The 72089-nt window shown below is 35.3% G+C and overlaps 1 protein-coding gene across 7 annotated transcripts; it reads right to left on the bottom strand.

Annotated features, from left to right (window-relative positions):
• Positions 1-30617: 30617 nt before the first annotated feature.
• Positions 30618-62974, bottom strand: LOC131074490 (protein ESSENTIAL FOR POTEXVIRUS ACCUMULATION 1). 7 transcript variants are annotated; one of them, XM_058011116.2, is made up of 11 exons: positions 62518-62972; positions 61252-61317; positions 61048-61118; positions 60049-60840; positions 59676-59775; positions 59406-59582; positions 58407-59276; positions 55630-58279; positions 39268-39374; positions 38756-39173; positions 30618-30985 (listed from the first exon to the last, which is right to left on the bottom strand). In XM_058011116.2, the coding sequence occupies exons 1-10, from the start codon at positions 62564-62566 to the stop codon at positions 38803-38805; spliced, it is 5253 nt and encodes a 1750-aa protein (XP_057867099.2). In that variant the 5' UTR covers positions 62567-62972; the 3' UTR covers positions 30618-30985; positions 38756-38802. The 7 variants fall into 7 exon arrangements, 6 of the variants coding, with proteins under 6 accessions (XP_057867099.2, XP_057867101.2, XP_057867098.2 ...); XM_058011118.2 differs by having other exon boundaries at positions 30618-30973; XM_058011115.2 differs by lacking the exon at positions 30618-30985 and adding an exon at positions 31593-31928.
• Between the last annotated feature and the right edge of the window lie 9115 nt (positions 62975-72089).

Below are 72089 nucleotides of genomic sequence, written 5' to 3'. Positions count from 1 at the left end.
TTCATATGTTTTTTATGATAGATTTCCTGTTCATGCACTACGGTGAAATGGAAATGAAGTATTAGATTGTATGAAAAGATAAGTGTCAATTGGTTTATGCTTGTCTCAGTTATTATGGGTTTTGCCAGTTGTACTTTGTTTAAGACCGGTGTTACTATTTGTTTGCCAAAGCACAGTGTCTACTGACAAAACGGTTTTAGGAATGTGTTTTTGTCTGTATTGATTCACCCCCCCTCCTCTCAGTACCGGTTTGATACTATTTGTTCATCATTGAGCTATCAATTGGTATCAGAGCATCCTCTAGGTTCTCTGTGTTATAAGCTTAACCATTTGAGGAAAAGATCCCAGTCCAATGATGAAGAGGGAAGGTCCAAAGTTCAACAGAGATAATTTCAGTATATGGAAAGACAGAATGAAGATATACATCAAAAGAATGGGTGCTCAACACTGGAGCTATGTTGAGAATGCTTGTGTTGCCCCTACTGGTACTCTCACCAATGACCAAAAGAGAGAGATGTAGGAGAATGGGCAAGTCATGGAAGCCCTAATTAGTAGTTTATTTGACATTGAGTTTATTGATGTCCAAGATAAAGTAAATCCCAAAGAAGTATGGGATACTCTTGAGAATATCTATCTCGGTGATGAGAATGTAAAACAAACTAAGGAAGAAAGCCTTAGAGGGAAGTTTGAAGACATGCGGATGGTTGAAGGTGAGACCATTCAACAGTATGGAATAAGACTCAAAACTGTTGTCGGAGATATCAAGAGTGCAGGTGGTAAAATAGAAGATTCCACTGTGGTAAGCAAAGTTCTGAGATCCTTATTACCGGTCTATGCAATAAGGGTTGCTGCTATTCAGGAGTTGAGATCAATAGACAAGACTAAGGTATCCCTAGACTCCATCATTGCAAAGTTGACAGCCTATGAGCTAAATAGTTTTGATGGCAGTGTTCAAAAGACTAAATCAGCTTTCAAAGCTTCTGTTGTACCATCCAGAAAAGGAAAAGAAGCAAGCACCAGTGGTGAACCAAGACAGAGCAAAGTAATGGATGATGAGGATTTTTTGATGGAATTTGAAGCTCTTCTTGCCAGGAAACTTCTTAAAGGAACCGGTAAATAAAGAGGTAAGCTCCCTTTGAAATGCTTTTCTTGCAACCGGATAGGACATATTGTTGTAAACTGTCCTAATGGTGACAACAAGGACAAATCAGAAAGGTTCAAGAAATTCAAAGGAGGAAACTGGAGAAACTGTTTTGTGGCAGTTGATCAAAGGTGTCATAGATGAGGAATCAGAAGATGAAGAAAATGAAGATATTATGTTTGTTGTTGTCAAGGAAGATGTGTTAGACAAGAAGGCTCGTCTCTCGCTTTGATCATTCCAATGAGTGGATTATTGATAGTGGTTGTTCTCACCATATGACTGGTGACCAGAGCAAGTTTCTATCCTTGGAAGAATATGATGGTGGTGTGGTTCGCTTTAGTAATGATGCACCATGTATGGTCAAAGGCAGAGGGTCCATCTCTCTAAATGAAAAGAGTAGTGCTGACAATGTGTATTGGGTTGATGGTCTCAGACACAATCTTCTGAGTATTGCCCAGCTGAATGACAATGGTCTCACTCTAGAATTCAAGAATGGAGTGTGCAAAATCAAAGGAAAGAACGGTGAAATTGTGGCCACCGGCATGTAGACCAAACGTAACCTATTTCAGTTGAATGCAAATGTAAGTACATGTCTTATGGCCAAATTTGATGATAGTTGGATATGGCATAGGAGACTCTGCTATGTAAACTTTGATAACATTGTAAAGGCCAGTAAGATCAAGGCAGTTAGAGGGTTGTTGGTGCTGAGCAAACCGGAAAATACCTTGTGTAGAGAATGTCAACTGGGGAAAATGTCTTCCTCAACCTTTAAAGGTAAACCTTTCACTGTTGAAAATCTACTTGATCTTGTGCATACTAATTTGTGCGGTCCTATGAAAACTAGGAGTGTGCAGGGTGATAGGTACTTCATGATTCTCGCCGATGACTGCTCAAGAATGATGTGGGTCACATTCTTGAAAGATAAGTCTGAAGCTTTTGGAAAGTTCAAAGCTTTCAGAGCATTAGTGGATAAGGAAAGTGGTAAAAGGATCAAGTGCCTTAGAACTGATCAAGGAGGGGAATTCACTTCCGGTGAATTCAACAAGTATTGTGAAGAACATGGCATCAAGAGGCAACTGTTTACCCTCCAGACTCCACAGCAGAATGGCCTATCAGAGAGGAATAACCGGATAGTGGTTGAAGCAACAAGAACAATGTTGATTCAAGGAAAGGTCGCTCACACCTTTTGGAGAGAAGCGTTGAGCACAACAGTCTACACAATGAACTGGGTACTCATCAAGAAAGGTAAGGATAAAACTCCTTATAAGTATTGGACCGATAAGACACCTGTGGTTAGTTACTTTAGAGTGTTTGGTAGCAAATGTTACATCAAGAGGAGCGAACACCAGAGCAAATTTGATGCAAAATGTGATGAGGGAATATTCCTATGGTATTCCACCAAAAGCAAATCTCTCAAGTGTTTCAACAATAGGACTCAGAGAATTATGGAAAGCATCAATGTGAGAGTTGATGAAACCTCTGAGAAAATTGAGGAAACCAACAGTAAGAAAGCAGTAAATGAATCGGTTGTAACCTTCTAGGAACCGGTTGCCAGTCAACCGAGTACCAGTAACAGTGCTCCTACACCGATAGATGTAGATGCTGATACTGATGGAGAAGAGGATGAAGAAGAAAAGCAAGAGGAATCTTTTAAGACCATTCCTCGGTATGTCAAGTTGAATCATGATCCTAAGTAGATCATAGGAGATAAGGATGCAGGAATCCTTACAAGAAGAAAGGTCAGAGAAAACTCATGTATGATTTCTGAATTTGAGCCTAAATCATTCAAAGAAGCACATAAAGATGAAGACTGGTTCAAGGCAATGGAAGAGGAACTTGACCAGATAGAGAAAAATGGTACATAGTCTTTGGTACCCAGACCAGAGCATAAAAATGTCATCGGTACCAAATGGGTTTTCAGAAATAAGCTGAATGAGGATGACACAGTGATTAGAAACAAAGCCAGATTGGTGTGTAAAGGATATGCCCAAGAAGAAGGAGAAGACTATGGTGAAACCTTTGCTCATGTAGCCAGATTGGAAGGAGTTCGTATGCTTCTTGCATATGCAACTTTTAAAGAATTCAAAGTATATCAAATGGATGTAAAATCTGCATTCCTAAATGGTGTACTTGAAGAGGAGGTGTATATAGAGCAACTAGATCGATTTTCCCTATCTGAAGACAGTGACATGGTGTGTAGGCTACATAAATCCTTATATGGTCTAAAGCAGGCACCTAGAGCATGGTATGAACGTCTGCACTCCCATCTTGTGAAAATTGGATTTGAGAGAACAAGTGAAGATATAAATATCTACTTGAAATCTGAAGGAGATCAGATCTTGATCTGCGAGGTATTTGTTGATGACATTATCTTTGGTGGAGATGACAAGATGAGTCATGAGTTTGCAGATGAGATGAAGAAAGAGTTTGAGATGTCACTCATAGGGGAGATTAAGTTCTTCATTGGACTACAGATTCAGCAGATGAAAGATGGAATCTTTATCACTTAGTCCAAGTATGTCAAAGAGGTGTTGAAGACCTTTGGACTGGAAGATAGCAAACCGGTTGGTACACCGATGGTGACCAATTGTAAACTATCCAAAGCGGATGACTCGGCATTGGTTAATGAGAAGGAATACCAATCAATGATTGGTAAGTTGCATTATGTAGTGCATAGTAGACTGGATATTACACATGCAGTTGGCATTACTGCAAGGTTCCAGAAAAGTCCAAGAGAATCCCACTTGGTTGCAGTCAAGTGGATTCTTAGGTATCTGAAGGGAACAGTTGACTATGGATTGTGGTATCCATATAGCAATAATTTCAACTTGAAAGTATTCACAGATGTTGATTGGGCAGGTAATGTGGACGATCGGAAGAGCACAATTGGTGGTGCATTCTTTCTCAGTGGTAGACTGGTCTCATGGATGAGTAAGAAGCAAAGTTGTATCTCTCAGTCTACAGTAGAAGTGGAGTATGTGTAAGGAAACTCAGGTGCGGAAATAGCTTCCTACACTAATCTCTAGAGGAAAGTATTGTGCAAATTCTTTTAAATCCTTACAATTTCAGATTCGTTAACTACTTTAACAAAGATATTGTAGCCATATACCATGCATACAGAAAATAGAGAATGACACAATGATTTACCCTGGGGAAAACCTTTCGGTAAAAAACCCCAGCACTCCAAAACCTGCACAATGTATTATCTTCAACACAACAGTTACAACACACTTGCAATGCAAGTTCTTTCAAGAGACAATCGACCCTTAAAGACAAATCCAGTAGCATGATATCATACCAACAATACACTCTTTTCATATCAAAGTCTGTAACCCTAAAAAACGCTTATGCACTTTCCTTTTTAGGGCAACATCCAAAGATAGTCGTATTAGGGTTTTACCATTCTCCGAGAAAATAGGAACCCTAAAAAAAATTTCGGGGTGATGACCCAAACCCCACGATTGAGGAAGAGTGTATAGTACTCAACTTTATCAGTTGCCACATGTCTTGCATGTCTTCACCCGTCATTGAAATCTCCTAGAAATAGCTCTTACGTGTCATAGGAATCCGTCATAACCGTTTCAGCCATGATCTCCTTACACACAATTCAAGATGTCGACACATCAAGTGGAGTGACACATCAACATGCCAACTAGACATGTACACTCACACTCAATTACATTATTTGCAAGAAATACATTTTACAAAACAAATAATAAGAATAGGAATCATCCAAGGTTGAGACACCTTATTCCTAACAGTATGTTGTAGCTTTCATGAACTGTACTCAGACAATCTAGTTGAAGCATGTATTAAATGGCTTCAAAGTTCCTTTATTTGAACCGGTAAGTATATTTTGTGACAATACTATTGCAATTAACATCTCCAAGAATCCGGTTTTGCATTCTAGAACCAAGCACTTTGAGCTTAAGTATCATTTCTTGAGGGAAAAGGTTCATAACAAAGAGATTGCATTGGAACTTGTTTCCAGTAAGGAGCAATTAGCAGACATATTCACCAAGCCTCTCCCAAAGGCTACATTTATGTACTTAAGAGGTGAATTAGGGGCACTTCCCCTTCAGGAGGTGAACTAAAGGTATTTACTCAACATTAGTCAGGTATTGCATAGTCAAATATTTTTTTGGGATTGATGTGTTGAAGGATGCTACTCCTCAGGGGGAGCAACATAATGGAATAGGGAAGCTTGTGCCTCCACTTTGGCATTGTTGTCAAAGGGGGAGAAGAAGTGAAGCGGAGAAGATATCTGTAGAAATTGGGGGAGAAGATGTCAAGCAGAGAGATAACTTTGTATATTGCCATCAATGCCAAAGGGGGAGATTGTTGGCATTATGTGAACCGGTATGAGGTCATGAACCGGTATGAGGACATAATGACATTGTATGTTGTCATTGATGTCAATATGCTGAAGAAGAGAGAACCAGTATGTTACCAAGAACCGGTATATGTGAGAACCGGTATAACATTGTGAACCGGTATATGTGTCAAAGTGAAGCAGTATGTTTGTTCAAGGTGAACCGGCAAGTTGATATGAGAACCGGTACATGGAAGCTTTGTATGACTACCGGTTGGTAGTCTCAACTTCAGGGTTTCCGGTTGAAGTGCTTCAAGCCTGTGTGACTCAACCGGTGACTTTGTGTGATGAGTTAGCTTTGTAACGAAGAAGAGATTGTGTTTCCACATCAGCCTTGTGCGCGTGAAGGATCTTGCATGAAGAAGATTGTTCCTATCTACCTCAGGAATGTGCGAAGTCTGTAAACGGTGAAAACATGTGATGGGTTATCAGCCGCCATGAAAGCGGTGGAAAATGAATGATGGAGAACGTCTTGAGATCAGTTCAAGACTATTGCATTTAATGCAATGTGCTCAACTGTTAGGATTGAACCGTTTGAATTGCTTAACCTAAGAGGTTTAGGGTTTAGGGTTTATGCGACCGACCTATCTATTTCCTATAAGGTCGATGTTGTGTTTCTTTCTGAAGTTGTTGGCAAAATTTGTGTGTATGTATCCAAGTGAAGTGATACGTTATTCTTTCCAGACCAGAGGAGAGAAGTGATACCTGTAGAGTGAAAGTGCAGAAGGTGAAGAGGAGCTAAAGCGGATCTACATTGGCATTGAGTGTTGTTACCAGGTCATTGTAATACTTGTTGATCTCTAACCACTTCAACAGTTGAGAAATCCCTTAACAGGGTAGCTTTAACCGACTTATTGCAAATCCATTAACAAGGTGACTCAAAACCATTGAGCTCTTGAAATCCTCTAACAAGGTAACCTTTAACTGGGTTTAACCCTTAGCCGAGTATTCTAGCCATCCCTTAACTGAGTGATCCCTAACAGGATCGGTTCCTAACAGAACCTATTGTATCAGTCTTTAACCGGACAAGGCTCCTAACAGAGCGGACTTCTAAAGAGTTCAGAACAGCTTGTGGGTATTCATCCCCACCGTGGTTTTTCCCAGTTGGGTTTCCACGTGAAAAATATGTGTGTCATGTGTGATGTTTTCATGTGATGATTCAGTGTCTTATGTCTGATGGTAAATCATGTTGATCTAGTTGTTCATATGTTTTTTATGATAGATTACCTGTTCATGCACTAGGGTGAAATGGAAATGAAATATTAGATTGTATGAAAAGATAAGTGTCAACCAGTTTATGCTTGTCTCAATTATTCTGGGTTTTGCCAGTTGTACTCTGTTTAAGACCGATGTTACTATTTGTTTGTCAAAGCGCAGTGTCTGCTGACAAACCAGTTTTAGGAATGTGTTTTTGTCTGTACCGATTCACCCCCCCCCCCTCTCAGTACCGGTTTGGTACTATCCGTTCATCATTGAGTTATCATTCCCATCGGATGTTCGGATTTGTACCTTCATGCGAGGATTGGCTTCACAGGTGTTTCTGTGGTTCATGGCTCATGCTTCATCTCATGGTTGGAGATTATTGTTATTTGGAGACCCTTGTGGTCATTGTATCTTTGATCTTATATAACCTTGTAATTGGTTAAGTTGTATCCTTATATGTATATTGAGAAGCTATGTATTGGAAGAGCAATGTAATCCTATGTTGGGATGTTTTTATCAGTTTCCTTTATGATATTTGTACATTATTATTGAAGTGGAATTATATTGTGTCCTTTCAATCTTTCAATGGTGCATCTTTATTTGCTTATGGCTTCTTGTGATCATTGAGTTAATGATGCATATGTGGATTAATGGTTTTTTATGGATTTGAGTTTATGGTTTTAATTCTTCGTTGGTAACCCTTAAGGAATTCTAGTGTTAGTCTTCCACTTGTGTTATCGTGCATGTTGTGTAAATGCACTTATGATGTTTATACTTTTAAAAAAATATTGTTTCACCCTTGTTGTGGGTTTTCCTTCAGGGTTCCTGGCGGGGCATTACATGATCGATATGTTCGGTTGAAAGAAAAAGAAGGTTGACATGACTCTGATGTTAGTTGAACTGAAGTAAGAGCAATTTTATTAAAGAATGAAGGTTGACATGTTTGAATGGTCTCACAAGAAAAAGAAGGTTGTCCTGATAATGATTCCCTCGTGGTTATCACTCCTGTCATCATTTTTTCTAACCAATCCTTATGGTTGTTAGGATTAGTCATGTCTCTCACTTCTTGTTGCAAAGTCTTGATTTGTTGAGCTAAAATCTCTATGGATGACGATGGAATAGGAATGGAAGGGATGAATTCTTCACCTTCCCTACGAAATGCATAACGCCATTCCATGATGTTCGCTTGATTGGTTTGGACCTAAGATCACAACATCCAAGATGTTTTCTCCATTTATAGAATGTTGCAATGTTTGATTTTGATTTTGATGTTGATGTTGACTCTTGAATTTGTTGAGGGTGTTTGATCTTGTTGTTGTTGATGTTGCAAAGACACAGTAGCAAATCAAAGAAAACAATTCTAAACTAAGAGAAGAAAGTACTTGTTTAAAGGACTTTTTCAAATCCTTATAGATGTTGAGATATTTTTCAAGACCCCATTTTGCTTTTGATAAGATTTTGGTCAATCGATAGCACATCAAGCAGACTCTCCTAAGGTCAAAAGGTCACAAATATTACCACAACCCACATCTTGATACTCCGTCAACTCAAACATCCCTATCACACCCTAGGGTGCACCTATTTTTTTGCCTTTTTTTGGAAAATGAACCAAAGAAGATTGTTGCTCAATTGGCCCATTATCCTAGGAGATATATGGTGAGTGTCTTGGGGGCAGATTCTTCCCCACTCTTGCACTATGATAATAAAAGTGTCTAGTTACTGACTCAGTTGGGCTTCTGACTTCATTTTTGGAGGTCTTCGGAGAATTTTTAGCCCTTGAAACTTTGAACGGTCCTTTATGGACAATGGCATAGGCAATTCCAAAAAGGATTGGAACTAGAGCTCTTGGAGATCTTTCCAACAGTGTAAGTGGTTTGCAATTTCGAGTTCAGAATGAAAAGTTATGACTTTTCAAAGTTGGATTAAGTTGGTTACAGATTTGACCTCTTTGTTTACAACTTAGAACTAATTACTGACAGAAAACACACATAAGAATAAACAGAAAAATTCTAACCTAAACCTACAAATGTGAACTATCATCTAATCAATTGCAAACTAATCTAATAGCAATTGTGAAGTACTGACTAAGCAATTGTGATTTTTTGACAGATCAATTGCGCATTAGTTAAACTGATTTTTTTTTATAAATTAGATAGAAGAGAGAATTTTTTGCTTTCGTTGATATGCTTTTTGTTTTCTCTTGTGTTGTTTCCTCCTACTGGCACCCGAAATCTTGAAAATTATGCTTCCTGCCATTGGATTAGAGATATTTTATGCATCAAAATATTTTTTCCATAATTGAGAAAGTTTGATGGGTTAATCTCGTAAATAGAAATAAATGAAAAATGACAAATAAAATTTCATTTTTGGGTTATCCATGCAATTGTGCATCAGTTAGTGCAATTGCAAATCAAAATGATAGAAATTGCGAATCAAAGTGATAGCAATTGCGCATCAAAATGTGCAGTTGCAATTTTTTGTCAAATCAATTGCACATCCAAATTCCTGTACGACCCTGCAAATCAAAAAAGTCAAAAAAGTCAGATCAATAAGTGTGTTTCACTTCGGGTTCACCAAATGTTTTCATGCTTCAAATCATCAATCTAATATGCTTAATCAGGAAATAAGGACGATCGCATATCCTTAACTAATTAAACAAAATCAAACATAAACCAATAGAATAAATGTAAAAATGAAATAATTAAACAATTAAATAATTGAAAAACCCCCTCAATTGCATTGTAGCTTCGATTGTTTTTCTCCAAAATTGTGTGGGTGGCTCTCAGGTATTGCACTGAAATTCTTGCATAGATTGGCAATTGTTTTGAAAAGTATGATCTTGATTGATTTGAGAAAATGATCTTGTTTATATAGATTTTCAAGAGAGATGGGGAGGGATTTTGAACTCAAGTCTTGATTGGGAGTGAACTGATTTAGATTGATCAATTAACAAAGTTGATTGATTTGTTAACTAATTTGATTGATTTCTTAACTTAGATTGATTGAGTAGTCAACTAGATTGATTGGATAGTGAACTGAATAGATTAGCCAGTTCACTGAGTTGATTGATGAGATGAATCATTTGATTGATTAGCCAAAAAAAGTGATTTGGAGTGAAAAGGGGAGATTGAAGAGTTAACTGATTTGATCAATCAATTATGATTTTCAACATGTGTTGTAGGAGATTGAATTGAAATTCAATTTCATGTTATTTGGATTTGAATTTTGATTTTCGAATGTTGAAATGCACATGAAATTAACTGAAATTCATTGAAATTCAGATTTGGTGAAATGTTAATTTGAAGAAATGAAATTAAATGGAATTAGTTGAAACTCAAATTTGGGGAATTAGAGGAATAAGTTAATTAATTTAAATAATTTAAATGAAAATATTTAAACATTAAAAATATAATTAATTAAATAATAAAGATTATTTAATTAAATGAATTAATCGTTGTATATGGTGAAAATGGATAACAATGATAACAAAATTGAAAGGCTAAATGAATTCAACCACCAAACCCTAGCCTAACAACAACAAAGATCCACCATAACATATGAAGATTACCTAAGACAATGCAAATCAAATGAAATCACAAAGATTATACCATTACATGTCCAACAGGGTTTTGATCTCCATTCTTCCTATCTCCATTGATCTTGCTTGATATATTTGCTCTCAGATTTTATGTGCACAAGAACTCAACAAAGAATGGAATGTGGTTGCAAGTAGGATCGTAGTATAGTCAAATGATCAAAAATAGTTCATTAGGGTTTGATAATGAAGGAAGCATCTCCTTATATAGAAGACATAATATGAAATGGAGGGATAAGATTGAGAGGTGTAAAAAGGAGGTCGGCTATGATTAGAGGGTAGGTAGAAGAAATAATAAAATAATGAAAGAGGTAGGTAGTGTAGGAATTAAGAGATGAATGACATGTGTCATGGGTAGAAAAGCTTAATGAATTAATTAAATAAATAAAGATTTATTTAATTAATAGAAGAAATGAGATAATTAAATAAATAAGATATTTATTTAATTTAGGAAAAGGATAATTTAAATAAATAAATGTATTTATTTAAATGAGAAATAAGGCTAGAAGAGGATAAATGAATTAATTAAATAAATAAAGATTTAATTAATTAATAGAAGAATTAAGCTTAGATAATTAAATAAATAAAATATTTATTTAATTAGACTGGACAATTTTGAGTGTCTTCATTTTGCCCCTCTTTGAGACAATGCGGCTTGTCGCATTGTTTCAAAGAAGATAATATGAACTGATACAGAGTTTCCCCAAGATGGGAATGATATGCCCCCTCGAGAGATTGGATGAAAATGTCTGAAAAGACCACAAACAATCTCTCGATAAGAAAGATGGGATAGAATGGACTGATCGGATAAAGTGACAAAGTCACGAGAGAAAGAAGACTAACTCGGGAAACGAAGGCTAAGGCGAGGGTAGGCTATAAGATAGACCACGGGGGAAAATACATCCTCATTGGCATCCACACATTCACGAGAGTAGAGTGCAAAGTGAGAATAGAGCAGTAGCAGTCAGCAGTGATGGCTTTCGTTCACAGATTCGACTGCGTTCGTCGATTCCAGAGGCCAGCAGAGGCAGGAGAGCCGGTAAGTACCACCAAACCTCCTCGTACTTTGATGCATTTATTGTTGTCATTAATGCATGATAGATAGAGCAATAAATGCACTTTAGGTTAGGGTCCCAAAAAATGTCAAAAATGTTTAGGCGCGTCTACGTTGGTGCCAGGCGCGTCTATGTCCGCCAGGCGCGTCTAGGTTTGTGCCAGGCACGTCTGTGTTTAGAAACGCGTTTATGTCGAATGCGGATGTGTTTGCATCGTGTAGGGGCATCTGTGCCAAAAAGGCACGTCTATGTCGCCCAGGCGCTTCTGTGCAGAGCATAGGCACGTCTGTGTCTTTCAGGTGCGTCTGTGTTTTTCAAGCGTGTCTGTGCAGTCGTTAAGCGCGTTTGTGTCAGGAAAGCGCATTTATGTCCAAAAATTGCGAATTTTTGTCTTCTAGGTCAAATCGGCAGTTCTGTGACGAACATACGCTGTCGATTGGATAAGCTGCTGAGAGGATTCACTCAAGCAGGTCCTCTAGGGAAGACTAGGATAGATCAAGGCACTTTGTGATGAACAGTTAGTACCAAGATAGAGTACTTTGTGATGAACAGGGAGTACTAAAATATAAGCAGCACTTTGTGATGAACAGGGAGTGTGAATGTGAGCAACACTTTGTGATGAACAGTGAGTGTCACACACGTAGTACTTTGTGATGAACAGGGAGTACCACTAGGATAGAAGCAACACTTTGTGATGAACAGTGAGTGTCACTTGGATAGATAGCAACACTTTGTGATGAACAGTGAGTGTCACTAGGATAGATAGCCATATGCATTTAGATAAAAAGTAGCATTTTGTGACAAACAATGAATGTCACTATGACTAACACGATTGATTTGCTTGACTGCAGAAGTATTTGCCGATGCTAGAGTCACGGGAGAGATTTCCGTCGACACAGAGATTGCGACCTGAGTTGACACTTGAGGACCGAGCAGTGATTGAGGCTATGGGATTGAGACATATTTTCTATGTGCCTGAGTTTCGGGCGAACATGGGATTGCTGACTGCACTGGCGGAGAGATGGCACTCCGAGACATGTACGTTTCATTTGTCGATGGGTGAGATGAAAGTCACCTTAGAGGATGTATACAGGATTCTGCGGATACCGATCGATGGGGAGTTAGTACCCTATGATCGAGATGGAGACAGGGACGCACTGAGATGAGTGTTCTAGGATCCGGGACTGGAGATGAGGGTGGGATATGTGGCATGGGACACCATGACATGGACAGGATTAACACTACCAACAGTGTTGGCAGGAGTTATCAATGGCTTCCTCTGTATCAGTTTTGTACCATTTTGTATTATGATGTAGACACCTTCGGGTGCTTGTAGCCATATGATTTTGACATCATTGTATCATGACACTTATGATTATATATATGAGATGATTCATCTTTGCAGAAGCTATATGCATGCATACCTATGTGATGTATGTTTCTATGTGATGCTTATGATATGGATGCAAATATGTATATGATGCAATGCAATATTTTTTTTTGTTCTTTTATGTTTTATATGTGTATGCATGATGCAAATGTGAATGTATGTAATGCAGATGAATATGATAATGCAAATGTAAATTGTGCTAACAGGTGTTGTGTGCAGGATGTGATGCAGTTGTGATATCTATATGTATGTATGAAATGCTTAATATGTGGTAATCCAGGTGCAACTACATGAAATGCAAATGTTTTTGGTGTGTCATTATACTCAATCATGTGATAGTAGGCTACACGGACTCAAGAAGGATGATGGAAGTCAATCAAGAAAGGGGGATGAAAGATAGAAGATATGAACGTGAAAGAGCTTCTTGTGCGTTATCATCATTGAGATTTATTATGGCAAGTAGGTTATGACAATCGAGGCATATGTTTGACCCAAAAAGTCATTGTACCTATTTGCATGGAGATAAGACAGTCACAAACAAGGAATGCCCCGGTTCATACTAGACTCACAGTGTCCTCATATCCTTGGACAAGTCATAGTATTACTAAAAGACAATCCACAGACAGCAAATACAAATAGGTGACGATACCCCATCCTCGCCTTTCTAGTCAAAGACATCTTGGAGATAGAATCTCTAGTCAGAGACATCCTGGAAAAGCTAAAAGACATGTCACCAAAAGATAAAATCAAAAGAAAACCAAGACTCAACACCAACATCCACTGTAGTCCTCAAGTTTAGTGTCTCTTGTCACTTGTATAAGTCTTATTTGATTGTGGTCACAATGTTTACTTTCACAAAAAGGATAGATAGCATTGAACCATATGTTGTCTGAGTCTATTGAAAGATTTGATTTGTTGAAGCTCATTGTTGCTGCTATGTCGCATCTGAAACTGACTGAATCCATGAAACTAATACTTTATTGCAAAGAAGATGAAACTTTATTGCGGACTGGCGATGCAGATGTTGTTTTATTGCGGATTGTGCGCGAATAGACTGAAGGAAGTCGGAAGAAACTGTACTCCTCGAAACATGTGATGTTCTTAGTTCCACACCCATCACTAGACATAGGATTTGTCGTAGCCACAGATAGGATTTGATTTATTATGGATGGAAAGGGAGGTTTATTATGAATGGCTAACCAATCTTGGGTAGATCAATAACAAGCCATGATGGGAATGGGTAAGTTTATTATGGATGAATTGGTCGTGAGTGTGTGCGAAGTGAAAGGATGAAAGTGGATCCTGAAGGAGGGAGGAGCAATGTCTCTACGCATGGCATTGGTGACCCAGTCTTCACCATGGTACTTGCCTAGGGCGCCACCGAAGTGGTTTTCACCGTTGGACGAAATTATTTCTCTTTACTTTTTTTCGATTTTTTCAATGTTTTTTGTGTCACAAGGCGCCTGTTTGCCAGGTTTTCACCAATTAATGATTTTTTTGTTTTATAATTTTTTTTGTATTTTGAAATTTTTTGATTTTTTTGTATTTTTGAATTAGGATATTCCAAAGAGCTATGTGTAGAACCTGTGAAGGTGCATGTTGTTGATAGGATCCTCCAAAGGTTCACCTTCTGTAGTTGAGAGCTGATATGCCCCAGACCCATAGACTGTTGTAATGATGTAAGGACCAAGCCAATTTGGTTCGAACTTGCCCTTCTTCTCTCTGTCTTGCTGATTCTTGGGGTTTTCTCTGAGAACTAAGTCACCCACCTCAAATGTGCGAGGCTTGACTTTGTGATTGTAGTTGCATTGTTCTTTGACTGAATGATGTGTAGCTTGAGTGTCTGTCTTCCTTGATAAAGGAATTGAGATAGAAATACTAGCGTGTGGACTACATAGGCCCGTATGCATGTCACCTGCAGAAGTTTGGGCATCCCCAATAACAAAGTCCTTCGAGGAAGCTCCATTAAACATCCATGATATATCGCCGAAAGGGAAAGGATGTGCGGAACAATTAGATGAGTGATGAAGGCTTATGATTGCAAAAAAAAGTGAAAGTAGGATAGCATGATGGAGACTTAGGATCAACAAATGTTCTTTTTTACTTGAAATTTTAGAACTTTTGCCCCCAGTTGTTTTGATATTAGGGGAGATCAACTCTTGTTCTTTCTCGTTCATAGGATTTTTATCCTTGACTTTGATTTTTGCAGAGTCCAATAGCTTTTGATTTTGATTTGGACTAAAGGATTTTTCTTTATTATTGACTTTTAGATTTTTCTGTTCATAGCTTGATTTGTGATCCGCAATGAGTAAGGGCTTTTGTAATTCTTGTTGATCCAAGTCTGGAAGTGGAGTGGAAATGGAATGAGTGAATGAAATGGTAAAGCTATGTGAGTTCTCAAGAGGGCTGGCGATACGCTCAATAGATTCTTCGCTGGAACCACTCTTATGACTATTGATATCAAGAGTTGCTTGCACCACTAGAGGAGATTTGCATTCAGACTTAGTAGCCACAACACTAGGTGGTTCACATCCAATTCCTTGCAAATTGTTTGTAGGTTGCTCTTGTTGACTGAATACCTTAGGAGATAGTAGGAGTTGATCAACATGAAAGATATACTCACCACATCCCAGGTCTTTAACCTTGAACTTTTCTTTAATCTCTGCTTGTTTTGATGTAGAAGCTTTCAAGGATTCTGGATCCACATATGCTGATGAAGGAATAGCCTCTCGATTAGCTGGAATTGTTATTTATGATCTAGGTCGCATATTGTTGCAACATATAAATGGATTTGGGTCAGCTTTGATGGTCACTTCAACTCCATTGTGTGGAAACTTGATGCATCGATGATATGTAGAAGGGACTGCGCTCATCTCATGAATCCATGGACGTCCCAAGAGTATGTTGTATGTGAGATCTAGATCTAGGACTTGACAAACCACATCCTTTGTAACTGGCCCAACTCTGAGAGGTAAGGTGACTGTGCCCTTGGATGAACGCTCTTCATCATCATATGCTTTAATGGTAATTTTGTTTGCAGAATTCACAGCTTTATCAGAATATCCTAATTGTTTAATAGTGCTCAATGTACAAATGTTTAGACCTGCTCCTCCATCTATCAAGACTCGTTTGATTCTATGTTTGTGTATGAAGGCTTGAATGTGTAATGGTGCATTATGTGGCTGACTTACAAAGGCGTCAACGGCTTCTGTGAATGTAAGGGAATGTGGAATGGAAAGGTATCCCACCATGGCTTGAAACTGGTCCACGTTCAGATCAGTAGAAACGACAGTGTCTCTCAAGATTTTGTCAAGAATAGCTTTATGAGCGGGGGATATGCGTAAGAGCTCAAGTATGGAGATGAGTGCAAGTGTCTTCCCTAACTGTTCTACAAGGTCATACTCAGGTTTGGTTGATGAAGAAGCGGTGTTTTTAGTTGAAGCACATGGCAAAGTAATTTTACCTCAACGGATTGTAACATGACATTCAGAAGTAGGTTCAGAAGAAGATCCAACACCTTTTAGGACAATCTTGGGTCTATGAGTAGGATTCTTAGGGTTTTTGTACTTGATGATAATAGTAGAGACATAATTGTCCATCGAGATGTGATTGATGGTTGAATCATAGTTGTAAGGTGCTCTAGTATAGTTGGTTTGATCATCTGTGGCTTTAGCTTTTCCCTTGTCATGCTTTGGGAACGGCTCCTTAAACATCTCATGTTCTTGATTGGATGAGTGTCCCTCAATCTCAATGTCACCTCTATCAATGAGATCTTGTACGATGTTCTTCAGTCGATGACAATTTCCTGTCTTATGACCCTTGCTCTTATGAAATTCACAATACTCATCATCATTCCACCAATTTGGTTTAACCTTTGGTTCATATGGAGGAAATTCTGGAACTGTGATTACCTTGTTTGCCACTAACTTTTTGAAGACTGACTCAAGTGGTTCTCCCAATGGAGTGTACTTTCTTCGTGATCTAGAAGTTGTTTGAGTATTCACTTGATTGTTTGTAGAACTTGATCCCGAAAAGATGAATTTGGGTCGCACTGTATTGGCATCAACAACACCATCATTGACTGTGTTCTTGTTTTTATTCCAAAATCTTGGCTTGTCTTTTCCTTTAAAGTCATCTTTGTTCTCCTTAAATATCTTAATGACTCCTTGCTCAATTAGGACCTTTTATGTTGCTAAGCCTTTTTCAATGACGTCCCTGAAGGTGGACAAACAAGCTTTCCTTAGATCATAGCCAATGTCTTTGTTAACATTCTGGGTGAACATTTCTACCATTTGTTTTTGTGGAATTTCACAAGAGCATCTGCTGGCTAGATTCCTCCATCTTTGTAAAAATGATGTAAAAGACTCTCCCTCTTTTTGCTTGGTGTTGCACAAAGTAGTGACTGATATGTTTGTCTCTATGTTGTAGGAGAAATGTTGAATAAATGCCTCTGCTAAGTCACCCCATGACTTAATTCCAGGTGGAAGTTGGGAGAACCATTCCCTAGATTGATCACCTAAGCTTTGTGGGAATAATCTCATCAAATATGTCTCTTCTGTTGCTATCTCAATGCAAGTTGTGAAGAACTGTCTTATGTGTGCCTTAGGATCCCCTTTTCCTCTATACTTATCAAATTTAGGCGTCACAAAGTGTGTAGGAAATGGAGGCATTGGAATGCTCTTGTCAAATGGATAAGGACATATGTCTCTCATTGTGTATGTTGGCTTCGGTGTATTTATGTCCTCCATTTTTTTTTGTAAGTCCCTGATTTGTTGCTCCAAATTGCTCTTAGGTGGAGATCGACTTCTTGGACCATACCCCATGCTTGAGGCACCAATTGGAGGAGAAGCATGTTGCATATATGGATGATATTGATCATACACATGTTCATATGGAGGAGGTCTATAGTGATGCTGCATATATGGACCACTTGGTATAGATTCATGTTGAGGAATGAAATATCTATTTTGTCCATGTATACCATACTCTACAGGCATGTCATGTTCTAATGTGTTGCCCCCAAATTTGACACGGGGTTTCCTTGTGTCCAAATTTTTAGCATGCCTTTGAATATCCAATTGCTTTGGTGGTTGATCCTTAGCATTTGTATGTGATTGAGCATATCTTTGTGCATAAGACTTCCATAATGGTCTGCGAAGGTGAGTATCATATGCTTGACCATGTGTATGTGGGACCTCTGGTTTTTGAAACAAAGATGATGGTGATTCAAGCACAAGATGTGGTCCTCTATTTCCTCCACTATTAGGCCTCCTTTGATCCATGTTGGAGTGAGTTTGTTGCAAAGGTCGATTTTCCATTATTTGAGACATGTCAAAATCATGAGGTATCTTGGCTCCACTTTGTGCCATCATTTGTAAGAAGTATTGTCTATCTCTCCTCATTATTTCCTCAATCAGTCGATTGAAGCGGCGGTCCATAATGGATTCTTCCACATCTGCTGAATGTACTGAAAAGTTGTCCATATTGTCATTGTGTGTATCATTGTTCTTTGTAGTGTCCATGTTCTCAACATTTGGAATGTTTCTATAGGCATCCATGTCAGGTAATGTGTTATGATCAGTATTGAAAAAGACATCATTGTCATACTCATAAGAACTCATGTTTGCGGACTCTTGAGCCTCTTTAGTTTCTCTCCTAGATTTTTGAAGATGAGTTTCAACCATGAACTAGGTATTGACCAAGATGTGTGAGACTAGATGAAAATGGAAAAAGTATGGAAGACCAAGAGTTGGATGGAGTGTAAATGAATCTGAGGTGTACTTGCAATGTCCAAAGTGTAAGACCAAGTATGTATGTAGTAGAGTAGGTGTGACTTCCAAAGAGAGGATAGTTTCTCTTGATGAGGTAAGTTGACCTTGACTCTAAGTAAGACCAAATGAGACCCAAAGGTGATAGACCTTGATGAGGGACCACTTAGCAAAGTGTTGTTGTATGTAGTGTGCTGACAAAGTATGATGAGGACAAGCAAGTGACCTTTTGACTCAAGTTTAGACAAGTGTGAATGTAAAAAAAGATGTGAAGCAATGATGGACTGTGTGAGACCCAAAGACAAGTTGAATGCTAGATGAAAACCTGGAGAAACAACCTAGGAAGCTCAAGAATTCCGAAATTGATTGCTCTTGTTTGTTGGACTGTAAAATTTTTCCAATTTGTGAAGTTGTTGGTTGTGACCAAATCTGAATGTTTGACTATTTTTTGTGACAAGAGGACACAATGTTGATGAGGACTCAATGTTTGCAAGTGTTTAGACTCAAAATGACTCTAAGAAAAGTGTGTTGTTTAATGTAAAATTGTTTTGCATACACTTGAAGACACAAAAGACACAATGTTTTGTTGTTTGGTCTTGAATGTTTGAATGTTTAAAATAAGTCAAGCACAATTCTTATGGCTAGCCAAGACAATAGTTATTGATCCCACATAGGGTTTTACCCTCGAGGCTACGCTATTCAGAGCGGATATTTAGATGCTTGACCTCACTGGCTCCACCCTCGGCACTCACTTCTCGGGTCAGCCAAGCATCAGTCCCCACGAAAACTCCCCGTGGCGAACTTTGTATCTCTACTAAAAACCGTATGTGTGTGGGTCGCTACCAGAGGTCCGACCTCCTGCCCCAACTAGAAGGATTTGGGCTTCTAAAACAAAAAGGTGCTAGTAAGGGCATCCGCTCGTGTGGCCATACATGCGGCACTTTTAGCTCTGTAAATACAGAAGGCTCCCAGCCGATAGGGGTTACGCCCTACAACTGATCAAATAAATTTGATCAAACGGGTTTATGGGGAGACATAGTGTCGGTATGAACTAATCAGCACACGTTATCCATAGTTTTCACCATGAATACATTTGTTTATAGTGGTTAGGAAGAGGTGGGTTTTCCTCGCTACCACTTGGGTCGTTCTCTTCTCACTAGTAGTCCTAATGACCACACGGGAAGACATGCCCTCTAAAGATTAAACAAAAAGAGACTATTGCTCAAGACACAAAAGACAATGATTCAATTTTAGTGCACCAATGGAAGTGTTTGCTAGTCTATGAAAACAAGGCACACATTAAAAATCAAAAAAACCCTTGCCAAGGACCTGCAACAAAGAGTTGTTAGTAGTTTGGGTTGTTTCAAATGATCACCCCTTCCTGCAAGCACACAAGTTAGGTAAATTTTAAACCCAAAAGACTTTGTGAAATAGGGGCCTTCAACAATGCATTTTGTTGACAAATTCAAAGATTTGATTCATCATAAAAAAAAAACACCTGTAAAATTTCAAGAGATTTCCAGAAATGTAAGAAAATCCAAAAAATTTGCTAATTTGCTCCAAAAATTAATTTTTTATGAAAAATCATAAAAAAATCATATAAAATGCAAAATCGATCCAACAAATCTAAAATTTTTACTAGAGAGTTCTGATAGTCTTCCAAACCTGCATGAAAAAAATTCTGCAACAAATCCAAGCAGTTTGTGAGATATGAGTAAAATAATGCAAAACCCTAATTTTCAAAGATCTGATTTTGAGGAATTATTTTGCATCAAATTTAAAATCACAAACACTATATCCTATGTATAATTTTGAGATATTTCCAAAAATGTAAGAAAATCCAAAAAAATTTCTAATTTGCTCTCAAAATTAATTTTTTATGAAAAATCATAAAAAATTCATATAAATTGCAAAATCGATCCAAAAAATCTAAAATTTGTATTAGATCCTTCTAATACATTTCCTGACCGGCAAAAAAAATTTGATGCCAAAATTAAAAGCCATTTGTGAGATATGATCAAAATAAGGAAAAACCCTAATTTTTAAAGATCCGATTTTTAGGGAAATATTTTGCATCAAAATTAAAATCACAAAGAACAAATCCTGTGTATAATTATGAGAGATTTCTAAAAATGTAAGAAAATCCAAAAAATTCTCTCATTTGCTCTCAAAATTAATTTGTTATGAAAAATCATAAAAAATTCATAGAAAATGAAAATATACTCCAAAAAATATGAATTTTTTATTGAGAGCTCCTGATACTTTCTTCAACCTGTAAAAAAATTTGGTGCAAATTTTCCTAGCCATTTGTGAGATATGATCAAATCTCTCCAAGATCTTGATTTTTGGTCCAAAACCCTAGCTGCACAAGGTTATTCTCCAAATTGTTTTACAAAACAGCAATATAGGGTTAGAAAAATCTGCAAAAAACACAGATCTAACAAAAACCCATGTCCCACGGGGCGTGCCAAAATGTATATGGTGAAAATGGATAACAATAATAACAAAATTGAAAGGCTAAATGAATTCAACCACCAAACCCTAGCCTAACAACAACAAAGATCCACCATAACATATGAAGATTACCTAAGACAATGCAAATCAAATGAAATCACAAAGATTATACCATTACATGTCCAATAGGGTTTTGATCTCCAATCTTCCTATCTCCATTGATCTTGCTTGATATATTTGCTCTCAGATTTTATGTGCACAAGAGCTCAACAAAGAACGGAATGTGGTTGCAAGTAGGATCGTAGTATAGTCAAATGATCAAAAATAGTTCATTAGGGTTTGATAATGAAGGAAGCATCTCCTTATATAGAAAACACAATATGAAATGGAGGGATAAGATTGAGAGGTGTAAAAAGGAGGTCGGCTATGTTTAGAGGGTAGGTAGAAGAAATAATAAAATAATGAAAGAGGTAGGTAGTGTAGGAATTAAGAGATGAATGACATGTGTCATGGGTAGAAAAGCTTAATGAATTAATTAAATAAATAAAGATTTATTTAATTAATAGAAGAAATGAAATAATTAAATAAATAAGATATTTATTTAATTTAGGAAAAGGATAATTTAAATAAATAAATGTATTTATTTAAATGAGAAATAAGGCTAGAAGAGGATAAATAAATTAATTAAATAAATAAAGATTTACTTAATTAATAGAAGAATTAAGCTTAGATAATTAAATAAATAAAATATTTATTTAATTAGACTGGACAATTTTGAGTGTCTACAATCGTAATTAATTAAATAATTAATATTTAATTAATATTTGAAAAAGGGGTTTGATTGATTAATTAATTAAAGAATAGAAATTAGATAATTAGAAACGTTGAATGAGTTGATTGAGTTAGTTTAGAAGAATAATTAGCTTAATTAAATAATTGAATAAATATTCAGTTAATAAGACGAATAATTAGCAATGATCAGTGAGACATTTTTAGGTGTCTACACCCCATACTCATATTCTCAAAAGGTCCACAAGACAACACAATCCATTTGATAGGTATAGCCCAACAAATTTATGTTGTATATTTTCTTTATTAAGTACTCATGGTGATCCTAGATCCCACAGAGAAGCTATTTTAACATATGATTGTGATTCTTGGCAACAATCCATGCTAGACGAGATGATGGCTTAGAATCATGTGATACATGGGATCTTGTTCATTTTCCCAAAGGAATAAAAGCCATTGGTTGTAAATGGGTCTCTAAAAAGAAATATAGAGCAAAATGTTAATTGGAATAGTACAAAGCTAGACTAGTAGCTAAAGGTTACTCTCAGAGAGGGGGAATGATTTTGGTGATATTTTCTCTCTTGTTGCTAAATTGTCCTATATTAGATTGTTTTTATAATTTGTTGTAGTTAATGATTTTGATATTGAGAAAATGGATGTTAAAACTATTTTTTTGCATGGAGACTTGGAAGAGGAAATTTATATGCAAAAACCTAAAGGATTTGAGGTAAAAGGAAAGGAACACTTAGTTTGCAGGTTAAAGTGGTCTTTTTATGCTTTAAAACAATCCCCCAAATGTGGTATTGAAAATTTGATTCAATTGTCATGAAATTGGGTTTTATTAGAAGTGAAGATTGTTGTGTATACATTAAATGTATTAGGTGATCATATTCTAATCATTATCTTGAATGTGGATGATATGATACTTATCGACAATTTTAAGGCAATGGTTAGTGAGCTAAAAGATCAACTTTTAGGGGCATTTCATATAAAAGATTTGGGAGCTACAAGGTATATAATTGGTATGAAAATCAAAAGAGATTGGGTAAATAGAAAGATTTGGTTATCGTAGAGTAAGTATGTTGGCACTATTTTGAATGTATTTAATATGTAGGATTGTAAACCAATAAGAATTCCTTTACATGTTTGCATTAAGCTTTCATTAGATATGTGTTCTAACAATGATGATGATTTAGAGGATATGTCTAATTTGCCTTATGCTAGTGTTGTAGGAAGTTTAATGTATGCAATGGTTTGTACTCGACCATAATGAGATTTTAATAGTTTTTATATTGTTTGTAAATTCTTGTTTTCTTTATTTCCTCATAGAACTTGTATCTCAAAAGTAGTATAAATGGGTATTTATTTATAAAATTGGATATATTTTAGTTAACATTTTTTTTTTGCAATTATACATTTTGATGAACTTAAGTCGTGGGGAATCTCAAATATGATATAAATCCTCCAATGTCACCATCATCTCACCTATGGGGAGTATGAAGGTAGGTATATTTACATTCCATTTCTCCATCAATACCATCAACGACCTTGAGTGGAAGTGTATCTCTAGTAAAAGATAAATAATTGAACCTATAGAAGATAAATAACTCTTCCTCCTATGTGCTCCCACATCGTGGGCATGGGATAAAACAAAATAAACATATTTCATATATTCTATCATTCACGAATCTACCTATCATCTTCTAGATTTTCTTCAAAAACTTCAACATTTCTAGTTTTCTCATGGACACTAGTGTGCTAGATGGATAATAGTGTATCTTCTAGATGCTAATACAAATTTGGGACACTAATGCACTCAACAAATTCGAACACATGTAGTGCCATCCATGAGAGCTAAATATGATTTTAAAAGTGCATAAAACCAATAAAATTTTACTCACCTCGTGGAGAACAACTCCTTGCTCAACTCCCTCACAAAGCTCATCCATCCTAGGTCACCTATAGTCTTGTATGTGCATTAATTTCACTCTATAATTACTAGAAACTCTTTGAAAATACTAAATAATCAATTTATATTTATATTTTTTAATAAAATTTATCAAAAATACATTCTAAATTCTTCCAAGGGTCTATTTATCTTCCTCTTTTTGCCCCATCTAGCATTGGAAAAAACACGAGGCATATATTCACCCTCCTAGAAATCATTTTAATCTTTCTCCTCTAAAACATTCATCTCTTCACATTGGCTTTCTTTTAATTTGGAGACTAATAAATTTGATTTTATAAGATTTGTATGGATTTTCTTACATTTATCCCTATAAGACTCTAGAGTTAAAAATTGTGAGTGTGATAGAATCTGACTTTGGGAGCACCATCAATTTGCTTGATGATTTTTTGTGTCCCATACAATACCTTTTTGGTATACTATTTTTTCATACTTTATGTATTCTACTATCTACTTTAGTGTAACCCATTTCTTACAACAATCCACTCACTAAAGTGGAGGCAAAACAAAATTTATGTACTTGCATAATTTTACACTAAGATTTGAACCCACCTTGGTGTGTGTATTAATTACAAAATTAAATGTGTCTATAATAAATATTTTATCTTATATTTGAAGAGTCTAATATATTTCAAGCATGTGTGAGAAATCTAGGCAAAATACCTCTGGAAGATGGTGTGATGCGAGAACATTTGTGTAATGTGTTGGCATCACAAAATTTCTTGACATCCAAAAGCATAGTTTCTATGTGGCTCATTATGATGTGTTGAAATGCTCAAATGGGAGAGTAATGCCTCTAACCTCTCATCGAAGTAGAAAAAAACCCCAATCTTTTACCATTTTAAAAGGATTTCTTCACTCGTTCAAGAAATAAGTTGTCTTCTTGGTATTCTTAGAAAACCTTTATTGAAATATTCTTAGCCCTTTCAATTATTTCTAACTTTCCCACTTAGATTCTAGCCATTGTACTATTGGATTTATCTCTTGGGTGGTTTAAGTTCTCCAAAACAGGTGACATTGATCATTATATCTATTACCTTTATTGGAAACAATTTATATTGTTGGCAATTCTTTTACTGTATTGATTTGGATATTTATATTTGAAAGTGAGGGAAAAAAAAATTATCATTTATTTACATAAGTTTATCATTATTGTTTCTTTTTCTTGCAAAGGTGTTTTTCCCCATAGACTAGGGTTAGCATCATTATCAAATATCTAGATTTATAATTTTCTTTTGAATCCTTAATGCGTTTAAGATTTAAAAGCACATATTTTATCAATAGTGTCTATGGAGGTCAAAAGATCAAAATGGAAGTTTGACTAAGGCAAACCCCTAAATATCCATAAAAAAATTCTTGTGACTATGTATTTGTAGGTTAGAAGGCCTTTGGGATCTATTTAGTAAATTAGGAAGTAACTAGTGAAGGATGGAATTGCGACACTAATATCTCCACATGACGTGCTAGCATTTCAAATAGAGAATTGTCATGTCTAGTACCAAGTTCCTCTATATTTATATTCTCAACTTTTTTAAATTAAGATTTTAATAGTTTCCATGTTTTATGTAAATGTCTTGTTTTCTCTATTTCCTCAAGAAACTTGTATCTCAAAATTAGCTTGTAATTAAGGCTTAAGCAATTCCTTTATTTTAGATTAATGGTAATTATGTCTATGTAAATAGAGATAAAGATTCTGTTTCATTTGAAGCATAAATAGGATTTTTTTTGTAAAAGTAGATATCTTTTAGTTAAGAATTTTTTCTCTGTTATACAATAACAATAAATATCACAAATCATATGGATAATAACTAATTTAGATTGTACAAAGTAAATTTTTTATTCTCCTTAAAATCAAAGATAAAATTGATGGTGTCTGCTCATAAAACTTTTGATCAACAACTAGGTCCATAACACTTACACAATTCTCACCATAATAATCATTTTTTTTATTGGTAATAGATGTTGATTTTATTAAGAAATCAGGTTTTGAACTGGCTCGAACCAAGTGGGGCTACATTCAAGGAGCCACCTCCCTTGAGTCGCATAGAACTGACCCACAAGAAGATCAATGATTACAATGTAGATTTACCTCCCCCTTCTCTTGAGAGTGAAGGTTCCTGTTGATGCTCTCTTCTTTAACTCTCTTTTCTCTCTTCCTTTTAACCTCTATCCATCCTTCCTCCTTTGCATTTTCCAATAACTTAAAATTGGAATTCCCCAACACATCCCCCCCCTATCTCCTAGCTTTGTGGAGCAATAAGGTGCACATTAATCCCCCCTGAAGCACACCCCATCATTGGACTTGACTTAACCCTCGACTCTAGCACTTTCTCTCTTCCTTCTTGATCAACACCTCTATTTGCATTAACACAATCTTTCATCATGGCTACAGAGACTTTTGTCTTTCCTTGCATTAAATCCAAACACTTTGGTGAACTAGAGCTTTCCTTAATCTATAGCTCCTTTTTGTTAACATCTTTGTGCCCACCATTCAAAACCTTAGGGGATTTATGATTCACCTCCACCTTCTCCACCATGTAATGTTGAAGAGTCACCTCTTTCTACCAAGTTGTTGGTTTCTCCACTCTAGGATTCTCACAAGATGCAACATTATGCCCAATTTTGAAACACCTCCATCTAAAAGGAATCCCATCAAAATCCACAAGTTGTATCCAGCTACCTTTCAAGGATTTAATAGAGATCTCAAATGGAAGGTCTTTAGACACATTCATCTCTACCAAAATTTGAGCAAAAGTTGTATGCAGAAAATTCAAAGAACCTTCATCAGCCATCAAGAAATTACCTACAGAATTCCCTACAACCTCAAAACAAGAGTCAAACCAAAATTGCATGGGAAGATTTGGAAGTTTGGTCCAAACAAAAATCCGATCAAACAATTCTGACAAAGGGTTAAAAGTCGGATGCCATGCTTTTAGCATCAACCAACAACTATCCTCCCAACACCATTGATAGTCACAAATGATCTTGTTCTTGTCCTCCTAATTTTCAAAAACTACAACAAAAAACCCTCTAGCATGTGGATAAATTTGCACACAACGGTCCAAAATGGGTTCCTAATGAACAAAGATCCATTTATGGAGATCACCAAGACTCGGCCACAATCCTCTAAAACGTCCAATGAGCCCTAACCCTAAAAAAGCCTTTTTATTGTGATTGACTTCTTTCTCCATCTTCCATATCAAATTAACTATAATAGGATTAACCAATGACGACTCATCCATTGCAGAACCAAACGATTTACCAACCCCATGAGACAACAAATCCTTATGTGGCACAGTCGAAATTACCCTCTAACCACTCTTGTTCTTGTTATTGGCCCCCATGGACCATCTTTCCCCTACACTAGACCCATAAGGTGGGCGCTTCACATGATCTTTCCATGCAGCAAAACAAACCCTACCTTCTCCTTCGAAGGAGTCGTTGTGAGCACGACCAACAACATCCTTCCCACCTCGTTTGGGACCACCTACGAAATCCTCCTAAAGACATCCTTGTCTAACCATGGTAGCCCAACTATCCCATCCATTGTGCGAGATTCCACCTGCAAACGACCTCCAGCCCTTTGCAACCCTAAAAGTAGGAGCAACACGAAGCAACATCACGTTTATTCTACAACTATATTTTCCTTGCTTATTTCACCACAATAATCATTGTTAAGACTCCTTTATGCTCTATTAATCTAAATGTACCATACATATTTTTGTTGAAAAAATATTTGATAATTAAATACACAACATCATCCCACTATACCTCCATGTAAAAACCATATGGAACTCATTGATAAACCATCAAGAACAAGTTGATTTCCATAAAGAATATATCATGCTTGCCAGTACTAAATGCAAAATTTGGTAGGTACAAAATCACCATTAAAAATACACAAGATACGAATAAGATAGGATCACATGTAAACAATTAAAATATGGCTCAAATGAGACTTTTAGCATGAGCTACATGGCACTAGAACAATTTTCTATGTGCACCATCATATGGAGTCAAGTCATTGCAAGTTTACATGCAAACCACTATGAATGTGAAAAATGACAAAAAAAAAACACCATTTATAAGCCAAAATCCTGATAAATTTTTAACATATCCACAAGAACCTATACATGGTGCATGTGTGAGAGGAGAGTATCTATTGGCTAGTACATAATGAATCCCATAAAGATATTTTTATGTGCATTGATTGAAATTATATGTGAATTTCGCGTCTTTATTTATTTAGAGTGTATAATGGTGAAGGGGCAAGATTAATATTGGCGAATGGAAGATTTATTACCTACCATACACTATTAATTTTAAGAAGTATTTCAGCTTCTTGAAAAACGCTTGGGGTGACATATCAAAAAATCTTCTTAGATGATGAGATGAGGTATGATACTAGTCCTATTGAAATAAATATGGGTGGGGATAAATGTTGGAAAGGATTTAAAAATGTCATGATATTATCAATTAGGTAATTTGAGTGTATATATATGTGTTTATATATACATACATATATATGTATACATACATACATACATATTATATTGTAAAAAAATGATCATGAAATAGCATCAAAGAGGATATATGTACATAGACACACGTACATACAGCACATACATGTATATATGTATGTATGTATGTATGTATGTATGTATGTATGTATGTATGTATGTATGTATGTATGTGTGTGTGTACATATACATATACATACATACATACATACATATACATATACATATATAGCTAAATATAAAAAAACAAAGGTAAAAGTGAAGTTAAAATAGTGATCATCTTCATCCTTGATACTTTCATGCTTACCCTACGGACATTTAGAAGCAAAATGACCTATCCTATCACAATTAAAACATTTGAATGGAAGCCTGCCTTTACATTTTGCATCCTTTCATTAGTTTTCTCGTGAAGAGAGATGCTTCTTCATGCATTTCATTGTTTGAGTTATTACTCAGTTCACATATTTTGTTCTTTCCCTCCCTCGATGCTTTAAAGGTTGCCTCCCTTTTTGATGGCTTGTCTTCCATCATCACTTCATAAGCAGTAAGAATCCCATGTAGCTTGTCCTTTGTCAATCTGTCTAGATCTCTCATTTCTTCAAGGACCTCAATACCTTTTATACAATTACGCTTCTTCAACCTTTTCACTAAGGCCTCTTATTATGTTCACAATCTCATGAACATGAAGTAGGAAGTTGGATTCTCTTCTTTCATTTTAAGACCTAATTGTCTTCAATGGGTTTGAAGCTTTGCCTTATTCACTTTATCATTTCCTTCATAAATATTCAACTTATCCCACGTCCTTAGCTAATTTATAATGCATAAGTTTTAAAAACTCTGATTCGGATAATCCACACAAAATTGTGTTCTTGGCTTTTGCATTTTTTTCACTTTCCTTCTTCCCTACCTGATCCATTGAGGGAGTTGCAAGGGCTATGTAGTCGTTTACAGTTGATTACCAAATAATATACTCTAAACCATGTCTATTTATACCTTGCAAAAAAATCTCTCCACCGTAGGAATACAACTCTCCAAAGAGGTCGGCCCAAACAACATTAAATATATTTTTTCTTATTTAAACTTCCTATTCAAAAAGTGAGCACCAAGAACTATGAGGTCGACCCCTTTTGAAAAACATTTATTTGCAATTAAAATCCCCATAGGGAAAAATTAACCGTGATTCTTACTATTATTTATCTCCTTGCCCATCATTTTTGCTAATAAATTATCTCCTTGCCCAACAATATCTCATAAATTTGGCACAATCTAACCTTCAATTAGTCAACCTTGTCTTTTGACATAAATGACAACAATCTCTAGCACAAGTGTCTTGCCCATGCAAAAGACATATACCCTTCAATTTAATACCTCTTTTTGGCATTTTATGTCTATTATTATAATGACAATTTATATGGTCAAACAAAATTGTTTTTCAAATACAATTATTGGCAATTCAAAAAATAATTTATTATAATTCCCAATAACATTTTTTGAAGCATCAAATAGCCTATGAGCTCAACAACTGCCTCAAAACTACAATTTATATTATAATTTTATAAGTTATGTGAAATTATTATTAAAATTTTGATTATATTATTGTTTTAATACAATTTTATTATTACATTTTTATATTTTTATTGAACTCTTTACATACACTAAAAAAACATTAGTATCAAATAATTATTATATTTTTTTGTTTCTATTTAACTTATGACCAAAGTATAAAAAAAAATTATTACTACATTATTATCATATTATTGTATCATTATATTTTTAGTTAAAATTATTTCTTTTCCTTGACAAAATACAGATACTTTCAATCCCCATGATTAATAATATTATTTCTAATCTATTATTATACTACTACTTTATTATATTATAAATCTATATATTTAAAACAATGTAAAATATGTGTGCCAGAGTGTGAAAGAACATACTAATCGTAATAAAAATAATAATAAAATATTTTTTTTATTTTCCAAACATTTTAACACATTAAATGCTTCTACTTTTTATTGATGGTTTTACTTTTGCATCCATGTGTGGGCGTAGTCCGGGCTTCAGCATAATTAATTTGCAATTTCATTGTAACCAACAAGGAATATGGAGATAGAAGAGAGAGAGATGTTCAACCTCTGAAAACTTGGTTTTCCATAAATCGAAAAAAAAAGGAACCACGTCTACAACATAACTTTTGAACTCCTAATTCTGCATGGATATTTTCTCGTTCTCCTATATTCCAATATAATCGTAATGAAAAATATGCAAGTGTACTGCCATATCAATTCAAAAACATATTCAATCAGTGCAATCTTTTGCCACAGCCTGAAAAAACTCCTACGAAAATTATGAAGAAAATAAAAAAAGCTAAACAGAATTATCAGTGTTATTGTTCATTAAGATAATGTGTGTACTTTCGTACAATATTTGAATTGTTTGAATGCATCTTAAACAATCTGTTAATACACCTCAGATTGACGAACCTTCACATCATTGAAACTTATAAACCTGTGGTCATTTGCCACAAAGTTCAACATACAAATGTAGGAAGACGGCTTAGAGCGTGCATACATTTTCAGTCTTCTCCAATTATGCTTAATGAAATGTGCAAAATATACACGGGAGCGGATCTAATGGTTATAACAATTATTCAGATAAAAAATATTATCTTCATCACAAGCAGCGACAAATTTGTCCATGTCATTCAACCTCCCAACAATCTGCAACATCCACTGGGAATTGCATGTCACAAACAACCTACCCTTGTGAGACATAGTAGGCTATGACAAGATGGTCATGCCTCTAATATAAGATTCAGATTTTAATTTAATAATTAAAAAATCTACATACAAAATGATCAACCAAAATCATGGTTTTCATCTATAAAGATGAAACTAGAATCAATCATGGTTTGCATTCTACAGCTTATTTATTCAATTTCACAGTTTTTAATAGACTAAATCATATCACTTATCAAACTAGAAGAAACAAACCCTGGAGGAAATTCATACATAATAATTTTTCCTTTAGACAGCTAACAAAATGTATACTTAGTATGGATGCAATTTTCACGCATGTGACTGTTGAAGATAATTTAGAATATCTGCACGCGCGCTAATGTAAATATAACAGGAATGCAAACATTTGAATGCCAATCCATTATTAGAGTCGGTAAGCTTATAATGTAAATATAGATGCATGCTAGAGTCTTTTATTTTTAATTCCAGTTTTCAATATAAATACCGTTGTAATCCTCCAAGAATAATACAATATTTTATATTTATATTCAAATTGGTTTTTCTTCAGTACTTCAAATCCATATGAGATAGTTTTGAAGTCTCAACAATTGAAAAAATTCTCAATAACTGAACCACTTCGGTTGAAGAATTTTTCCAAAAAAAAAATTACAATTATTGTAACCACCAACAATAGTAATTTCAAGTTCACATGACCTCAAGTCCTCCATTTTAGGGGAGAATTTGATTGTGAAGCATTAAGATGAAGGCACTATTTTACTCTCAACACTTACAAATCTACTTATAAATGAATGCCCTGATCTAATCAAAATATTTACAACACATGTACACTGACTCAAAAGTACCAGCTAAAAGAAAACAAGAAACATAACTTGAAGGTACTCTTCATTCAATTAGGCCATATATAGCTCCATTTTTCCTTAAAATAGCAGCAACAACCAAGTCAGAAGCCTGATATGCTATTAAAAAAAAGTAGATACAAGAACAAACGAGGTCAAAAATGTCAAAACTCTGAATGCTAAAAAGCAGACTTCAGAAATTTGTTAATAAAATAATCAAAATCTATCCAAAAATATCTCGTGTTATGGGACTCATCAATCAAGTGATGAGTTGTGAAGGAACCTTTACAAATCAACAGATCACCAAAAAATAATGAGAAGTGGAACCTTAACAATTGAGACAATTCTTGAAAAACTTGTTAGAAACCTATCACCAAGATATGATTCAGTTCTAATGTTGAGGATACCAAAGATTTGGCAATTTTGTCCATTAAAGAGTTCATGGGATCTCTTAAAACTCACGGGCAACAATTGAACAGGTCAAGAGACACTTCTCTTGGACAAGGACCTAATCAAAAGTAAAAAATTTGGGTATTCAAAAAACAAGGAATAAAAGTAGTTCTCAAAAAGAGTTTTTGATGAAAAAACAGGCTGAGGAAGAGGAAGAGGAAGAGTTAGATTTAGAGGTAGGTAAAGAACTCCTAGAAGAAGCCGAGTTTTTGACCAATAAAAAGGCTGAGAAAGAGGAAGATGAAAATTTAGAGGTAGGGAAAGAACTCCTAGAAGAAGCAGAGTATGAAGGAAAATCAAGACTTTGATGATTCAAATATTAAATGCCATTATTGCAAAATATATGGACAGGTAAAGAATTAATATTTTAGAAAAATTTGAAAATTTTAGTCGATAGATAGTTTATGGCTCTAATATGGCAAAGGCATTTTTACAGGATGATTAGTTTCTGGATAGTGGCTGTGAACAGCAAAAACAATGAACAAGAAGTTATTCTCCCAATTAGATGCATCAGTGAAGTCTCTCTCAATTAGATGAACACATGAAGTGCCGAGTAACTTTGAAATGATAACAAAGTCCTTAAGATGGTTAGAGGTATAATCTTGATCAAGACAAAGCAAGGCTAGAAGTCCGTTTCAAATGTTTAGCATGCTCCTAGTTGACAACATAATTTACCTAATGGTGGGCAATTGATTGAAAAGAGGTGTCCAGATATTTTTAGGACCAGCGAGTGTATTATTTATGATGGAAATGGTAGTCATAAAGAAACTGCAATGGTTTCCACAAAAAAGGAAACCGATGGTTCCCCCTAGGGGCTTGCTAATGGCTTCTTTCAAGCCTTAAAAGCTGTTGTAGACAATAAATCTTGGTTGTTGCACATGAAGCTTGGAAATATAAGCTTTCATAGTTTACATTTACTTTACAAGAAGCATAATGTGAATAGGCTGCCTATGATTGATTATAAAAGAGAGGCATAAAGCTTATATTCTTGGAAAACAAAACAAACCATATTTTTTAAATGTCCTCAAATGTCGAAGTAGCTCTCGAACTAGTGTGTGCTGATATGTGTGGCCCAATGCAAACTCCATCAATTGGTTAGAGCAGATATTTCATTACCTTAAATTTAGATGATGAATTCAAGGGCATATATCCTTCAACAAAAGTCCAAAGGTTTTTTCAATTTTCAAGCAACTTAGATATTGACCTGGAGAAGGATGCTGGAGTTTCCAGCTCGAAGGCTGTTCCTCGCTCATCGAGGAGGACTAGGCAGAGTGCTAAAATGATGGTGGATTCTCTTCCACAGGATCTTCTAGATCTTAAAGATGCTGCCAAGACCATGCTGATGCTGGAAAAGGAGGCCTCTCAGGCCTTAAATGTTTTCAAGTAGTTTCTGTTAGTTGCTGTCTCTGCCAGCTTCTCGCTGGCTTTTTGCTGTTGTTGCTTGGGCTTCTGGTCTGTATTGTTTTTCCTGTTGCAGCCAGTTTTGTGTGTTTATCTTTGTGGTGTCCTGAACTTTAATGCTTTACTTTTTAGCAGCTTTGTAAGGGGTTTCAGGTCCCCATAAAACCTGTTTTTGCTTAATCAAAAACTTAGAGAACAGGTAGAGAAACCAAGTGATAGAGTTTTTTTAAGATGTCACTTACAGATAGAGATGAAGAATTATCTCAAATGAATTTCTCACAGTTTCGCATGAAAAATAAAATAAGGTACCTGATTTTAAATTTTTAAGTCATACACCTCAACCAAATGGGGAGCAGAGCATAAAAATAGAACAATTGATGAAATGGAAAATACAATTAAAGCCAAGGATCTTCCAAACTCTGTTTAAGAAAAAGTTATGGCTGCTCCAATTTATTTGTTAGATTGATACCCACCATAAGTGAAAGGCATGACACGTCATAAGGCTTGGAGCAGACATAAGCCAGGTATGGCTCATATTAAGGTGTTTGATTGGATTGCACATTCTCAATATCAACAGTGATGGCAAACCGACATTATTAACACTAAATTGAGGTGTACCTTGCATTGTATCTTTCATTCGTTTCTTCACCAAATATCCGGCCAAAGTGAAAAAGGCAAATAAATGATGTGTTATTGCAGCTAAAATACATCAAACATTCCTTGCACTGTATGTAATTGAACAGGTGAATTAAATAACCAGAGGGTCACCTTGCACATACTAAAATGCATGTCACATTTTGGAGTCAATTGTGATAGTGCGCGGTATTACATGCCTTTGTTGTGCATTCAATTTTAAGAGTTTCCTGCTCCCATGCTACCCATTTTTCACACTTCAAAACTTACCATCTTTCCCACCCTTCATTTTTCTTGAAAATCTATTGAGTGGTATTTTATTTTAACTTGCCCTTGTTATTTTTCAAATATTATTTATTGCTGCTATAATGCTGTCACTGCCTTCATTTTGTCACTCAATATCAATTTTTGTAGTGTGTATATGTATATGTATAAAATTCACATGTATAAATATATTTTTTTATCCCCTCATCCCTCTGCCGACTCCAAAAAATGGCCCCCAGTTTGCCATCCCTGAAATCTATTCCCTGCCATCCTACCATCACTGTCCCCGAAACACCATGGAAAATAGCTTAGAATGGAAGTGGATATACATGCAATGTCATGCATACTAATTACAGAAATAGGATTGAGTCTACATTGATATATAGTTGCAAGTAAGGTACCTCTATTTTTTATTCCAATTTCTGTTATAAATAATCAGGGTTTTACCAAATTTGACCCACAAGGTTTGAAACTCGGCAAATTTACAAAAAACCCCAATAAATAATGCCAGTTTGCCCTAAAATTCATACAAATAAAGGGTATAGGTATTTCTATTTAAAATATTTTTAAAACTTGTTTTTGCTTGCAGGCTTCACTACTGCAAATCTGCCCTGCAGAGTGTGAGAATGTTTACTGTGTAGCTGGCATCATTACTCTCTATGGGTGGCTTGGCTGGTGCATGCCGCATTTCTCATAGATATTATGGCAAGTGGATTGTAATGTCCCCTATTGTAAATGCCCTAGCTTTTGCCCTAAAATCACAATTTCAAGTAACTTCCCGGGCCATAAACTTAATCATAAGATACCTCTAACTAACTAGGGAAATCCAACCATAGTGAAGCTAGGATAAGGTGACTTGATAGGGTGTCCTAGAGATCCTCTCCCCTAGGCCCAAGGGCGAATATACCTTCCCTCTTGGCCTTATGTGGCCCATGCCATCCATATGAGGTGGTGTACCTAGTGAGGTGTCCTATACCCATTCTCCCTCATCTTGCCATCCATTTCCCACTTTCTTATGATTGAACTCCTTGGTGTGTTAATTCACCATGATAGAGGGATGAGGTGTATTCACAACAGGGTTCCTCAGAAGCCCATCTCTTCCAAGCCCAAAGGCAGTACCCTTTGTACCCCCTTGGCCTCATGGGACCATTTGGTCACCACCATGAGTTGACGTACCTAGAAGAGGACCCCATCATCATACCCCTCTTGTAATCCTTCGTTTCCTTTACCATGGCTGACTTTAATAATCATTCAGAAAATATAAAGAATTCCAATATTATACATGTATTCTACATATAATAAACAGACATAAAACACTGCATATCATGAAACAGTAATGAACAGATACAATTAATATTTACTATGCTATGTTAAGCAGTCTAAACAGCAATGCATAATTAATGACAGTATGCAGATATATATATACAATATTCACTATGCTATATATTGAGAACTCGTACTACACTACAGTATTGGATCGAACTGCTGTGTATTTCGATGTCTTATGTAAAGCCAAATCTGATTCATTCCCTGATTTAGGTCTACTCCTAAATCTGCTTTCAATGGCTTATATATTTTATTCCCTCTTTCTTCCTGTCCTTCCTTTAAATGATCTCTCCTTTATACTTTATTGGTGGAACAGTGACCACCTTTCATAGGAATTTAGCACCACCTTTCATAACAATTAAGTCACAACTTTTCGTTGCTGCTATTGAGAATAATAAATTATTCTCCAAACTGATCTCCCTTCCATCTCTTACTCAAATGAACCTTCTTCCCTTTATATCTCCCCATGTGAGGGAGAGGTCACATCTCTTCATCGTGCCTCCCCTTTGGCAAGAGACAAAACTTTTCACAATTTTCACCCTTTGAAAGGGTACAACCCTTCATAATTCTTGCCCTTTGAAAGACACACAACCTTATCTACTTCCCATTCCTTTCTTCCTCCATTAATCCTTCCTTGATTCCCATGCTAAATTCATTTCTTCCCTCCTTATCCTTGTCAAATGATCTCTTCTCCCTCTTATATCTCATGTTTGAGAGAGTCACAACTCTCCATTTCATGCCTTTTGACCATTCATTAACTGAATTACATTTTAATTATATTATATTATATTTTTATTATTTTACGTCTATTATTATTTATTATTAAATCCTATTTCAAAATGGGGACATTACATGGATTATATTTCATCAACATTTGGAATGTGTTGTTGGCAATGGTTGGACCCCCTGTTTACACAATAGTATTGATAATGCCTTCAAGAAATGGGTCTAGTTGAACAAAGAAAGGTGGGAAAGGCAAGAAAAAGCTTTAGAGCGGAGGTAGAGAAATAGATAAGAAACATTGTAAGCACCAAAAGATTGCATATTACTACGGTTACTAAGAATTTTGTCAATTTTATTTCTAAGGAGCTGTTGAATTTGAAGCTTCATATCTAGATTAAGATTGAGTTGGACCCATGGCAATCCATAGGTAGACGTAACGTGTTTGATGTTGCTGAGTTGTTCACCAGTGCCCCTATGCCATAAATGGCAGCTGGCACATACATGCTCCAGGAGGACTCTAAGGTGTCAAAAAACAAAGCCAAGATGCACCTTGACTGCCTCGTAAAAAATCTGCACACTATCATAGACAATCAAGATGCTATTTTCCACTGATTCAAAAATCTCCACAATATTTTACATGCAAAATTCCTTGTAAATGTCATGGTTGATAATGTAGCCTGTTATAATCCGGACCTAGCCAAAAAAGAGCAAGCCTTCTAGATGAATGCATATATGTGATTTGTGTCATTTGCAATGTCCTAACACTTCGTTTGGCACCAATAAGAGTAGATGCTTTCAACAGTGATGATCATGTCAGGTAGCCAAGCATATCTGGATGAGGATGCTATTGATACTTCAGCCATGTGTATATGAATTATTGGAATTAATAGTCAGTTTCCTTCTAAGGTCAATGTGGAGTGGCAGCAAAGGAACTGTGGTATGAGCCATTATGGTCTCATATTTCAATAAATGTTGGAGTTTTGAAGGATAATCATAGATATATGGATCTCGTGAACTGAATGTTACCAAAATCCCACACTTTGATGCCAATTTTTGCAGCCCCTAGTTACCTAACCCAGGTTTACTAGCGAAAAAACAGTAACACCAAAGTGATGCGAAGTCAAATATTGTTTTTTATGCTAAATTTCTCTATATAATATTTTATATTTTGTCCTATCACTATGGCAGTATTGAAAGCTGCAGAACATTTGCAATGCCTTGTTTTTAATTATCGTATATCCATATAGGACATTATAGCTTGTTCTTGTAACACACTCTTTTTAGCAATACAAAAGATCAACAGGTCACAAACACAAGTGCAGAAAAAAAGATACTGTGGTGCAAAAATGGCCTAATAAGTGAGCATAACTACAGAGAGAAAAGGCAACACATTATACCTTTACTCAAAAAATAAAAACCTATTATTTTACTGAAAATATTCAATGGTACAAGATCAAAATGTAAAAGATTTCAATTGTATAAACAGTGACTGCATCATTCAATTGAGAACTGTACCATAGCTTGAAGACATCAAAAATATTTTATATTTCCTTAGTAATAGGAAAATTCACTAAGACTTCAGACATAGACACAATGACCTAATAAAAATTCACTAAGCAAGCAACTTACAAGGTTCCAACAAAAATAATTTAATAAAGAAGTCTTTCATATTTCTCTAGCAAATTGGTAAAGCTCACACCTGCAGCTGCATTCCTGTATGAAGGGAATTGATCTAAATTTGAAAAAACTTGAGTAATATATACTGTATCAAGATTAAACTGCAACAAACACCTGAACCTGCTTGAATGCAACTTGTTATCATGGAAATTTCTTTGCTTTAACACTACATTGAAAATTTGCATTAGCTTCTAATCTGTGAAAAACAAGGAGTTGCTAATCTTGTGAAATCAATATCGAATGACAGATACTAAATTAAAAAAGGAAACTGGAAGATGGAACAAATGACAGCTCAAATTGTACAAATTTTTATCTTTTGAAACAACTTTTACAACAAATAAAAGAATGATAAATGGACCATATTCATGTTTAAAGGTCCTGTACACCCAAAAAAACAATGGCCCATTAAAACAATTTGCAAGAGCATATTTACCTCAGCTTCAGAAGAACAGTGAAAGTAACAGAGATAAAATGAGAAAGTCAGTCATCCAAACGATGAATTTCCCCCATCATAATGCGATTGCTTGTAACCTTGAAACCAAGCAAAGAAGGGTCTATCTGCCTTCCTTTCTTTCCTTTCTTTTTCATGCCTTTGGGTCCTTGGCCATCTGAATCTAAAACAGAACAGTAATCATCTTTGTTCTTCTCTCTATCTTGTTCCAGTTTCTTAGAGCTCTTCAATGTGTTTAGAAAGGACTTTTCTCCTTCAATCCTCATTTCAGTATCATTGGAAGATGGACTTTTATGAAGACTAGCAATTTGTAAATTTTCTTTTCGTTGAAAAGCAGCACCTTGGGAATGCTTCACTGCAGGATTACTGCTCACATTTTCCATGGTACATTCTCTGGCTTCTACATCACGATAAAAAGAACTCCTCAAATATAATGATTTAAATCCAAAGTGGAATTATACCTTATATTTTAGTACTTTGAACTAGTGACTCACCATCTGATGCTTTATTGATAGTCTGTGAATTTCCCTTTGCCTTAAGCAAAGAAGCAGTGGCAAAATCTAGAGATCCAGAAGCCTTCCCTGAAGATTTGGAATCTTTCCTGTCACCATAAAAAATAAAAATTAGAATTGAAATAATATGCAGTTCAGTGCATAACAAACAAGCCACATACAAAACTCAGGTCTATTTACAAAGAAACAATAGCATATAGTTACCAGAGGTGACAAGAAATCAACAAGCTCGTTCAGAACATGCTTACATCTAGCCAAAGCTTTAGAGATGAAAGAAAACTTGCTTTTAAAATAGACAAGGATATCAAGGAGACATTAAGAATACCATAGGGAAAACCTGAAAAAAAAATACAAGGCTACAATTCAAAAGAATAGTAAATACCTAAACAAAACAATTATCACTGCTAGATCTTATTAGTTATTTGATTTTATGCATTTAGAAATACCTTATGGTGCTTCCTAACACACATTTCAAACTAAGAATATAAAACGCCAAATTGCTTATTATATGCACATAATATATTATTAACTTTACAAAGAAAAGTATCATATGGTCTATCTATAAATCTTTCAGAAATGATATTACAAGAACAAATCACCTATTCATTATACAAGTACAAATAAAACATAACATTAAACAATGAAATTGGGTATATCATATACCAAAATTAAAAGCCAATAGTGCGATCATAATGAACTCATCCTAATACAGTTTGCTTCCTTCTGGATGGAAAGTTTGAAAGAGATTGTCAAGCAACTCAAAAGAGCACCTTTATTTATAACCTTTCTCCATCCACGGAGAGTTTGACTTCCTTCTAGATCTTTTGCTTACAGCCAATTTGGGGGATTCCTTAAACAGGAAAATAACAGATCAAGTTCAGGCTCAAGACCTTTATTTTACTTTTCTCAAAATATTTTAGTCTAAGAAAACAGTAGATGGCATGATATTTTAATTGTTTGAAAATAAATAGTAAAAATAAGCAATACACTAAAATGAAATACAATATACTTTCATATTTCTAAGAGATAAAATTAGATGGCTTGGGGTCTTTTCCAAAAAGACTCAACCCTTTGAGTAAGGACATTTTTCTCCATGCTTAACCCACTGTCACTGGAGTTTATTCACTGTCTCCAGATTATATAGATCTCATATAATGTAGATACCAAGCATATACATAAATCTTTTGTATCAGCTAAAACTGAGATTACTCAAACTCGTATATTTACCTTTTCATATGGATCCAGGCTGATAAATCAGACAAAAATCACACACACGCAGAGAGAGAGAGAGATTTCTTTTATCTATATATACAAGAATATAACGTTATAAAAGTTAAGTGGTCATTATATTTATAAAAATTGTTGCACAAGATGATTTTTGAATTAGAGACATGGGTCCAAAGAACATAAAAATAGTGTTTTAATTTTGGAATCAACATATTTTGAAAAACACAAATGGTAGTGAATAATATATATACATTACTTACATATATATACATTACTTACATATATATACAAGCATACTTACATTTTAAAAAAATTGTGTAAAGTACACCGAGAAATATCAATTTAAATTACAGAGAGACATAAATATAAGAATACTAATACTAAATATAAATCCCATGGACAAATTTTCCATCACCAAAAAATTGGACAAAATTAAAATTCACCAAAAAAAATTGAAAATAAATGATAAATCTAACTACTGCAAATTTACAATTTTTTGATATTTAGGATATTTAAATTTTTAATTAATTTAATTACAACTAATAGAATATTACAAACATAATTAAAATCTATCAAAATAGTTAAGTTCAAACATATATTAATGATAATTGAAAATCCAGATTAGATATTTTAAAATAGAATTTTTAATATATTAATGTTTAAAAAATCTACGCTTAAATTGTTTTTTAGGAAAAGATAATTAAATTGAGTATTAATTGAAAAAGTTTTGCATTACCTTTATACACATTATGCAATTGTCAATATAAATTTTCATAGAATTAGGGATTCAAAAACATTCAAATCACAAAGTGGACTAAATCACTTAAATCTACCTCTCATGTTATTAAATTTTGAGATGAAAGAAATGTATATACCTTATTGATAAAATCTACTAAGCTAATTTCAGTAGTATATCGATTCTTCACAACATCTCTATAATTGGGCTTCAAGGTCATGGATCGATCCATGCATACCTCATTCACAAATGATAAAAGGGAGAAAAGCATATACCTTATTGATAAAATTCTTCACATCTCTATAATTGGGCTTCAAGGTCATGGACTGATCCACACATACTCCATTCACAAATGACAAAAGGGGACCTCCCTTGGCATTTCCATCTAGCAAAACTGCATTGATAAGATGAGCAAGATCATGCAATTGATGGGCATCTTTGAACATGAGACAACTGCAAAGTTGATCCAGCATTGTGCCCTTTGCTCCAACTACAGCCAAACTCAATGCCACTTATACACACAACAAAGAGAAATAACATTCTCGTCTACACTTACTTGTAATGCTTCCTTTGAAAACTCAAGTGAGAAATTTGTTTGACAATGAATTGACTACTTAATACTCATTTCTCCTCAATTCAATGTATATTGAGTAGAATATTGCTACAAAATAGAATTGTGCATCCACAATTTGACCCAACTCCAATTGTAAGCATTAAAATCAAAAAAACAAGAAACATAAACAATTTGAAAGTAGAATATAAAAAATCAAATCAAAATCATAATCTGAGATGCAAACCTCAAAATCAATACACTTTGATTTTATTGATGATTGATTTCAATAGAGTAGATTTGCATAAATGAGATTTTATGAAAATGTTGAATAGTGATCGTATTTATAATTTTTTTTAGGAAAAAAAATCAAATGAAAGATGTGGATGAAATCAAAGATCTGAGTTGGAAAATAAAAAATTCTCGTTTAGAAGTGACAAGGAGATAATAATGAATTATTTAATTCAATTGATGATAATTAAGGATATTCTATCTTTTTATTAAGTTTCAAAAACAAAAAATAAAAAAGTTCATAAAAATTAATAATATAATATAAAAAAATTAATTTTCCACTGTTCCACTTAAATAATATAATAATATAGTTTATAACATAAATAAATATCGTTTAATAATTATTTATTATAAAAATTGGCCACAATTTGAAAAACTTCGCTCACATCATAGTGTCTCTAAAAGGTGCAGAAAACCCTCGTTTTCAACAATTGGAAGGATCGAAATCGTGGCTTTCTATAAACAATCTTGGCTTTGCTGACACAAAGGAATGCGACAGATCTGATATTTTGCCTACTGTGTGCGTCTCTTCCCCCAATCCATTGGGAATTTGCCAACAATTTGTGGGCAGAAAGAAAAGTTCTAAAACGACACTAGTGTCCTCTTCTACTTTGAGCAACAACTCCTAACCCAGGCCACACAAGTCCAATTTTGTTTCTGATGCCCTAAACTTTTCAACTTGCAGTCCAAATGGAAACCTTGCAAATCCACTTTCATTCGAACACTCAGATGATGTCCCTGAGATTTATATGGGCGGCTCTATTTGCAACAAATAGGATTTTCTGATTGATCATGCTCCCATTTGTAGATTCACAAAGACATGGCCATAACTTTGCGATCCCACGTCTCAATCTCGGAGTTTTGGAAACATGGAATGCAGGAAGTATTTAACCCCGCACCAATGTGTTCTTCATTCTTGAATTTGATTCCTCCGAGGATAAAAAAATGGTGCTCAAGACTTGTCCTTGATTCTTCAATGGTGATTTTCTGCGTATGAAACCCTAGTTCCCCTGCTTCAATCCAAGATCTATAAACCTTCTCTTCTAAGTTTCTTTGGGTGCGCTTACCCTATCTTCCACTACACATCTAGAAAATTGAAAGCCTTCAAGCCATTGGTGATGGCATTGGCAAGTATCACTGTATTTCAAGAAAAACCATCAATTATGAGAATTCAACAAGTGCACGCTTATGTGTCGAAATGAATTTATCCAATGGCTCCCTACAAAAATCTCTCTGAAAGTGGGCAAAAGATACTGGTGACAAACACTAGACTATAAAAAAATTCCATTCAGATTCAAGAAATGCTTTCCAACAGACCATAATACCATGCAATGTTAGAGCTTAATTGTTTATGCATTGAGAGGTAAGACCCCGAGTAGTAAGCCCACTCGATGGTTGGGGCCGAATCACATCATTATGTTATTCCTCTTAGAGATCAAAACAATTTGGCTTCTTCACCTACTACTCCAGATGTTGTATCAAAGCCACTTCCCTCTTCTTCTCGTGGCCTCCAACTCCTAACTAAGGTGGCTTCGTGTGAGTCTTCTCTTATTGGTAATGCCCCAATATACACTCCAACCAAAACAGAATTAATTGTTAATGAACCAGCATTTCTTGAAGTCGTTCCAGGCTCAATAGAGACACTAATGAAGGTTCTTGAAGACAACGAAGATTATTCCAAAAAAACAATATGTCAATATCTTGATGCCTCTCCTCTTCTCGTGGCCTCCAACTCCTAACTAAGGTGGCTTCGTGTGAGTCTTCTCTTGTTGGTAATGCCCCAATAGACACTCCAACCAAAACAGAATTAATTGTTAATGAACCAGCATTTCTTGAAGTCGTTCCAGGCTCAATAGAGACACTAATGAAGGTTCTTGAAGACAATGAAGGTTATTCCAAAACAACAATATGTCAATATCTTGATGCCTCTCCTCAAGACAGGGACGAATGGACAAAAGTAAAGAGAAAGATGGCCTCCCTTCAAAAACCCAAGCACCACATGATTTTAAGATCAAGAAAGAAAGAGCAAAATCTGATTTTAGTGCATATCTAATTACAAGTTGATTCAATTTTATTGTTATTGTGATTTTGATTTTTATAAATGGGAGTGAGCCCCATGTCCACAATTTGCCTTAAATATATATATATATATATATATATATATATTATTTTTTTAAAGATAAGAATAAATATTTTTTCATTTGTTAAATATTTTTTTTTAATTGTCATTTCTAAATATGAATTTAGAAACGTACTTTAATTACATTGATTTTTAGAAGGGGTATAAGAATAAATATTTTTTCATTTGTTAAATATTTTTTTTTAATTGTCATTTCTAAATATGAATTTAGAAATGTACTTTAATTACATTGATTTTTAGAAGGGGTGTATCCTTATCCATTGAATGACAATTTATATTTAAATTTTTAAGAAAAATTGCATTTTTTTGGAAGGATATCTTTATCCATATCATTTTTATTCCTTTTTTAATATAAAATATTTTTTTAATATTGATAAAATATTTACAATTTAAAATAAATAGATGACTAAAATTATTTATATATAAAAAGCATCCGGGGATACAATTTAAATCACGTGGAGTTTTTATTGATGAAGGTTCTTCAATTCATTATGTGAGTGTAACAGGCCTCTCAGCATAAATATATAAGCAACATTACTTACATATATACATTATAGAAGTGAACCTACAATAAATAATACTACATATCCATCTTTTGAAAAAAAATTGTAAAAAACACTAAGAGATATCCTTCTTGAGGTGCCTATGCCATTTATATATTATAACTTTTTTGAAAATTATGCTCCTTGGGAAGGATATATACCTGCTCTTGGCGTAAATTATGCTCCTAAAAATTAATTACACCTATAGTGTAATGATCCCTCTTAACTTGCCCTTAGTTTTCTTCACTCAACCACTCTTGTTTCAGAGTTTGCATGTGTTCAGTTCTGCTGTCTGTGTGGTCTCAGTTGTTTGATTGTTTCATTGTTCGATTGGAATCATTGCAAGTATATACAATGTGCAGATTTAAATAATAGAGACAGAGTGTACATTATAGAAAGTAAGGGAAGGCCTGATAACAATATGAAATGCTGACCTTGTTTCTTTCCAGCAGACTGTATCATAAGCTTCAACTCAGGAAACAATCGATAAATAGAGGTCTAGCATTGGAAAGCACTCACATTAAGGAATGATATTTTCATTGGCAGCGCAATTACAATACAAACCCAATCCTCCAAAATAGAATTTGGCAGCTAGCGAGGGACCAGATTTATCTCCAAGCTCGATTCAGAAATCTGAAGCAGCTACCATAACAGTGCTATAGATGGAAGACCCTCCATTCACAAATGGTGATATTTGAAGCGGCCAACCTGCACAGTATACTCCACAGCTGGAAAGAATGGGCAACTCGACATGCATATGTTAGTGCCATGCCAGGCTTTAATGTTCCCTTGCCTGCATTGATTGAATGATTCCACAATATAAGTCCTCGTCAATGCCGCGATTGAAAGGAACCCAAGGCTTGCAAATCACACTGGACAGCTCAAAACAAGATTCATGGCTCAGTAATATTTGCAGTGACCAGAAATATTATATCGGCCTTCACAAGACACAGCTTTGCAATTTTAACCATAACCTTTATCCAGCCCCATCTTCAGAATATTGATTTGTCATTCTTAACCAACAGCAGATCTAAATTTTCATTATCCCCGATTATTGGCTTCATATAATGCTTCCGTCAAATAAACATTTGCCCAAAACTTATATTATTTACCAATATTTGGACATAGCAGCTGTCACTAAGGTTCATATCAAATATTAAAATTGAAATATTTTCAATAGAAATCTCCACAGCATTAAAGAACCTTAGGCAGCGAATATGAATCACATCGGCAGAAAATAAAAGAGCTCTATCTCAAAATATTACGCCAATCAAACCTTACAAATTTCTTTATTACTGCAAATTTGTTTTTGAACGGACAATTCACAAATTTGGACCAGTTGTGAACTCCATCACGAATCCACCCTTTAGGAAGAGCTGGGTTTTTGTCCAACCCTTCTGGCAAACTTCTGAAGGTTTCCACATTAGAAATCAGCATCATACAAATCAATTCATATCAAAGACCATAAACCATGTCTTACTACAGCCCGATGAACATCCTTATAAAGACCTCCAGACACTTTCTAGAAGATTAGGCCAACTCAGCTAGAGAACTTTATTTAATAAAGTTATTTATTTTAATATTTATTATTTTCACTTTATTTTTAATTAAATTAATTAATTAAAGTTATCCCTTGAAATAATATTAATTTTTGGACAACTTAATTAACTAATTTAATTAAGTCACTATATTAAAAAATTGGGGACATTACACAGTTAATTAATTTAAAGAATCTTTTATATTGTTTATCAATGGTAATCCAAAGGGTACATTTTTGGGGGTTAAGATTGAAGAACAGTATAAGTGTCACAGTTCCACTTGCCCTTACCATTCCACGGTGCTAAATTCAAATGCCTTCTAGATGCATGATAAGGCGTGAAAGTAAAAATAATATATTATCTAATATTGGTCTCATATATATAGTCTACTCGCATCGACTTGGGGACAGGGTCATGTACATGACAAGCAGATTTATGATCAATTTTTCACCGTTGTGGTCCAGACCCTTGGAGACACTTTCTGAGACATTCGATTCAGTCGATTTTTTATCACCCGGGAGAATTATCTACCAGTTACAGATGCCATTTACAACATTCAGCCCAATTCGATCTCCGGGATACATGCTGGTGTCTTTGACCTAGAGGCTGAGGGCAAGAATGTGAAGATGAACAAGGCTTGGCGTTTATTCAGAAAGCAAATAAACAACAACATGGAGGAACTTGGGTCCTATTTGAATAATAATGTAGATCTGTTCTCTCGGGTCCAAATAGTTAGGATGTACAAAGTGCATGCACGGATTAGATTCATCCTGCACAAATACATGTAATGAACATATATGTAATCTGTTTTTAAAATTAATATAGGGAGCCTACCCCCTTTGGTAGGACTTGCCCAAAAAAAAAATGTGAGTATCCTCGAAACAATGTAAGTAAAATAAAATAACTCTCAAGTAAATACACCTATTTATCTATTGTTTATATAATATATAGATATGTAACTATATTATTCTATTTCTTATATATATGTTTGTAGCAATACAACTAAAGATATGGGGGTAGACCCACGGTGTGATAATGAAGTCGTGGCAGTGTTAATATTGCCACAAAGGTTCTAACCCCACAGAGGACAGAAAGAGAAGGATGAAGAGGAGGACGACGTAAAAAAAGAGGACGTGAAGAAGGACATGTAGGAGGAAGGAGGATGACGTGTAGGTAAGCATGTAAGAGGAAGGATGTGCCTTAATGTCGGGGATGAGGTCCCCCGTTTCTGGCCTCAACTAGAGCAAGGGCCAGGCTAAAAATCCTTGCGCTTCACCAATCGAAGAAAAAAAAAACTAAAGATATGTATATAATCTTTTATATATTGTATCTTAAGTGAGTATGTGATGTCCCCAAACTGAACCTCACTAAATATTGTTGATATTGAGAAAGCTCCTTGTATTATCTTTATAAATAATATGAATAAATAATAGTGGATGATCTAAGACCAAAGTTATAAGTATGAGGTCTTGCAAGCATCCAAGTTTATATGGTCTACACACAAACAATAGACAATCAATCAAGGGAGGCACATAAAGACTATCATCATAATCAGAAGTCAGATATTGTAACATTACCATTGATTAAGACCCGAGATGATAATATTGGTGACTGTCAATGAATAGTTTTGATCAGCAATAATCAAGTCCATACAGACAAGTTTAATTAGACTATCAAGGAAGTGATTCAATAGTCGACAAATGGAATTGAACTGAGGGATTGAAGTGGCCAGCCGATTCATCAAAATGTTATACATGATGAACGTTGAATCTGTGGTAATCAAATATGATTGATAGTTAAATAACCATTGCCCTGAACCAATAATGATGAACTCAGTAAAGTTAAATAAACCGATGATTAAAGAAATTATAAGAAGTGACCGTGGAGCCTTTTGGAGTCGGGAATTCCACAGTAAGGGTACTAGCAAACAGAAACACCCAGCACCAACGATGACATTGTGGCACTAACTGTAGCAATCTGAATGATTGCAAATAGCAGCGACTTAAGGATTAGGTGCGGACGATGTCATCGAACATTAAGAATCACGACAATCACATTTATCGGAGGAAACAATGGACCCATAAACAAAGACAAGCATATGGAAGAAGATAGCATTGAGTCAGTATCTCCTCTGCACACTGAGATCGTACATTAATGGCGTAAAAGACTCTCAAGCAAAGGATACTTCCGATAGAATTCGTAGACACCAAGCATCGTGTTCCATAGGCGTCATTAAGCCACGGAAGACCAAATAATATTATGTATCAATTATGCTGCCAAGAAATGATGATAAATAAATTAAGAGAATTGATATCGGTAATCAACATAAACTTATCGATTATCCTTCACCGTCAATGAGAAAAGAATCACCGATATTTACTCATCCCCGATAATCCTATGGACAAACAGTACAGTATAAGTCTCTCATTATTCTGTGCCATAATTCCTTGTTAGATGACAGTCCATGATCTGCAATAATATAGGAGTCAGCGATCATTACAATAAACTATAATCCAAATAGCGATGTTTATAAGAAAATAACAAATCAGCGATTAATATCAACGTGATGTGATTAGAGGGATTAGAAGATGAAGAAACCATTATTCATAAGGCAACGATAATGATAAATATATGCTATTAGTCCAGGCTCAACTAATAATCATTAAGTGTGGATCATCGACTTCCATCTAAATGATGATACTGATCATGGTTAAGGGAATAGAATAATCATCAGCACTTTGAAGAGATATGATTTGTGTGAAGTGTCACGATTAGAAGATGCATTCCTTGATAGCCAAGCAATGTGACCATCCCATCATGCAAGCTACATAAGGGAGTTGGAATTCATTCCAGCAAGGGGAAGAGGGTTTTGTTTTACTGGTATCAATTTTGGATCGCTCCTTGTGAGAAATTGTCCTTGGTCACACTATCAGCTGCATAAAGAACAAAGTCACCAATCAAAGAAGATCGGAGATATATGTTCTTATTTCATAAGAAAGCGCTCAATAAGAGTAGCAGATCAAATCAGCACTGTTACTCAGTTACAGGTAGTAACATCTTGGTTTTTAAATTAGTTCTCTTTTAGTAGAGCAGGAGTTATGATACGAATGAACTACTCTCAAGTACATAAATTGGTAAACTTATCAAGATAGTTCTTTCTTTCAAGAAACTATCCTTAGCATTATGAGTTAAAAATTATAGCAAAATGTCTTCAACATTAATGAAATTATATTAATAAATATAGTACAATTCTCACTTTAAGTTAGAAATGTTGTTTCAGGTCTAAATAAAGGAAATTCCCGAATGGGAACATTACAGAGGAAAATAACTATTTAACTAAATAAAATAGTTCTAAAGTAGAATAAATAAATAAAACAAGTAAATAATATAACCTGAACCTCTAAATATAATTTCTCTATGAACAAATAACTTTTAAATAAATCAAAATGTTCTAAAGTAAAATTAAAAACTCTTAAATAAATAATGCTTAAATTATGAAAACCTAATATACATATATTTATCATTTTTCTCAAAGTTTGTAATAGGAAAAAAATGTAAGATGAAAACCTAATATATATTTTACTATTATGTGGATATAATCGTTCTTTTACAAATTTTTTAAAAGCTAAATGCAACGCACTTGCCTTTTCTAGTTCTTTCCTACTTCTGCAATTTTGCTTTTTCAAATTAATCTTAACAATCTTCTGCCTTCCTTTTTTCAATTTTATTTGATTTCATTTCTTGTTTTTTAAATTTTGCATATTTAGATGTCAATTTGCATTATTACTTTTACTATGTCGGCTATACTTTAATGGTGTTAGTTATCCCCATTCATTTAAAAATTAACTTAGTTATATTAATTTAAAATTTAAACACACTCGTGACATAAGGCACTTTAATGCCACTTAAATCACTTTTTTACAGCTAATGCAAAACCACTGAACTCCTACTATTTGCAAATATAATTATTTGGTTAAAATAGAAAATAAATTTTAATGTTCCATGTAGGACATTGTGATTTTCAATCTCATGTAGAGTAGAGGATTCATCTAGATAAGGAGGTCCAAATCTGCAATGCCGGCACATCTTCATCATGATGATAGATCACAGAATGTAATCCCAAATGTGCAATGAGTGTGATTTGAAAAATCAATACATGTTTGTTTGCTTTCACATAAGTCTATCCAAAAGCATTTGTTTGAGCATTTTAGATTATGGAAATCTCAAATCTCTTGGTATATAAGATTATTTGGTGACTGCTATACATCAACAAGAAGCCATAATACAAAAAAAAATAAATGAATTCCAAGCAAGATTCATCAAGATCAACAAGGATAGCATCATCATCGCTCAATTGTTGCCAACTAAACAAGCAAAGAGGGCCAAACCTCCTCCTCAAACATATAATATCTAAAGCTTTTGATCATAGCAATTAGCACTTCATTTTAGAAATCATACAAAATCAGTTTTCCTGACGACCACATGGATTTGATGAATCACTGCCCTTGCATTCTCAACAGATGCTCCAAGATCCCATTTACCATAAGCTTAAAGATTAAGATAAGAAGCACTGAAATTGTTTGTTTTAATGGTATAGAAGATTGCCATTAGATGGACCCTGACTTCATGAATTGTGGGCAACCTCTCACATGTAGCATCCACACATCTACACATTGTTACCATTTATCGTCATACCCCACAAGTAAATAATCTTCATCAAATTTTATCACAAAGATGCACACTGATTGGTTAAATAGTCTACCATTTCAGCTACTGTATCACGAAATGTATTTTCAAATTTATTCACATTCTCCACAGAAGGGACTGTCAATAGTTCTGGTGCTAATGAAGCCATTACAAGGAAACCTCACAATTTATTAGGTATTGGACAGGGTGTTTCAATTTTTGAATACGGGGATAATTATAATACCATTTAGGTAAATATTTTCAACTGAGTTGGAAATGAATTTGCCAGTCCTCAATCATTGATAGATCTAGAACTGCTTAGCCCACAGTAGACAGACAACAACTTTATGAAATTGTGGGCATATCTCTCAAGTGTAGAATTTATGCATCAACAAATTGTTTGTAATATACCCTTTTTGATATAGGATTTAATAATAAATAACAATAATAAATTAAAATATAATAAATAAAATATAATATATAATATAATTAAAATATAAAAGTAAAAATCAAATATAATATAATTAAAATTTAATTAAGTTTAATGTATGGTCAAAAGGCATGAAATGAAGAGCTGTGACTCCCTCAAACATGAGATATTAAAGGAAGATCATTTCATTTGAAGGACATCCTTGGATCATACTGAATCAATCATCAACTGGTAATGAAGGAAGCAATCAATCAATTTGAAAATAACTTATTATTCTCAAAGGCAGCAATGAAAGGAGATGACCCGATTCAAGTGAAGGGTGGTGACTCATTTCTTATGAAGGGCGGTGACTCTTTCAATAAATGGATATAAAGGACACAACTATTCAATCGATCAATTGGGAGTAGAACATTATGTGACTTTGCCGGTAAATTAAATGTGTTCAAGAATAGTGATGGTGTGAGAAAGGGCGTGATTCTTCCACATACACACATATGGAGTCATTCCAAGCAAACATCGATACATCATAACTCATTAATGCATCAAGAAATCAAGCAATCTATCAATAAGCAAATATCAAATCAAGCAATCTATCAATCAACAAAGTAGACAAACAAGCAAATAAACCATCATCAATCATCAATTCAACTTGGAATCTTACAATCAATTCAGAATATCATTTTGAGAGCAGCAATTTAGAAACAAAATCAGGAATAAATATAATTCAAAGACAACAATTCAACTAGAAATCACTTATAAACAGTGTTCCACGGAAATGCGTTTCCCCTTCCCAGGCCCAAGTCCCCCCGTCCCCGAAACTCGTCCCCAAAACTTTTTCCCTTTGTCCCCCCATCCCTGAAGCCCGTCCCCGCGTCCCCCCGTCTCCCCGTCCCCAGCATCCGTGGAACACTGCTTATAAAACATTCAAATATTATCCAAGATTGGCATTGTCAATCCATCAAGAAATATTAATCAGCAATCAAATACATCAAGTTATCAGTTTTGAGTTGTAGGTAGTATTTGCCAATCAGAAGGACAAAATCCCTTCCCAACTCACAGGGTGGGCTAAGGGTTGGAAGGACAGGGTCTTTCCATGCACTTGACAAACTAGGGATGGGGTCGTTGGTATTGTCACTGTTGAGTTAGGGACAGGGTCCCTTAATTCAGCAGATTAGCAAAGTATCTCTAGAGAATTCACGATTTGATCAACTTTGGGCATTGTTCTATGCTTTATTGACCTGAATATATATCATAAATCTGTAATCTTTGATAAAACTATTTTCATATTTTGAGTGAATATTAAAGAATATACCAAAAGGGGACATTACATTGTTACTGTTTATTGTCAAACCCCACAAAGTCTATAATCTTCATTAAAGTTTAACTCTATCACAAAGCTTCACACTGAATTGGTTAAATAAGCGACTACTTGAGCAACTGTATGACAAAATGGATATTCATATTTATTCAGATTATCCAAGAGAGGGACTGTTAGTAGTCCTGGTGATAATGAAGCCATTACAAGGAAACCTCACAATTTATTACGTATTGGAGAATGCATTTCAAATTTTGGATGCAAAGAATAAATACAGTTAAAGTAAGTATTTCCAAAAGAGTTAGAAATGGAATTGCCAACACCCTGATAACTGATATTTCTAGAAATGATACACCTACAGTACAGCTCAGTCACCATTTCACAGCCTGACAATGCTAAGATTTCAATTCCATCCATTTTCCTGGTAACTAGGAAATGAGATGTGAATCATAAACAAAATCAATAAAAGGAAACAATATTAAACCCAAACTAACCACCCCTAACTCAACCTGCCTCCTCCTAAACCTTCACAATCACATGACAAAAGAAGCAAAAAACTACAATTTCATCCCTACACCTAACTGCCCCCTAACCTAAGCCACCTCCCTCTTAACATTAAAAAAATACACAACAAAAAAGGAAAAACTAACAAAAATTTGATTCCATTCCTACAGCAAACCTACCTCGCTACTACTGCTGCAAACCCCTCAAGGCTCAATACTGCTACTGCACCCCATCACAACATGACTAGTTCTTGATATGATACTTATATATATAAACATGGATATTTTGGGATCTGTCTTCAAGGTAATTCTTGTAGATAAATCCCTTGTGGCCATCAAGAAATTGAGGTGTGGTATCCATGATCAAGGAGAGAATCAGTTCCATGCAAAGGCAAGCATGGTGGAGATTATACATGTAACTTGGTTCAACCGCAGGGATTTAACTTCAGAGAGTTCCAGCAGAATGCTTATGTACAAATACATGCCCAATAGCTCACTCAACAGGTTTCTTTTCTCCAGTACTAAAAGCCCATGAGATGAATCAAAGGTGCTGCTGGACTGGCACATGCACTTCCAGATTGCATTAGAAATGGCACTACAAATTCATTCTCTACATTATAACTTATAAGTGCATTGATTGCATCATCCACTGCAATATTAAACCAGAGAATATCCTTCTGCTATTTCTAATTTATAAACTTTCATATTTTAGGTTTTAGGATGTTAGTTAATATTTATAATTTAGTAAACATATGTTTTAAATTTTAGGTTTTTGAATAATATTATAATTTTATAAACTTCAAATAATATTTACTTTGGATTTTAAATTGATGTTTTTAAATTTATTTTAATTTTAAGAACTTTGCAATTTCATATTTAATAGTTTTAATTTATTTAAATTTTAGATTTAGACACTGATTTTAATTTTGCAAAGATGAGGCAGAGACATAGCAGAAATAGATCTGTTGCCTACATTTTCTTCAGTTTGTAGTTGCAGACTTTAACCTGTTTAATTTGTTGCATGTGCACATTGATAACAAATGCTTAGACATCGAATTTTGTTAATTTGTATCTCAACTCATGTAAATTATTAATTCAGATCTGATATTTCATAATATGATTATATAATGATTATAGTAAATGTAAAATGCCTTGTAATATGAATATTTAAAATTTTCTATATATTTAAATTTACCCTATTTTTTAATCATTGTCCCATAAAAAATGGCATCCCATCCCCTACTGTATCAGAAACATGTCTCCCTGTTTCCTGCTGTCTCCATCCCACAAAATTGATGGAATATTGGAAAATAAATAAACACACAACACAAATGTATGTATGTATGTATGTGCACATGCTATAAAAATGTACAATATATAGACATGCGTGCATGCATATATGTAAGTACTTGTGTGTATACATCATATATGTGTATGTGAGCATGTGAACACACGTGTGTATACATATATACATATATCCATACACATAAAATGAAAGGGTAAAATTTGCTTTCGGGTCTATCGAGTCAAACACAAACTTGATGTGTGAAACCCCTCCATGTATGTCTACAAGAAAATTTCTTTCAATTTAACTTCATATATTGGTATCTAACCTTGTGAGTTCATGACCAAGGTAGAGAGAAAAAAACCTTTCCAATCCACACGCACGCGCGCACGCACACGTGTGTGTATCTAGTGAAACACCAATGCCTTATACAATAGCATGACAACTACCTAAAATCACACAAGCAACTGTAACAGAGGCCAAAAAAAAAATAGCGTAATCCACAGGGCCACTGCTCAGCAAAATAAGTTCATTGGCACTGAAGATACTGGTCCTTGGACCAAACAATAGTCACTAAATGCAGACCTTGGTAAGTTTGCACTTTCACAATTTGATCATTAATAAAAATTTAAAAAGTGTGCTTCATAAATTAATACCTAGGATTCATACCAAATGCATCTTACAGTAACAAGATGTTCACATGCATGTGTTAAGAGCCAATACCGTAAAACTGACTAATAAAAAATGAGAAAACTAAAAAACACATTGAAATAGAGTATCTCCTTTAAATAAACAACCCTAAATAAGTACAAATGTGATTTTAATCAATATATGAAGTAGTAAAATGGTAGGCTTCACACATAACTCTAACTTAACAGTAAAATAGAAAAAAAAAAAATTAATAGAACAGTTTTCGTTGCCTCTAGCCTCTGATAGAAAAACAAATAGTACCTACGATTAATAAAAGAGGCAGTGCGCAGATGTTAAATCAATCTTATGATATGAAGCTAAATTATTTTCTTGATAATACTATTTGCTGCAAGTAATTTACACAGCCAAAAAAAGTGCTTTCATGAATAAACTCAAAAGAAAGGTGGTTACCACTCATTATTTGGTGCTTGTTCACCATCATTGTTGAATGTCATTCTCCCATCAACACTGTTTCTTTCAAAGCTTGATTGGCCAACTTTATGAGAAACATCTGATGAGTTTAAAAAAGATGAAGAGTCTATACCAGAATGCACCGACCCCATATGTTTACTTAGACCTGTAATCCATGCTGGCAAGTCTTGTACATTTGGCAATGAAGAAGTGTCTGAAGCAGCAACTGTGTTTGTCTTGTTTGCACCTCTAACTTTAGAACTCCTTTTTTTGTGTTTCTTCGATCCTTTGAGCTCAGAAATGTCATTGTCATCCTGTGCAGATTGGGCAACAGAATCAGAGTGTGGCAAAGACAAATCCAGCTCATCAACATTTGATGAATGAAATGGTTCTTTTTTGACAAATTCATCCAAAGACATTTGATCATATCCACCATATACAGGTGTAGCAACACACATCTGCATCTCAGATGATGACTTACAGGCAGCATAATTAGATCCATCCGATGCCTCTTTGCCACCAACCCTCTCTTCATGGGTTTCATAAAGTGATTTGGACTGCATCATATAACCCATACCTGTGGGAGTAAACGTCGCTTGGGATTGAGTGGGACTAATACCATCTATAGCCAAATCTTTGAGAACCTCAGACACCTCTTCAGTTGTATAATTTTTGGAGAGTTGACCCGAAATTCTATATGCGGAATCAAAAACAGGACCAGACATATCTGTTGAATCAACCTCAGACAAAACGCGCTGTCTTTGCTCTGGATCATTAGAAATCCCATTTCCAGGAACTAGAGATGTGGACCCAGAATGAAGAGAAAACTGTTGAAGAAAAGAATCATCCTGTAACTGTCCTCTATGTAAATTGGCATTGTGTGAATTAGTAAAGGACCTTATAGAATGGTTCTCCTTAGAGCCTTCCTTGGATTGCCAGTTTGCACTTCCTAGCTGCAACTTATGACCTTGATTCTCAATATTAAAATCTAAAGCCTGTCCTTGTTGCATAAAATAACCAGTTCCCTGAAAGGCAACATCAGAAGCATGTGTGTTAGAGGGTTGCTCCCAGCCTCTACTTGTCGCCTCTGGTTGTAAGGCTTGAAAATGCATTGGAAGAGATCGAGAATTGTTGAGATTATTTTTGGACAGAAATTGTTCATCCTGTCCCGCCAGGGATGTACCATACAACCGTTCTTGCATTCTTAATTCTTGAAGTTGTTGCTTGAGAGAGTGTGCAAAATCCATGTTCATTACAGACAAATCTGTTGGCCTTTCAAATGATAAGAAGTTGGGATCAAGCATACCATGCAATCTACCATCAACAGAACGCTCATGATGTTCAACCCGCTCAAATGGATAATTGGATTTTGTATCTGCATTCAATGCTAAAGAATGTGAAGGTTGAAAATTTGGAAATTGTGAATGTTGCTGTTGTGTGCTCAACATCCGCTGATGTGGTTGGTGTAGATCAAAGGGTTGCAGATTAGATGCTTGTGTCTGCACAAATTCACCAGACTCATCAACAGCCCAAACTCCACTAACACGTCTTTCATCCATATATTGTCGTTGGGATGCCAAAGAAAGTTGGTGAGATTGTAACTCCTGTCTTCTCTGATGAAAAAGTTGCTCCAGTGAAAGGTTTCTTTCCATTGTAATATTTGGTCTAAGCACAGACTGCTGATGCAGCTGGGAGTCAGGCCTCAGGCCTTCCTGTCGTAATAGAAGTTGATCAATTAAACCACTTTGAGATGGATGAATGTGATTTTGTTCATAGCTGGGATCATATATCTGAGAAAGTAAATGATCTGAGGATGTCTGATGAGATTGTCGTTGATGCTGCAAAAACATATGAGGATGTGGTAGTTGTGCATGGGTGTGATGTTGCTGCTGAAGCAGCTGCTGCTGTGGCTGCATTTGTACAGGGTTATGGGCTTGTTGCTGAAGCTGTTGGAGCTGAAGCCTAGAGATTGGATCCAATGCCATTGCAGATTGAGGCAGTGTAGGGCCAACAAGCTGCTTATGTGATGGAAGCAAAGATGGTTGCAGCACTGATGGGTGCTGCAATAGTATATTTTCAATGCTGTGTCCTAAACCTGAATTTGCAATTTGATTGTGCAACGCCACTCCTGGTTGCAATTGAAGCTGTCCTGGTGACAGCCCCTGATGCTTTTGATGTTGCTGCTGTTCCTGTTGTAAGTGGTGATGAAATAAAAGCTCAGCTTGTTCCATCTGTTGCATATTCTGATCAAATTGTGGCAAATGATGTGCATCCCTCTGCAACATCTCAGACCAAGCCCTATCAGTTGGAACATAAGAGCTAACACTAAATGACGGTTCCTTAGAAGAACGAAATAAGTCCTGTCGCTGATTGTTAGTAAAAGATTGCACTTTTGGTGTCATGGGAATTGCATTGCCAGTAACAGAACTACTGACCATTGAATCTGAAAAACCAGCTCTTAAATTAAGAAACTGATCATCCTCCTGTCCAGACCAAATTGAACCAAGAGCTTCTGCTACAGATTGCATAGAAAGCTGCTTATCATTTGCCTCATTCCGGGGGAAGGCAGGCACCCTGTGCGTCTCAATATTTGAAATAGGTTCTCCAACAACGCTTCCACCACCATGTCGTGTCATTCTCGCTAAACTTCCTGCAGAGCATAAAAAACAATTATTAGATTTGTTGCATTGTATTAAATGCAAAAGATGAACACGTATCTCCTGGGTAATGATTAACTTTATACTCTTTAAATCATTGTTTTGACAGAAATTAGTTACCCTCTCTGCCCTCCATTGCAGATGCCAAATGGGACTGTTTTTCTAGATCAAATATATTGTGTAAGTTGCTTTTCAGAGTGTCAGGAATATATCCACCCAAAACAGTAGCATCCTGTTCTGGAAAATTAGACTGCCCTGAAAAACTGGATAACAATTTGTCCTGGTTATAATTAAAAACTGGGTTCTTGTTAGCATTATCAAACCCAACTTCTGAAGATGAGACACCTTGCCCACTTCTCAAAGACATTTTATTTGAGTTTCCTGAATCCTTCATAGAACCAAAACCATCAACTGCACGGGTTTTTTGTCTCAAGTGTGGCATAACCTCTCCAAGGGCCTGAAATGGTGTTCCTTCAGAAGCATCAGCAAAACACACCAGTAAATCTGTACCAAAAAAACCTTGCTCAAACCATGAAATTATGTCTATGCCTAGAAAAGGTCCCTGAATTTCTCCTTGAGGATCCTTATAAAAAAGAGTTAGCTCCTCTGGAGATAAACCTTGTTCTCCTAAACTAATATCCTTCTTTTTGAGCTCTTCCTCCTCCAAATCACATCCATCAAATACTTTGTCATCAAAAAGCCCACTTGCATCAACCGGTAGACTAACTCTCTCTGAAGTTAAATGAATATCTCTCACAGGTGTTTCCTCAATTGAAAAAGTCCCTGAAGAAAGATTTGAAACATTTTCAGGCCCTTTTCTGCCTTTGCTTTCTAATCTTGTATGATTAACATCTGCTCTTTTGCTTTCCCCAACAGAAGGGTATTCAGATGTTTCTTCATTTGATTTTGCAGCTCCAACTTCATGAGAAGATGTTTCTGACACAAATGTTTCGACCCCGCTGTCATGCAAACTGAAAACTTTATCTGCTCCTGTCCAATGAGCAGTCAAAAGATTTAACATTTTATCAGCACTATATTCATTGGATCTTTGTAAGTCCAAATCATTATTTTCAACAAAATTCCTGCAAAATTAAAATGTACTCAATATATAAAAACTACCTCTGAAATCTTCTCTTGTCTCTTTAGAAATAACTGAATCTGTAAGTTCCGACTCATCTAAGTCAGGAAGCTCAACTTGGCACAACTTTAACAGCGAATCAGTAACAACCTGAGGATCTGCAGCACAATCAAAAGAGGCTTGCTTGTTGCTATCAACCAATATATCCTCCGGTAACCCTGGACACACAATATTAATTAAGTCATACTGTAGCCATGTAAATAATTACAAACATTAAAAGACATACAAACAAAAAAATATTGCATCCATACCATTGCCCCCACGATAGTCCCTGCCAATTATATTGCTAGATCTACCAGAAACTGCTTCACAGCTTGTGATTTTTCCCTTGCGAATATCATCCAAAATAGCCTGAACAACAAATGAGCAGAAACCTATCAAAATTGTTGTGCTCAACCATTGAATAGCAATTCTAGGCAGTCCCCAATTTCTTTGAATTTTTACCCAAAAAAATTCATATTCAATATGTAAATCCCCTTGTTTCAAATCTTAAATTTTATTTTTAGAAAAATCCTTTAGTTATATAGGTACCATCCCTGTAGGCAATGTAGAACTCTAAACACTAAGTCCTCAAACTTTCCAAAAGTGAAAAATAACAAACCAAACCAGAAACGAGAAGTTCACCTGCTCTTCTGTTTCAGGTGGAATAAACGCTAATGGCTCAACATGATCAGATGATGTTATCCCAGAAACTTCAACAAATCCATTGGGAATACCAAGGGAGGGTGAAAATACTTTAAGGTCCCTGTATATGTCAAGGAGTTTGCCTCGTGGATAGCAAAAGCCATCTGTCACTATAGAAGCACCAATGGGAGATTTCACGGGTAGATTACTAGCACTGGAGTTTGAACGACCTCTACCAAATACAAATCCAGAACCTCTCCCTCCTGAACTTTTGCGCGAGTTATCACGCGAGTTATCCAAACGGAATCGAGGTTTCCAGGCAGGTACCTTCTCTGAGTCACGATCACTAACTAGGCGACTGGTGGAAAAAGAAGCCTGTCTATCATGACCATCTTCCTTGTCCGTCTCACCACGTTTCTCTCGGCGCACATCTTTTTCATTATCTTCGGGTCCCCACACTGTAGACCATTTTTTGTCGCGACTGCCAGCATCTTGCCACCGGTCTGATAAATTTTTACTTTCTGCTGCTTCCCTCAGTGAAGAATTTTCAGATCGACGATCATTTTTCCACATTTCAGTTTCTCTATCACCATCCTTTCTACGATCTCTTCTGGCCACTGCACTACTTTCTCTCTCCTCTTCGCGCCAACGGCGCCCACCATCATTTTCGACAGTGGTAGTTCGCCTCCAATCTTTCTTATCAAGGGGTCCGTCTCCTCGCCAATGCTCTTTTAGATTGGCATCAGAGCTTCCACTCTGATTCAAGCTGTTTGGAGTTCGGGCTTCCTGAAACTAATTTGACAAAAAAATAATATAGCGAGAAGCAAATAAAAGAAAAATACAACTGCATGCTAATCCAATGACATTCAGAGTGCTAAAAAAAAATCAAAACTCATAGAAATGTGTGCTGTTTTCATCTAGATTCTAGTTAACTGACCATCCAATCTTAAAGATAAGCAACACAAATCTTAGAAAATACTGGATATGTTGCTACTCTACCTTGCTCTCAGCAGTCTTTGGATGCAACCACTGGGGAGACAGGGGGATAACATTTTCGGACCCAGGAAAATCTGCAATAGAAGCGAAAAATCAAAACACAAGAAATATGTCCACCAATCTATTTCATATAAGTTTCCATGTAAATGTATTCTGATTTCAACATCATAAAACAAACAAGGAAGCTTAAACATTCCCTATACATACCTTTAGTCTCCATATCAAAGGAGTCCACCAGCAATCCAGAGGGATCTAGCAAACTATTGCGACCATCTAAAATTAGGCAGAGAGAAAAAAATCAGAACTTACCGTTAAAAATACCCCTTTCACTGTTTATAGCACACAATTTTCAAAAAGACTAGATCTCATAGAGCAATCCAAAGATGTGAATAAAAGGAATGGTTAGACTTGGCGAAGGAACCCCAAAGGTTGGCCACGGCTTCAAATTTTATGCATTGGATACTCTAATGCAACTCAGAATGGCAACTGCAAAAGGAGACAAATTTCCATATCTCCAGTGGCTGCCGTGGAGGGTGGTGAAAGTTTGCCGCACCAACTACTAAAGTCCTATTGCCAAGTGACCATCTGAAGCAGAGGTGAAAATTCTCATAGAACCATCCCACCGCAAAGAGCCCCTAAATTTACTAAGCATTGCCTGCTGAGAAAAAATCTCGAACCTAATTTCCCAAAAATCAATAATAAGCATAAAGCATGGGTTACAGTTTTAAAGAGTTAGACGGAGACTTAATTTACATAACACTTGGTGTTTTTAACAACTTGAAGTGGATTGCCAACAAGGTACTAAAATGAAAACACTCAAAAATTTCTAGGTCATATATATTTACTACATGTTGCCGTTCTATCCATTCCCTCGCTCCAATTTAGTCAACTCAAAAGTAAAAAGAATGTAGAATACAAATCGTCACATCTTTGTACTCCATGCCGAGCCACCAAGTGTTAATTTATAGCATACAGCTACAGAAAACCTCATTGAAAGCATTCTACTGTTTTAGTCACTCACGGGTTAAAAAAAGTAGGGCATAAATCGCATTTAGCCCTTCATATAAATTGTGCAGTGGACAATTTTTCCTTGAATTTAAAAGATATAGAAAAACCCTTTTTAGGAACTCGCGGCATAATTAGGTTCACAATGCAAAAAGTCCTCACACCTCGGGGGGTCAAATATAATAAAGATAATAAACAACTCGGCTAGAATGCTCTCGACGACATTTCTCAGTTCAAAACTTACTAGGGTTTGAACAACGAGAATAAAGGCTAATTATGCAGAACAAGTTTTTCCAAACAAATTTTCATGCTTAACGATCTGAACGCAGATCGCGAAAATTTACAACCGTGCGCAAATTAAACCAAAAGACGAGGCGGGAACGGATCATCTACAGTGAATAAGTAAACTATCAAACACAGAAAAAAAAAAACGAAAAAATGAAACAAAGGGCTTAGCGTGAAAAATACCTCTGTTGTTCCGGATTTCTTGTAGAAGATCACGCTTGTCGTCAGCCATTTTTACTCGAAGAAAAAAAGTGAGTAAGGGTTTATTACTGCAAACTACGCGTTTCTGTTTTGCTTTGTGTGAGATGTAATTACCTCGGCGCGTGGAACAAAAGGCAAATTCAGGCTACTGGTGATGGAGGGGCGAATACAGCCATGGCCCCGACCAAAATAAACTCGAGATATATGTAAAAGGAAAATTGCGATGAAATCAGAGCAGGAATGAGAAGCTAATAACCATGGTCGATCGAGATTGTGCGGAGAATAGCAATCGCAGGGTTGAGAGGCTTGTTCTGTCAGGGCAAAGGGAGGGTTTGTAAACTTCACGATATACCTACTCGTTCGATACTCGTTTAGGGAAACATCAAGATCAAGACGAGCCAACGGATGTCAACATACAAATGTGGAGCCCTCTCTAGACAATGCATCACTCAATTTATATGATTGTATTTTGCTTGCTGCACAAATAAATGTTTCGAGATAAATTTGAATGTTGCAAGGAACACTTAGGCTCCAAAAGTTTTGTTACAGTAATTAGAATACTTAATTAGTATATAATTATAGTCTTTTTGGGAGTTGGTTTAATTAACTTAATCATGATTTATTAATAATTTTTTTAGTACAAGACTTTTTGGTGTCTTATTATTATATGGCATTCATTCACATTTGTATAAATATCTAGGCTAATTAAACACTTTCTTTCTTTTTTTTTTGACACGAGGTATCCTCGCAATCCAACTCTTGACTCTACTAGCAACCTGCCTACCAAGTGCATCAGGTGAAATCCAAGCCTCGGGGTCAAATCCGAGACCAATGGGGAGAAACCCCACGACCCAAGCCAATTTTGCTACCTATGAGAGCTTAATTAAACACATTTTAATTAAGTATATGTTATTTATTTAGATTTATTATTTCCTGTCATATCTAAAATTACCGCGGAAGGCAGCACATTAAACAATGATTAAATAATTTTTTAAACGGCCAAACAATATTTACGATTGTGTCAATATTTTTGCCCGTTACTTGCTTTCATTAGATAAACTGCTCAATTTTTAGGGCAAATATTGTGTGAATGTTTTTTGTTACTAGATGATTAGCATTTAAGAAGGCTCCCTAGATTGTCAAAGCATTTGCAGATGGTACAAGGCAAGAGAAGGCATGAGTATTAAGGTGTGGTATTAGATTGTCAAGAACAAAATCGCGAGCTCCAATGAGTCTGGTAGATACATGCATTGTGGACCGAGAAACACTAACAATTTGCATGTTTCAAAGTGAGAAATGTGCAGCATTAAATTAAAAATAAAGCATCAAAGAATAAAAGGCACAAAGGCATTATGCTTGGAAACGACGAACAATCTAGTAATTATTTATTTTTAAATGCCCAATCCTTTCTTGTTAGAGTTGGGATTTGTTTAAGTTGTAATATAGAAAAATATGAAGTATGAGAGTATTTAATTTAAAATATATGGAAGAATTATGAATTTGTGTAGAATTTATTTGTCATTGTGTAAAAATTGGTGTTATCAATATGTTAATTGTCTCATAAATCTCCTTCGTTTTATTATAAGCCTAATGAGCGACGCAAACTTGAATTATCATGTCGGATTCATTATTGTTGTTGAAGAACAATCTAATAGGATATACATTGGAAAATTTGTTTAATTTTGCCTTCTTGTTATATAAATCCATCATGGTAGTGTTTAGGGATATTGTTTAAGAATTTTTTGACTCGATAGATGATTGTGTTCTCTTATGTCAAACCCCTTTATTGGGATAGAGTAACAATGATGAGAAATAGCATAGACAACATTCAATTGTAACTATATTTGTTAGGTTGTTTTTTGTGTTTTGTTTACTCTTTCAGTATGTTAATTAGTTGTTAGTTGTTTTGGTGCTAGTTAAGGTACCAATCTTGTTGTTTTTTGTGACTATGTTCCATTATGTTTTGCTTTTTGTAATTGGGTTCAAGGCCCTTCCATGCTTATGATATCAAAAAACATTCATTAATATGCAAATGTGATTATTTTGTCCCTTCTAGAAGCCAAGAGTGTTATAATAATTTTATTTATTTCTTATATAATTTGGATGTACATTAATTGCATCTTGAATTTTTTCAAATACAATTATGTAACAATAGGACGCATAAATGTGCGTCAATTCAACTCAGTTTTTGAATTTGGGGATCATTCTTGTGCACCTCGAGATTGAATTAGGTCAATCCTAAGTAACACAAAAATGAACCATGGGGATACAACGATATGCACGAGGTCAAGAGTGATAAAAGCAAATGCAAATGAGGATGAAATAAGAATAGGTGGATGGTAAATATATGGTGATAATGACAAACAATGTTGAAATTGAGTTGAATAGGGATCAATCCAAGAGCCAAACTGAGCACAAGAGTATGTCACTTATAGATATGTTATTGCATTGAGCCTTCCAGTAAGGTGGGCATAAATCTAAATTGGAAAGGCTACAGGTATGCTAATTTCACCATTATATTTTCATCCCATTTAATTTTTTTACATATATAACATGATTACACACATACATATGTACGTACATACATACATACATACTACATATGTACACACACACACACGTATACCTATATGTATTTGTATTTGTATGCACGTATACGTACAGATACACACACATATGTATGTGTGTATGTGCATACATACTTACATGCATGCATGCATGCATACATGCATTCATACATACATGCATACATACATACATGCATGCACACATACGTGCATACATGCATACATATGCGCGCGCGCACATGCACACGCGCGCGTGCACACACACACACACACACACACACACACACACACACACACACACACACACACACACACACACACACACACACACACACACACACACACACACACACACACACACACACACACACACACACACACACGTATACCTATATGTATTTGTATTTGTATGCATGTATACATACAGATACACACATATGTATGTGTGTATGTGCATACATGCATGCATACATACACACGCACACACACACAACACACACACACACACACACACACACACACACACACGCGCGCGCGCGCACGCACGCACACACACACACATACGTGTGTGTGTGTGTGTGTGTGTGTGTGTGTGTGTGTGTGTGTGTGTGTGTGTGTGTGTGTGTGTAAATAAGGTCATAATATATGTGTGTGTGTGTGTGTATGTGTATGTGTATGTGTATATATTGTAGCATCCTAAAATTGCACTCTTGTACAATTTTGACTTCATTTGGGTCCCTACCTTAGTGTTTGAGCCCCTAGGCCTGACTAGAACCTAATTCTACTCATATCACTCAAGTATGACTATATTTTTTTTTATTTTTGCACCAATTGGGTACCTTGTCCTAGTCCTAAATTGGGGTAGGACCAGAGCGTCATGCCCTAGTCCTAATTAGGACCAAGGTGCCACGCTTTGGTCCTCCCTAATTTCAAATTTGAGTAGGAAACCCAGCTTCGTGTTGGCTCATGTCAAAAAATTAGTAAGTTTTTTGATGGGCAAATATAAAAGGAGGTTTTCCTCTCTCATTTTGATAATCGAGCATACATAAAACACACATGAAATCAAGCATTCAAGCAATTGAGCAAGTAATCAGTATTCCTTCAAGCCTTGGAGCAGTGACAAAGTCAAGATTCAAGCATTGAAGTGGAGATTTACATCCTAATTTATCGAAGGCTTCATGAAACTTTGATCCCATGTGAAGACAAAAAAAACTTCACAAAGAGGTATATCATTTGGTTTTCAGTCATTATTTAGCATCTCCCTCAAAAGGAGAATCGTCAATTACAACAATTCAATTATCTTATCTCTATTTCATGGTTAATTCCAAAATTGGGGTTTGCCTTTGGCAAGCCCTTATTCCTAACATATTTCCTTTCTTTCTATGTGTAGGAAACAAATATGGAGCTACGATCTTCAGAATCAACATTATTTGCAAAGATGAATCAACCCCTTTTGTTATGCGAAAAGTTTAGAGGACCAAGGTACAGTCCCAGCATTTTTGGAGCTCTTTTGAGAATCAGATTCGAATCTGCATATAATTCTCCAATCCAGGTATGTGTCTCAGTCTCGCATTTGTAGGTCATTGTTTTCGTGTTTTTACCTTAATTTTCAATACTTTACCATAATTTCAGCAATTCAACTTACAAAAGATGGTAAAAAAATTCACTCCTTGAATCCAATCAGTATTTCCAGTCCTTATCTTTGCTAGTTTGTGACTAAATCGATTGGATTCAACTCTCTTTTAAATGTAATAGGTCCCCAAGAAAAAATTAGCGGTTTTCATCCTTCTATGGTGGAAACCCTAATTTTTCACCCATTACATTTTTGTGAACCTGACTCCTTACACCTTTAATTCTGATTTATGTTCTCAAATCTGAGTGTTTATGCAATTTAAATTTCAAGTTTTCATTTACAAGTCTGATTTCCAAAGGAATTTAAAAAATTTAGAGGTTAAATTCAACAAAACCCTTTTTTCAATATAAAATTGTGCTTCTGAATAGCTTAATTTGGATTAATTATTTCAAATATGAGTGTTTTCCCATTTCACAATTCAAATTTTTCACTTACAATTTTAATTTCCGATCAAATTTAAAAAATTTACAGGTTAATTTCAAAAACCCTAATTTTTCAATTTAAAATTGAGCTTGTGAGTTGTTTAATTTTTTTAATATTTGTTTTAGATCTGATTGTTAATTATAATTCAAATTCAAAATTGCAATTTCAAATTAATTTTAAAAGTTAAGAGGTTATTTTCACAAAACCCTAATTTTTAAAATTAAAATTACTAGTGGAGGCATGCTCTTTATGAATTTATCTTTTCAAAATCACAAATCAATTTGCTTAATTAATTGAACAATCATTTTTACAAAAAAATTGTATTGTTTAATTATTTTAAATTTCAATTTTCAAACCTCCAATTTCCCTCCTTTGTGCATGAGTTTTACTATTATTAGTCCAGCCTATACTATCCCTATGAGGAGTTGTAGAATTAAAGCTTCCCAAGGTTTATTTACCAAGGAGATGGGGCCTAATTTGGATAACTTGTTCCATGAGGATGTTGGTGGTTCTTCCAACCCTATAAACGACCTCGTTTATCCTCATTCTTTCATTAATACTCATGATGTGGATGAATCACTAACTAGGGTTTTTGTTGAACAATTGGCGAATATTGACAATCAATTTGAAAATATTCAACAGTGGATGAGTCAACAATACCCAGAAAGTGAAGCTCTACCATTAATTGAAGGGTTAAAAAGAATGGTTGAAAGTGATAAACTTGGTGTTGATGTGAATTATCCTCAATTTTCATGTTGTGAAAATATGAGGGTACCACAATTTTTTTGCCCATTTATGGTTCTTTATGCTCTATGCATGCTTTACAAGACATCATTATTGTCGTAAGCACGTTTTTCCCTTGTTCGTCCCCTTTTCACTTAAGTATGAAATCTAGGTGCAAATCGAGTTTGTAAATCTGATTTACACCAAATATGTCTTTTAGGTGCAAATTGGGTTTATAAACCCAATTTACACCTCTTTGCATTTGGTTTACCCCTCTAGGTGCAAATTGGGTTTATAAATCCAACTTACACCTTGCAAGTGCAAATCGAGTTTATAAACCCAATTTGCACCTATTTATGGCACTTTTTGTTATTAATTACCCATTTTGCAATTCAAATAGGAGTTTATCTCTTTTGGTTTTAAAGTCTTTTTCCACCATTTTGATCTACATTTTTATCCATTTGAGCTTTCTTGAGGTTCTGGGTGGAGGACTTACTCGAATTTCATTCAAAGTTATTTCATCCAAATCGGTATGTAATTATTTTTGTTATTCCTATTTACGGTTTTGTAACCCTTCTAAGTCCAATGCATACCATTTTTGTTCGATTTAAATCATTACAATTTATAGTGATGTTGCACAAGATCGTTGGCCCGAACGACACCACATTTGTGATGTCATTTGGGTCGATGGTCTTGGGCGGTATTTCTTTATGACACTAGTTTTTGTTTATTGTGCTTTCCTATTGTGGTGTTAAGCAGGGCCATAGGCCTGCCATGTACCACAATTCTCAGTGGTGTGTGGTGGGTCTATGACATCACCCCACACCAAAATTATATATTTCTTTATATGCACTCTTCACTACCTTTGTGGTGTGTGGCGAGACCATAGGCCCACCACGCACTACATATTGAAGAGGTGTGTGGTGGATCTCTCACCTCACCCTACACCATGTTCATTGTCAACCTTTGCATTATTTTGAGGTGTAAGGTGGGGTTGTAGGCCCACCATACATTGTGTAACTTTGGTGTTTGGTAGGTCTATGACCTCACCTTACACCTCTTTGTTCTTCCCAAAGTATTGGTGGTCCACGGGGATATAAACCCACACATCACTTATCATATATATACATTTGGTGTTTGGCGAGTCCATGAACCCACCATGCACCAAAGTTTGGTGTCTGATGGGTCGTGAACCCACCATGCACCAAAGTCATCCCTTTTTAAAGTGTAAGGTATGGCCACCAACCTTCCCTACACCAAGCATGTTAAGTTATTCCTTTGTGGTGTATGGCAGGTTTATAACCCCACCTTACACTTTGAGCCTTTTTATATTATGATTTTAATTTTCAATAGTGTATGGCGGGTCTATGAACACTCTATGAGTCTTTTCTCTTCCTTTTGAGTGTAATTCGGGTTCATGAACCCGAATTACACCTAATTACCATGCTTTTTAATAGAGTGCTTTTCGAGCTTATAAACTTGAATTTCACTTATCACACACGTAAATTGGGATTTTAAGCTCAGTTTACCTTAGAGATATCAAGTTACAATGAGGTTATTTGGAAACCCTAAATGGTTTCAAATACACCATTTTCAGGAGATTGTTCAAATTAAAATGAACAAAGTGATTGACCAAGGTACACTTCTACATATTTTCTGATTTTTCTTGTCATAGTGTTATTTTATTGCAAATGACAAAAGCTTCTCCAATAAAGAAGTCAATGAAGTTCAAGAAGCAAGACCCCCATCCAGTCTTCCCGCCTTCTTCAATCACATTAAATGTAGATCACATAAGAGATACAAAAATAGGTCATTTGACATATATGAGTTTCTAAAGATGCTTGAGCAACCTTCATCCCATAGCAAAATGGAATCTATTATTAATAGTAGCATCCATCTAGTGGTGGCCTTCCCCATGTCTACTTAGGACCTTGAGTTCGTGATGTCAATTGCGAACCATTTTGATCCAGTTAGTAAAAGTATAAAGGATAAAACTGGAAAGAAGTTGATCAGGATTGATGAGGATTTCTTTGAGTATCTTCAAGTGTCTTAGTATTGATAAATATTTGGGCATTGCAATGCAATCATGCAATCTATTATAGTCTACTTTGATAGAAATTTTGACTAGTGTAGGGGAAACATGAATGAAAATTGGTTGAAAACTGCAAGGCCTACCATTGCCAGATGGTTGGAGACTCTCCCAAGATGTGTTCATTGAATAAGTTAATGATTTGATAATTCTATTGAGTAGGGTTAAGGGTCTTCCCACCTCTAACACCTACTATAAATGGATGTATCAATATAGCCATGTGATTAGACATAATAAGGAGAAAATATTATAGGGGAAACAAATCAGTGACACTATTTGTGAGAAGCTTTCCAAGGTGCTCACCACTCTCAAATTCTATATGACTTCTTACTTGGTGTGTGATGTAGCCTCGATGAGGTATTTTCCAAGTCTATTTGCAACAGGTGACAGAAGGCGAGTTGCAGTACATGAGTACTACTCCCAGTTGATACTGAAGAATAGTTATAATCATTCTCAGAGGGTGAATGACGCTTTCTTCGGATATTATATGTGTATGTTAAATAAGAATTTGTACAATAGAAGAGTATATGATCATGCCTGGGAGGTGGTGAACCAATATGGATGCATGTTCCTACAATTTCTGACCTTCACATATCTTAGGGTTGGATGTTTCAATGGCGAGCCTTCCATGTTACCTACATATCCCTCAGACAAAACTGTGTCAATGGACCTAGCTCACCAAATGGTAGCAATACATGAGGTCGAATTTGGTTCTCATAAAACAAGTTTGAAACTATCTCTCACTATTGGTGGATATTCTATCAACTCCATCTTCAAAGCTATAGCAATGGAGGAGGATATGAGAAGAGTTACCATGTGGTTCTTCGAGGCTAGGAAGGACTTAGATTACAAAGGGATGAGGACTAAGTTGAAGAAGGCATATGTGCATGTGCACCATATTGAAGACATTTGGGGTTGATTGCAAATTTGAGCATGATATTAGAAAACTTGACTATTGTTGATTGACAATGGATCAAATCAAAGAGATTGACCTTGTCGACATCCCCGATGACCTAGAAGAGGACGATAATGTCTTGGACCTTACCTATGCTGAAAATAAGGTCTCTTCTACTCCTTTGCCTTTGATACAATGGTCACAAAAGAAGTGCACTTCAATTAGAGAATGGTTTCAAAGTATTTTTATAAATACAAATGTATGGCTTTCAAGCAAATGTATTCCATTGAAACCCTTCTCCTTTGGTTCCAATGATGACATTGTTGGCTCAATTGGAAGAAGATTAGAAATCAGAACCAAGAATAAATAGGGTCAAGATCATCACCAACCATACCCAAGGACCCAATGGAGTTCAAATGAAGAATGCCTTGCATAAATTCAAAGAATTCCAAAAGAAAGAGTCAACTTGACAAAAATGACCCTTAGTCAATTTTCATTTTTTTCCAGTGGCATTTTGTGATGGCAATCAACACCTCTGGTGTCATTTCGTATATGCTCACATGCATGTGTTGAGTGCACAAGTTCTAAGTCAAATCAAACTCTTCTTTTTACTTAGTCTTAGAATTAGTTATAATTTCCTATTTTCATGTTGCACCCCTCCTCTATATATAAGAGGGTTATTATTGTAATGAGGGATTTTTTCCCTCATTGTTTTTGTAACAAAACTTTGCCAAAGTGAAGAGCAAATTGAGACTCTGTGTTCTTTTGTGAAATTTATAATTTAATCAAAAAGGAGATAAGCTTGGCATTCAAACTTTGTTTTGAGAACAAACTTATGTACAATATGAATGTTCTTATGTCATTTATATTATATTTTCTTAAATGATTAAAATTGAATAAAGTTCTTGATGCAAGATATTGAAGAGTTTGTGAATCTTTACAAGTAATTTTTGAATTACTTTGGAAATTCAAGAACTGGAAATTGGTTGAGAGAGGATTCTTTTAAGTCTTTGAGCTTTTAAAATTTATCTCTGGAACTTGTATTACAAAGATAAAAAATAAAGTCTTTGTGTTGTACAGATTATCTAGTTAGAGTAGAATATATTTTAATATATTCGTATGTCTTTTAGCTCACAATATATTTGGGTTGCAGCAGTTGATAAGAGTTAAGTATTCAAAAGAATCTTTGAGTTCTTAGTGTGCATAATTGTCGTCCCTAGGTCA

The sequence above is a fragment of the Cryptomeria japonica genome, chromosome 9 (assembly GCF_030272615.1).
Source record: "Cryptomeria japonica chromosome 9, Sugi_1.0, whole genome shotgun sequence".
NCBI lineage: Eukaryota > Viridiplantae > Streptophyta > Pinopsida > Cupressales > Cupressaceae > Cryptomeria > Cryptomeria japonica.
The sequence above is the reverse complement of the archived record's forward strand: the minus strand, read 5'-3'. Positions and strand labels throughout refer to the sequence as shown.

What these genes read in the sequence shown, in the direction of transcription:
- LOC131074490 (XM_058011116.2), bottom strand. Translation starts at nt 62,566, where the DNA reads ATGGCTGACGACAAGCGTGATCTTCTACAAGAAATCCGGAACAACAGA. An exon ending in AGAAATCCGGAACAACAGAG is followed by an intron (nt 61,318 to 62,517) that starts GTATTTTTCACG and finishes GCCTAATTTTAG; the next exon opens with ATGGTCGCAATAGTTTGCTA. An exon ending in TGCAATGGAGGGCAGAGAGG is followed by an intron (nt 58,280 to 58,406) that starts GTAACTAATTTC and finishes TATGCTCTGCAG; the next exon opens with GAAGTTTAGCGAGAATGACA.